The sequence below is a fragment of the Sinocyclocheilus anshuiensis genome, unplaced genomic scaffold (genome assembly GCF_001515605.1).
Source record: "Sinocyclocheilus anshuiensis isolate Anshui unplaced genomic scaffold, SAMN03320099.WGS_v1.1 scaffold1127, whole genome shotgun sequence".
Lineage (NCBI taxonomy): Eukaryota > Metazoa > Chordata > Actinopteri > Cypriniformes > Cyprinidae > Sinocyclocheilus > Sinocyclocheilus anshuiensis.
The window spans coordinates 491,730-563,818 of NW_015546115.1; the positions used below are offsets into that span (position 1 = coordinate 491,730).

Here is a 72,089-nt window from a genome sequence, read left to right on the forward strand (position 1 = left end):
GACTGTGTTTACTAGAATACTTGCCAAAACGGGTATTCTTTTTTAATACATGTAACAAACAGAGTTTTTTTTTTATCTAAAGATAGACAGACAGACAGACAGATAGATAGACAGATAGATAGATAGACAGATAGACAGATAGATAGACAGATAGATAGATAGATAAGCCTTAGGACTTAAAAGCCATAATGGAGTTGTTTTGTGCATTCCTGTGATAAAAAAATTAACGGAAGCAGGTGTAACTGCTCAGTAACTTTAAATATCCATGTTTAACATTCAACATGGAATGTTTTTCTTAAAAATATGTGAAGTAACTTTTCATAATCACAAATTCATTGTGTTTACAGCTAGATTATAGTGTTATAGTTATTAAATTAATCACTGCTTTATAATTTGATTTTGCAGTCATGTGAAATATTGTTAAAATTGTTATTTTTATTCTATAACCCCCACCGCCAATTCCCATTTTCTATTATAAAGAACAATTTGCAGCTTTGCAAAATGTGTTGGGAGGCAGTCAATAAAGAAATGTACTTTTGCTTGGAGAGTGCAGTTATGTCTTTTTAATTTTATTAAAAGGAATGAATGATCATTTATTCAAGCATCTAAAAAAATCACACTTTAAATACACTTGGCTTCAATCTGATTTGAGATAATAATAAAAAAAAAAAACAATAAATTGCTCTAACAAATCCGCAAGTATTGCGGTCATTGTAACATCTGGAATACACCCCATTCTAGGCTTATAAATCATTTGACACACGTGGTTTATTGGTCACGATCAACAAATAACAGATTAATTTAACTAATTGGATTTTGTGTTACTGGCAAATAATCAACTTACACTGTCTTTCATTCTTCTGCTCTTGTCTAGGTGACGACTGGCAGGTTTTTGTCTTCACATCTGGTGCTTTTGTGGTCCGGTTGCTTTCATGCTGCTCCATCTTATCGATCAAGTTTATTTCGCAGAATAGGCTACCCGTTAGTCGGTTTTAATTCGTTCTATTCTCTAAAAGACATTCTACAATCGAAACTGATTTGGTTTAAAATATAAGCAGTATTAATGCAGCGATGGGCGCTTTCAAAACACTGGTTCATGAAGATCCGAAACGTCAACGATTCTTTTGTTTTGAATCAGTGGTTCAGAGCACGCGTCAAACTAGCCAGGTCACGTGATTTCAGCAATCGCGGCTTCGGTACGTCATAAATTGGACATTTCGATGTATTTCCAATAGGGGGCAGTGAATTCAGTGTTGTTTAATTTAATGTTAGGTTAGGCTTTGTAATTTACAAAGACAATAAATCAATCAATAAATATTTCTATATATTTTCCATAGATTATATATCAATTAATAATATTATATAATATTTAAATTGGACTAACTGAATTTCTGTAAAATGAATTTGATCAGTTAACATTAACTATTAATTATTTATTAACATTAGCTCAATCAGAAATATGTAAGTTAGAGCCAATGGAAAAAAATGAGTGTAGTTGGAGTAATTAAATATATCAACTTGTAGTAGCAATTGTTTATTTTCAATTGTCCCAAAAGAAAAAAAAAATAATGTACTAAAAACAGAAATACATTAAACAAAATACAGAACACAGAAAACAAAGTTGACATTTTCTCACCTATCTTTATTAACAAATCACATAATATTTGGCGGCGGTACCTTATTCGAATTAAGAAAAACACATTCAAGAGGTTTTCTACATCAATTCTGAATAATTTATTAAATAAAATGTTCAAAAGCGGTTCACGGCAAAACTAACATTAATGACAAAGTTTCCCCGCATTAAATAGGCAAGTCACAGAACAGAAGTTACTTAATTATATGTCAATCGGTATAGATTTTGATTTATTATTTCATGACACGTATAGCCTAAATATATCCAGCTTTAAACTGCTTAAAGTGTTACTGACAAAATCTTTAGAAAATGATTTCAGTGATTTACAGTGCTCAATACTCACCATAACATCTTGAATCTTGATGAATAAGCCTATAATGAGGAATATGTCTTCTCTTGGGACTGATGTGTTTCGTATTTGGCTGAAATCGGCTCCGCTTGATCTCCCGCGCATCCGCATTTGAATTCACAAGCCCAACGGTTTTCCTCAGACGCATGTTGCGCAGGTAGGCTACAGTTATTTGAATGTAGGACTTTTTCTACTTAGATAAAGTATATTGAGCTCAATTGTTCGGTGAAACAGCCTATACCACAATCCATCTTTCTGTTTTGGGATAATTATTTGTAAGTGTTTTATTGAACCAATATGACATTATCAAAATTACGTTTTTTTAGTAACTTAATGGGACGAAAAAAGAAACATTAATGGAGCTGTTTTCAGCATATTAGGCATTATGTGCATATTTTGAATAAATTTAACGAATGTGGTTACAGGAATTTTGTTGAAGACACTGTGAAACAATGCAAAGGCACAGTCTGACTCAATTATTTAATTATTTGAATGAAAATGATGAACAATTACACTGACTTTCTGTTTTGCAGAAGCTCAGTGAGAAAAATTACAGGATTTTCTCACACCAGACATTTTAGGAGTTGTCGTTGCCTCCCGCCAGCTTCTCTCCTTCAAGATTATTGTCTGATATTCAAAGGTATTCAAACATATGTGACCCTGCCTGTGAAAACCCAGCTTAAGTCATTTTTTTGTGATTTGCTGTTAAGATGTAAAACTTTTTGTGAAAATATAACCTTTATATCTTTAATATTGACTGGGTAAGGCCATGTCAAAGATTGAAATCAGTTAAATTAATGGTTGAAATCAAACTTTGGTGCTTGTTATATCATAATTAGATTATGAGACTTTAGCCTGAATTTCACAGACAGGGTCACATATTGTCAAGTTAATTCTTCTGTAGCAACGAGGCTGACACGGGGAAAGACAACAGTTATTCTTTCCATCAGTTACGGTTCTGCCTTGCACAGATTAATGAACCTAAAATGTTATTCTTTGTACAACACAGCATTATATAGCATTAGAAAAACATGCCAAGAATCAGTATAAATGAAACGTACAGGAATACATGAAATGGATATTGAATACATAAATAAATATAAATATGCAATGCTAATCACCTGACTTGACTATTCTCATGAGAATATTATGCTTATGTTTCACTGTGAAACTCTTTTCCCACTCAAAGCAGGTAGAAGTCTTCTCTTAAGTGTGAATTTTCATGTGAATGTCAAGGTTTCGTTTCAGTGTGAATTTCTTTCCACATGAGAGCAGGTGAAAGGCTTTTCTCCAGTGTGACTTCTTATGTGACATTTAAGTTGTCCCTGTTGTGTGAAACTCTTTCCACACTTAAGGCAGCTGAAAGGTTTCTCTCCAGTGTGAATTCTCATGTGACCCTCAAGGTTTCGTTTCACTGTGAAACTCTTTTCACACTGAGGACAGTTAAACGGCTTCTCTCAGTGTGACTTCTCATGTGACATTTAAGTTGTCCTTGTTTTGCAAATCTCTTTCCACACTTAAGGCACCTGAAAAGTTTCTCTCCAGTGTGAATTCTCATGTGACTCTCAAGGTTCCAGTTCACTGTGAAACTCTTTTCACACTGAGGGCAGTTGAAAGGTTTCTCTCCAGTGTGAGTTCGAATGTGATTCTTAAGGTGTTGTTTTACAGTCAAACTCTTTTCACATTGAGGGCAGTTGAACGGCTTCTCTCCAGTGTGACTTCTTATGTGACATTTAAGTTGGCTTTGTTGCGTGAAACTCTTTTCACATTGAGGGCAGGTGAACGGCTTTTCTCCAGTGTGAATTCTCATATGCTTTTGAAGACTTGATTGTTGAACAAAACACATGCTACACTGATGGCAAATGAAAGAACCTTCTTTTAGTTCCCCCAGATCTAAAACAATAATAAAAAAAATATATAAAAAAATCAATTCAAGGACAGTAAATGTAAGAAAGTTATAGATTTGCAACCCTGAATGCAACAGAGGTCATTGTTTTCAATTTTAAATCCGTTATTCTCATGTTATTTAACAACGTTTATACAAATCTAGTATTGTGTAGCCTAAATTCACTTTGCTTTATATGCTTTTCTATATATATATACAGTGGGTACGGAAAGTATTCAGACCCCCTTAAATTTTTCACTCTTTGTTATATTGCAGCCATTTGCTAAAATCATTTAAGTTAATTTTTTTTCTTCATTAATGTACACACAGCACCCCATATTGACAGAAAAACACAGAATTGTGATGTGAGAAATGCACCAAAGCGACTGAGAAAAACTGTAATACACAGGTGTAAAAAAGATCCAACACTTTCTGTGATTCGCTGACTGAAATCACTTTAATCAAACTAATTTTAAAATATATTTGGTCTGACAAATTCCCAATTATTGCGGACATTTAGTAACCACTTACATGTATCAGATTTTAGACAAATTTTCATTAGTCACGACCAACAATTACCATATTCTTTTAACTTATTTGATTCTTTGTAAGTGACAACTAACCATCTTACACTGTCTTTTATAATCCTGCTCTTCACCAGGTGAGGACTGGCAGGTTTTCGTCTGCACATCTGGAGTCTCTGTGGTTTGATTGTTTTCATGCTGCTCCATCTTTATCACTAGGAAATGTTGGACCCCGTTTCTTTCACAGAACGCTCAATAAGTAATTTTTGTCCACTCTATCCACTAACAAATATTATGCAACCAAAATTCATATTATAAATTTAAAATAAGCAATTAAATATTTAAAATAAGCAATGACAAAATACTGAGAAAGGTGATCCAAATCTTTATTTTGAATCAGTGGTTCGGAGTGCGAATCAAACTGTCCAAGACAAGTCACGTGATTTCAGCAAACGAGGCTTCACTATGTCATGCATTGGTTCGAAACTTTTAGACGTTTCAATGATTCACCTCTTGGGGGAGTTGATCTGTTTAATACATGATCCAGCATCTAATATGGTTTTAATCATTTTTGTTTCCGTTGTGCACAATTCAGTTTCTCGATTCAGTTTCAATAACAATGTATTTACGGGAAAAAAATATAATTTGGCACTGGAAGAGTTTTTTCTGTATGTGTAGCACTCTACATTTGTCTCTTGAACTTAGTCTTATTCAGATGGAGTTTTCTCTCATTGCAGGACACAAAATGACGGTTGATGCTTGTCCCTTTGTGTTTAAAGTTTTTATATTATGCATATAGTTTGGGTCTAAGAGCTCTAAATGTTTTTCTTTGCACAACGTAAGATTACACATCATTAGAAAAACATGGCAAAATAAATTAAAGGGTTAGTTCACCCAAAAATGAAAATTGGCTTGTGTTTTACTCACCCTCGAAGCATCCTAGGTGTATATGACTTTCTTCTTTCAGACGAATCCAGTTGGAGTTATATTAATAATTGTCCTGGCTATTCCAAGCTCTATCATTGCAGTCAGCGGGTGTTGCAGTTGACCCAGCCCACAAGTCGTCAAATAAAGCACGCGCATTCATAATAAAACGTGCCTCACACGGCTCCGGGGGGTGAATAAAGGCCTTCTGTAGTGAATCCATGCGTTTTTGTAAGAAAAATATCCATATTTCAAACGTAATAAACACTTTTCTCTCACTTCCGTTATCTGTCATACGCGGAAGCATAGACGGAAGGCGTATGTGCAGCGCGCGCGCCTCTGATATATGCTAGTCTCACGAGTTTGTTTATAGGAGCAAAGGAAGCAAAGTTTCCTTACTTTAGCAAAGGAAAACCAGTCTCCTCTTGGCTTATATCAAAATCCTCCGACATTTTTCTTTGCAAATCGAACATCTGGGTTTCAAACAAAAAGAAGTTTGTACTTCTAATTCGTGACCGGCATTTTGTTTTGTTGTCTCTCCGCGTTCGTCACTAATCATGCAACACCGACGTGCTAGGTCATCCGCCATAATGGCTTCCGCGTATGACAGTTGGCGGAAGTGATATAAAAGTGTTTATTACATTTGAAATATGGATATTTTTCTTACAAAAACGCATGGATTCACTACAGAAGGCCTTTATTCACCCCCCGGAGCCGTGTGAGGCACGTTTTATTATGAATGCGCGCGCTTTATTTGAGGACTTGTGAACTGGGTCAACTGCAACCCCCGCTGACTGCAATGATAGAGCTTGGAATAGCCAGGACAATTATTAATATAACTCCGACTGGATTCGTCTGAAAGAAGAAAGTCATATACACTTAGGATGCTTCGAGGGTGAGTAAAACACAAGCCAATTTTCATTTTTGGGTGAACTAACCCTTTAAGGAAGGCTATATATACTGTATATAGGGATATATAAAATGTATATATGATAAATGAGTAAAGAAATATACAAACAATGGGAAAAAAACTGAAAAACATTGCTATTTAACTAACTACAGTAGTCAACATTTGAAGTGGATCAAAACCTTTCATCAAAGTTGTCCTAAAACCAAAACAATACCCATTCTTGTCTTAGTTCAACTTTGATGAACTTTTCTGATCCACTTCAAATGTTGACTACTGTATGTATTTCTGTTAGGGCTATACAAGTTTTAAACGAATCATCAAGATTATGACTGCAGTTGCTGCAAGTAAACTAATTGTAAAAACTCTCAGTCACGGTATTCCATTTAGTCTTATTGTGTCAAATGGCCTAATAATTTAAACAGATTGACTATATCACATATTCAATAGCTGGTGGGTTTTCTGGTCTGTCGAAAGGCCTCTGTCCAGTGTGAATTCTCATGTGTCTCGTAAGGCGCTGTTTCATTGTGAAACTCTTTTCACACTCGGAGCAGGTGTAAGGCCTCTCTCCAGTGTGAATTCTCATGTGTCTCTCAAGGTTTTGTCTCATTCTGCAACTCTTTCCACACAGAGGGCAAATGAAAGGCTTTTCTCCAGTGTGAATTCTCATGTGATTCTGAAGGTTTTGTCTCAATCTGCAACCCTTTCCACATTGAGGGCAGACGTAAGGCCTTTCACCAGTGTGAATTCTCATGTGAACATTAAGATTTTGTCTGTCTCTGAAACTGTTTCCACACTCAGGGCATATGTAAGGTTTCTCTCCAGTGTGAATTCTCATGTGTTTCTCAAGGGGTTGTTTAAAAGCAAAACTCCTTCCACACTCAGAGCAGGTGAAAAGCTTCTCTCCAGTGTGAACTTTCATGTGTTGTTTAAGACTCTTGTTCACAATGAAACTCTTTCCACACTCAGGACAGGTAAAGGGTTTCTCTCCCGTGTGATTTCTCATGTGATATTTAAGGTTTTGTTTCACTGTGAAACCTTTTCCACACTCGGAGCAGGCGAAAGGTTTCTCTCCAGTGTGAATTTTCATGTGTTGTTTAAGGATCTTCTTGATTTTGAAACTCTTTCCACACTCGGAGCAGGTGAAAGGTTTCCCTCCAGTGTGAATTTTCATGTGTTGTTTAAGGATCCTCTTCATTTTGAAACTCTTTCCACACTCGGAGCAGGTGAAAGGTTTCTCTTCAGAGTGAATGGTCATGTGGTCATTAAGGATCCTCTTCATTTTGAAACTCTTTCCACACTCGGAGCAGGTGAAAGGTTTCTCTTCAGAGTGAATGGTCATGTGGTCATTAAGGATCCTCTTCATTTTGAAACTCTTTCCACACTCGGAGCAGGTGAAAGCTTTCTCTTCAGAGTGAATGGTCATGTGGTCTTTAAGGATCCTCTTCTTTTTGAAACTCTTTCCACATTCAGAACAGGTGAAAGCTTTCTCTTCTGAGTGACTTCTCGTGTGCTGCTTATGGTTTGCTTTTTGAATGAAAGGCATCCCACGTTGATGGCGAGTGACAGAATCTTCTTTCAGTTCCTTCTGATCTAAAATAAACATCTCAGTAATTAATTTAAGGGCAATAAATAATATTACTGTAATATTGTTGCAGTGTTCTTCTTGATGCTAGTTTGATTTTTTTTTTTTGGTAAGCAGTTCGTTGGCCATGAGCGAGAGTCTTGATGATTTAGCCATTTTTAGATTTTTTTCTGTTCTTACACACAGCAGACAAACTAACAGACTCAGAAATAGACCCTGAGTCTGGAGGCACTATTATTATTATTATCACACGTCAATATATTGGTATATTCAACTGTATGTATAAATATATGTTCCAACTATAATTATGTTTTGCTCCCCAGTTTCTCTAACCTGTTACGTGAATTCATTGGTTTACGCATGGAGGAGGCATTTGGCATTAAATACAATTGGGATCAATTTCTCCAATGACAACTTCTTTGAGAAATTGGGCATTTTATCACAGCCCTGTCTCGACGGCCTTTGGCATCTCTGGAGTCAGTTTTAGTCAACGAATTTTAAAGTAGCCTAGTTGGTCTGACAAAACATCTGGAGCAAGCTAAACACTTGTCTATCATTTGACACACGTAATTTTTCAATAGTCGCGATCAAACAATAACCGAATTAACAGATTATTTTTATGTGGCAAATAACCAACTTACATTGTCTTTTATTCTCCCACCTTTGCCTAGGTGAGGACTGGCCGGTTTTTGTCTTCATATCTGGCATTGTATGGCTGTTTTCATGCTGTTCCATCTTTATAACCAGGCAATTTTCCATCCCGATTATTTCGAAGATCGCTCCATCAGTCAGGTTTGATTCACTGTTTTCCTCATTAGAGATTCCACACCTAAATCTGTTTTGATTTAAAACAGGAAAGCATAATGTGGTAATGGGCAAATTCACAACACGAAGCTTCGAAACTATGAATCTTTTGTTTTGAATCAGGGTTTCGAAACCGACCAATCACGTGGTTTCAGCAAACGATGCTTCGTTACGTCACATACTGGTTTGATTCTTTTTGGAATTGAAATGTTTCGCCGCTAGAGGGCCATAAATAAATAAACCAGCGTCTAATATAGTTTTAAACTGATTCAGTTTTATAATGTAGGTTCGTACAAATTAATAAAATCAAAAACAAAAATAAACATACACGTAATGTGTTTTGTATATTGCATTTAATCGATTACACTGGCCTTTGGAAATGATTTGTAAATGGGTCATTAAATACACGTTCGGTCTGTGTTCTCGTTGCACATGGTTTTGGTCAGCAGGTGTCGCAAGTGTAAGGCGTTTCGAGCGTTTCAAAAGAGAATCGTTTTTACAAATCAGTTTGATCTATTGATTTTATGTCTAAAAGCTCCATTTAGCTCCGCATTATTTTAATAAATAATAATATAAAACTAGGTACCCAGCATGCATCCGCATTATTTTAATAAATAATAGCGGTCTCTATCCAAACTTCGTGTGAGCAGTTATAATCTACAAAGTAACGCGAGGGGATATTATAGTTTGTAGACAACATAGAAAATGTGTGCATCACAGTGCCATTAAATCGAGCTTATGTTTGATCCGGTGCATAATAATGTGGTTACCTAAATGTTTATACAACAAAGCATTACCTTTTAAAGTTTTTCCCCACACCTCATTGTACTATGTGAAAGGATGAGTGTCTCTTATAAACAATGCAACAACAGATGAAAATCTACTATTATACCGGTATAATTATTTATGAGCGTTAGCTGTAGTACAAATCAGGAATAATCAATATCCAGATTAAATCTCTCTTAACACACTTTTAGCTGCATATACCATGAAACATTTTAAATATAGCCTATTTTACTTTATTTAAACAGTATATTTCACAAACATGCCAAGCTTTATTCCAATTCTAAATACACTGGTCCACAATACGCTTTTGACCTGTATAACCTGTTATAATATTCCTATATTTATTAGTACAACTGTTTAAGAATATCAACGTCTCCTAGGAACATGCTGTCTTTCACAGTTAACACTTTGATCTCACAGTGATGTCACCATGAGCTCCCAGGATACTCGTGTTGAGGTCACAGTGAGCTAAAAGTGTAACCTCAATGTGTGCTCATACTAATGTGAGGTCAAAGTGCACTCACTGCACAGAGACTAGGTACCCAGCATGCATTGCACCATGCAGCTTTTGATTGTCACCATTGTTGAGATTCATACACTGAAGAGCCCAACTAAAGCAAACACTAATCACCTTGACAGTAACATCAAATTAAACAAAACAATCATAAATATCTACCAATTCTCAATAAGCGCTTTTGTAGATGTCTGACAGAAATAAAGTCAGTCTGGTTAATGAGTGAAGCTGGTGATGCCATTTGTGGAGTTGTTTAATCATTCTCTGCTGAGAAACCGCTGCCCTGGCCCTGGCCGCTGCCCTGGCCATAACCGCTGCCCTGGCCGCTGCCCTCGCCCTGGCCGCTGCCCTCGCCCTGGCCGCTGCCCTGGCCGCTTCCCTGGCCATAACCGCTGCCCTGGCCCTGGCCGCTGCCCTGGCCGCTGCCCTCGCCCTGGCCGCTTCCCTGGCAACTTGCCCGGCCGCTTCCCTGACCACGTGGTTCACTGCATACAAGGCCACCGGTGGTTGGGCAACATTTCTGTGTGGCAGGACACTGGCCATCATGGAAACAGCTTTCAGCACACAGTGGAATCATCTCCGGTATGGGACATTGACCCGGCTTCACTGTGTGGACACAGATAATCAGCTTTAGTTTGTGCATATAGACAGTATGCCACTTCAATATACAGCACGAAACACTCACAGCATGAATAGCAAGTGTTACCTACAGAGTGAATTATATACTAAGTATTATTCCTCTTTATTTTGTAAAGCCATATGGTGCTTAAACTACCCAAAGGGATGAATTCAAACCTACTTTAGATGAGAACAACAAAAGGCAAAGTCTCTGCTTAAAACTTGCATTGAACTCAATGCATTACTCGTGTGTGTGTGTGTGTGTTTGTTTTGGACCTTTAGTGTCCATTATTAACTGAAACTCACTGAAAACGGGCGGCACGCAAACAGGCCCACAGTCAAATCGACAGCATTTGAGTCCTCCAGGGCAGTCCTTATCAGAAGAACATCCTCGATGGGATGGCACGACTGTCAGCCTTGCCGGACAGAAACCGTCCACTAGAGGATTCAAGAGGATCATTAGGGGAGGCCAGGGAGTGCGGTTTCAGCATTTGTAAATCAGGGGTTTCGTAATGGGTCTCAAACCCAAATACAAATTTTACGTATTTGTCTGCTTCAAATCAAAAGGGTTTTAAAACCCTTCTACTCATTCCTAAACTGCATTAATTACTTTCAAAGACTGAGTCACTTATTTCTGCATTGTGCAGTGTAATGAAGTCAACAGATCTTCTCACCTGTGGTTCGTTTTTGAATAGCCTGAGTTATGCTCAAGTATCCAAACAGACACGATAACACAGCAATCAACGAGAAACACACTCGAGCTGTCATCCTCCCCAAACGGCAATCTCACAACGATCTCTGCTGGTTAATGCGCTTAATTGGTGCGTCAGGAAGAGCGACGTGCACAAAACTAAAACGAATACTTGTTGCTGCAATATCAGCTTCTGTAAAATGGGGTTTTAAAGATCCAAGGTGATAAGGCCAATTCCAGCCCTGATCAAACTCACCTGCCTGTAGCTTTCTAGTAATCTGGAATGCCTTGATTAGCTTGTTCAGGTGTGCTTGATTGGGGTTGGATGAGCTGAATGCTGCGTTCATGCCATGCCATAATAATTAAGGTAGCCTAATTACAAGAGGATTGTGCGTTTCTATGGTGACACTATCAACTGCAAAATGAATCTGCAGTGGTCAGGTGGTACAGCGATTATGTTGTGGTACCAATAGGTGTGTTCGACTTCATGCTGCGAAGACCGAAGCATGCCGGTTCTTCTTCTTCTTCTACTTCTTCTTCTCCTCCTCCTCCTCCTCCTCCTCCTTCTTCTTTTTAAATTAACCAGAACAAAATATACAACAGTAGCCTAATGTACAAAGAGTGTGCAAACCATTTATTCAGTAACCAACAACTGTATATAGTAATATAGTCTTCTGAAGAAAACGGAGGAAATTTGGCTTGGACCCTGACCTTCTTCTAATGTATGTGAAATTTTCCCAAAATAATGAAAACGATGTACAAGAAAAGTAAAGTTATTATTATTACGTTCATTGGAATAATACATAGGCTACATATTAAAAATATCTAACTTGAATGTATTTGTTTTCCTTCTAATTACATTTTTCATATCCACCCAAAAAAAAAATAACCTTGTGTAGACACAATTACAAAATAGATGGATAATATAGACTCATTTCCCATTGAGCAAACAATTAACAGGAGTGCATATGGAAATGAAAACGCACATCTATATAGCTTATTGTTCTCTTTTCTTTTTTTAACTCCTCTTGAAATGAGATCTGAAGAAGCTGAAAGCATTAAGTAAAGGCTGAAAACTCATCTTATCTTGAAGAACACTAGTCTAGTGGGAAAGAGTGGAGCCGAAGCACAAAGACTATATTGTTTTGGAGTATGTGGGCCGAGCTTATATCCACTGTTTCTTTGTTTTACATGCAAACAATATTTGTGTATCAATCCAAGTTAGGGCATCCAATTCACATCTACTGTGAATATATATAAGATAACAATAGACTAACTCTAACACTAACTCTTGGCAGTGTTAGATATGAATTGCAGTATTATTTTGTTGTATTTATGGGCCTTAAATCATGTTGGGGCTGTGCCCAGAATGTGGTTTAATCTTTATGCTTTTTTGAAATTTTTTGAAATTTCATTCCCATTAGGATAATAAAACGTACACACACAAACACAGAGTTAATTGTCAGTGTAAAGCATTAGCGAAATGTTGCTCAGCTCATGCTCATTTACTCACTGTGTGATTCAACACTGTTGTCAAAAATGACAATTACTTGCTGTGCAAAAGATAACAGCAAGGGCTCTAATGTACCAACCAACACACAGGGCTGTTAAATATATTAAATTCTTGTCACAAACACGTACTTGATCATTAACTTCAGTAAATGAGGCATCTTAAGTAAACTAGATTTCTACAGTTTCTGTGAGTGATAACAGCACAACTTTTCTCATCAGGCTGTACAATTTCAGGTAGCTATCCTTCATGTCCATACCGAGAGAAGACATTTAATTGGTGTTACTTTAGATGTTTGTGTAGATTCCTAATACCAAGTATGTGCAATCCCAGCTAACAAAAATATATTCTAAGAACATTTTACTAACGTTCCCATCAGTTATGAAAACATTATTTCTGAATGTTCTGTGAATGTTCAAAACATACAGTTTTACAAGTTTTATTCTTGGTTATGCAAATGTTACAGGAACATTCTATTTCATCATTTAGCAAACATAATGGGAATGTTACTTTTGAATGTTCTCTGAACTTTCAGAAACTAGTAACATTAAAAAAAAAAGTTTAACATTTAAAAAAAAAAACTAAAACATTTTAAAAACCATGAATCGTGTATAAAGGTTTTTTTTGTGCGAATGTTTTAAATTTATGACATAAAAAGTTATTTTATAACTAAATTATGAGATACTAAGTCATATTTATAAGATAAAAAGACAACATTGACATAAAAAGACAAACTTATGCATACTAATTTGTAAGAGATTGTAGCTGCAACTGACATAAAAAGTCAATTATGACATAGAAAACCTTTCATGTTATAATGACTTCTTAGTATGTCATAATTTTGATATTTTACCTAATAATTATGACTATGTCATAATGTTGACTTTTTAACAAAGCAGAAAGGGGGAAGAAAAAAAACCGGAAAGAGTTCCTGTTTCCACAGAGACCCACACTGTTTACATTGAACTGAATCAGCTTAAAGGTCTAAGTATGGTCTCCTTGGTAATTAGCGTCAATGCAATCGCTGATTATCTCATTAACAAGATTGTAAAGCAGCAGCAGATTATATAATTACAGCTTAAATGCTTTCAAAACCATATACGTAGAATCAGCAGAGTACATGTTAACATCTGTGTACGATGAGACATGCATGAAACAGCACATTCTGTCTATGCTTATGCGGAGTCTTTCAAAATCATGGAACTGCATGATCCTGATTGGTCAGTTCAACATGTGTGCATGAATAATTCATTTTTAATTAGCGTGGTTATAAGTGCAGAATAGACTGTGCAGTGAGAAATGGAGGAGTGCGAGAGATAAAAAATGAGGCATGGTGAGTGGGTGGATGAATGAATGGAGCTCTGAAGGTTGTGCTGTGCTTAGTACGGATCCCTCTCTTCTCTGTTTGGTGGAGACGTATAAAAGTTCTCCATCCATCCATCCATCCATCCTGCATTTTGAAAACATGGTTATTTAAATAAAATCAAATAGATGCAAATAGTTAATAATGAACTATGCCATGACCTTCTGAGTGTAGAAGTCTCACCTTTTTCTAACCCATTTGATTTATGGTTGACTGACAAATATGTACAAACCCGATTCCAAAAAAGTTGGGACACTGTACAAATTGTGAATAAAAACAGAATGCAATGATGTGGAAGTTTCAAATTTCAATATTTTATTCAGAATACAACATAGATGACATATCAAATATTTGTACAGTGTCCCAACTTTTTTGGAATCGGGTTTGTATTATCTGAAGTTTATTCGTTTAGTTAAACAGTATAATCCAAATGTATGGAAATCTTATATGCAATTCAAATATGTAAATCTTAGAGTTGACTCTGAAATCCTGTTCATTAACAATGCGTTTAGCTTATTATGAAGTATAGGGACACACATGTTTGGACACAGACTTTCCCCTCTTTAAACACAGGGTTTGGACTTTTCAATGTTCCTTCCCCTTAGAGCCTCCAAGTGGATGTTTATTCTGATCGACAGGATGGTCTGAACTTCATACAGACTTTCTCATCAAAGTCAATACTGTGACTGCTGGTCTCAGTGACACACCTGTGTGTGTGTGTGTGTGTGTGTGTGTGTGTGTTTTCTAGGCCGCTCGCTTCACTTCAAAACCTCTCATTCTAGCCTCTTTTTCCCCTCTCGACTTCAAAGCCATCATTCATGTTTCTGTTCTATTTCTATTTATTCCTGTTACCAGGTTCAGAAACACATACTACCTTACTGGTTTTAAAGCATATAGAATGTATGCTGTGCATCATATGCAAAATGAATGTATGCATGGAATAGAAAACCTGCTGCTTTTGAAAAATTGTGCATTAACTCATGCACGCTTGATCTGTAATTTTTATAATATCAGCAATGATTTTTAATGTAATTTGATTGGCCTGCCAAGAGTTAAGATATTCTTAGGCAGAAAATGCCAAACAACTGGCAGTTTTTTAATGCAAGTTATTTTCCTTATCCTAAGCATCATTCACAGCCTCATCATAAACCCCTGAGATAAGAAATCAAATTTCACAGGGATGTAGACGGAAAAGATTCAACACAACACTACCGTCTTACACACACACTTATTTTTATATCATGATGGGCACTTGCAATTGGCTTATATTAATATAACTCTCAAACAAACCTACTTTTTATTAAGATGTTTTTTATGCTTGTTATATTTTTCCCCACAGTAGGTATGGAGAAACCCAACTCTTACACACACATTATATGAAACCCAACTCTTACACACACATCTTGCATTTTACATCTTTTGGTCTTTTTTAATTTTTTAATTTAGTCTTCCAGCTCAGCTCTGAGGTGCAGTTGGGGGACGTTGAGACCACCTGCTGTAAAACAGGTTTGGATCAAATGGTGTCTGAGAAAAATCACTAAACACAAGGACGCATATTGTGCAACACATAGACACATACACAGACGACAGACATATTGACTGAGGGCCACAAAAAGCTCTGGAGGATGATGCAGATTCACACAAACACGTAAAAAGACGTGTCACAACCCTTATATGCACTTTACTAGGCAAGAAACATCATGAAATCACACTGATGATAATTATTTGACAGTAACTCAATACAATAAACACAATTTAAATGTGTTTATTTTAATTAAAATATCCTTAGAAGCTCAATAAATCTTTTTGCAGTGTCCTAAAAGGGAAACTGGAGATAAAATAAGAAAAAGAGAATATATTTTGAGGAACATTTGGATTCAAACAACATGGACCCCACTTCTTTTGTGTCTCACATAATAAGGAAATTGTACAGGTTTGGAGCAACATGAGGGTGCTGGCAGAAGGGTTTCATTGAATTATCTCTTTTAATAAACAAATAGAAAAATATACAAAACAGATAAGGTTTCTTTAACACAAGATTTAGGATCTAAAAACAGACATCTGTGGTACATATGTATAATTACAATCATATGTCATAATACAGCTCAAAACACCAATGTGTATCAGTCCTAACAGCAGTGTTCGAATTGAGGGGGGCTGGGGGGTCCCGGACCTCCCATAAGCATTAAGGGACCCCCATAACACCCAAAAAATATGATTGAAACATTTCCATATGGTTTCACCCCAAATGTAATAACACTCGACACAATCTCACTGCCCAGAGACCTCCAGAACAAATTCAGCACAGTTCAGCGAGCATGTCATAAACATGCGATCGTGAGAACCATTAGCTGTGTGACACATGTGCTTTTTGCATGTCATGAATCTGTCCTCGGTTCTGATAATGCTCTGGACTAATAGAGGCATTGAATGACGCTCATTTGTATTGTAGACACGTAGACAAACAGTGTGTCCTGCTGCTGTAAACAGCAAATGAATGTTTTCAATGGGCCTCTGAGAGTCGCTCTGTTTGCCTTTAAATGTGTGAATGCATTCTAATTGATTCACTATTTTGTTTTTCTTCAGTGGTAAACATAATCGTGACATGTTACTGTCTCATGACCTCGCTGTGGGTTTCCATGCTCTCGGAGGTGTAATGGATTCACTGGATTCCCCAATGATGGTCTTCATGGTGTGTAACGGAGCCACAGCTACAGAAACATGGGAATGACACACACAAAGATAGTATGACTGTAAAGGGGCGTGCATGAAGAGATTGTGGGAAGGCATGAGAGGTTACAGAATAATAGAAATCAGTACAATTCCCACCAGTCCGAGTCTGTCTGGAGAAAACAAACATTACAATTTAATGGAAATTAATGCTATCAGATCATTTTTTTCTAGGTATTACAAATCTCAAGAACCAGTGATGGAATAGAGGGTCTAAATGTCACAGATTGACCTCTTGGCTTAAAGGAACACAAATTTAAGATGTAAGAAAATGTATTAGATTGTATTTTGTATTTTTTTTTTAAGTTATTATTTGTTATTTATCTGTTTTAAAAAACAGCACTCTAGAGAATGACATCATATCCTGTTCATTGCACCAAACACTGTTAACGTGCTGGAACTGAAGTCGGAAGAAAATGAAAGTCATATCATTCCACGACAGGGTAAACACATCCTCCCCTTTGTTGCCATCTCCACGACCATTGAAATCATCTTTTCGCTCTGCTGAAAATTGAATCACTATTTCTCATTGCATGTCACTCCAGAAGCTTCTGTCAGAACTGAACCGTATCCTCCATCTCTGCCAAGAAAGAGGGAGGCAGAGGGAGATCATGCCCTTCTGTCCATCATATCTGAGGTACCTGCTGGCTGACACGCACGGACATCCTCCTCTTTTTCATTATTTTCCTTTCCAATTCTACACCCCTTTCACGGTATTTGGGATGCCCCAGGCCTATCTATCTATCTATCTATCTATCTATCTATCCTTATGCCGTTCTATCTATCTATCTATCTATCTATCTATCACGGACATCCTCCTCTTTTTCATTATTTTCCTTTCCAATTCTACATCTATCTATCTATCTATCTATCCTTATGCCGTTCTATCTATCTATCTATCTATCTATCTATCTATCTATCTATCTATCTATCTATCTATCTATGTCATTAATACATAAATGAATTTCTGCACTGTGTGGGCATAAATATTTATTCTAAATTCAGCATAAATCTGTGAAAGCAATAACATTTATTCAGTTAAAAATATCAGATAATATCAGAGTCAGATAAAATATCAACATGGTTAATATATGGCTGTATGAGATCATTTAACTGAGTCTTTTACTACAATTACATCTTACCTGTTTCATGTATGTATGACTGACACTGACAGTGCATCACATTAAGTTTTTTATTATATTAGTTAGGTTAAAGACAGAAAGGTGACTTTTTGCTATTGAGAAAATCATGATTGTCGAGAAAACAAACAAACAAAGAACACTGCATGGCCCTTGAAGTGTCTGTATTCTATATATAAACTGTACCGAATTAGTGCTTTTTCATCAATAAACGTAGAGTGTTTTAGATTTTCACTGAAGGTCAATGCCAGTGAATCAGTGTGGATGACAATGCAGCATGTCTATAGACATACAGTGATGCATTGTGGATGTGCACAGACCAGAAACAAACAATTCAGGCCTGTATATTGACATCTATTCAGCTATTCCCAGGCAGAGTTGCATAAAACATGAAGAATGGCCAGTATTTGAGAAATAACATTTATTTTTCTAGTCTGTTTCACTTCATTTAGTACAAGCTTCCACGCCACAGTGTTTATAAGGGACTCTCATGGACCGAATGCATTTAGCCCTGTCGCCGTTTTACAACTAGTAGAGACATATTTTAACTCTCAGAAGAGATCTTGATGAATTATGTCTGACTGGAATGTACATGAGTGTCAGTCTCCTATAATCAGTCCTTACCTTTTTTTGGGTCTACAGACAGACTCATGCAGCGCAAGCGGACCACAAGTGACACACGGCTGAAGGAGGGTAAGACCAGCCTGTGTTTCAGCTTTCCTGTGCTCCAGAGAAATGGTAATATTTAGTTTTGAATCTAAAAAACAGTGCCCTCTCTCACATACGTGTCTGTTTAGTATCCTTATTGGGATTTCCTATTCATATCTAAATGGATTTTGGTCATCATAGATTACCCAAATCCTTAAATATACCTCAAATTAATTATTTACTATTATTTATTATTAAATCAATCTTGAGTCTTTGTTTCTTGTGTGTGATGCCACCACAAAAATTTTCAGTCAGGGTTTGCTGTTCGCCTGGGAACATTTCAAATCTTGAATCCCCACAGTCTCAGGATTGGTTCTGTGGCATGGAAGGCCATTAATAAAAACTTTAAAAAATGTTTATTGCATGACCTGAAGTAAAAAATAAAATCAAAGCAGTTGATTTAAGCCACAGCTTAATATTACATGACATAATTCTGAATTTTTTATATGTACATGTTGGATCTCATGGATTTATTTCTGCTCAGACCTCATTTTTGATATTAGTGGGAATGTCTAAATTGCATGCATTTAAAAAGGAAACATGCACTTGGTTAAAAAACAAGAAGAAAGCTGAAGAACTGCTTGAAGATAAGTAATCCATGCAACTTTTTAGCAACCATATTCATTCAGTCCAAGCACGACTCTAGCTGCTACATCAAAGTGATTGTAGGAACGCTTACTATTTGGACAGGAACTTCAGTGACGCACAGCCCTGTAAGAACAAACCCCAGCAGATTTCAACATCATTAAAAAAGACATGGGAATAAGCAGTAATTATAAATCATCTATGATTTAAAAATGAACTGCATGCCATTCAAAAGTTTGAGGATGTAAGTTTGAAGAACGAAGCCTCTTCTGCTCACCAAGACTATTTATTTATTTAAAAAAATACAGTAAAAACAGTAGAATTATAAAATATTATTACAATATAAAGTAACTGTTTTCTATGTGAATTTATTTTAAAATGTAATTTATTCCTGTGATGCAAAGCTGAATTTTCAGCATCATTACTCCAGTCTTCAGTGTCACATAATACTTCAGAAATCATTCTAATATGCTGATTTGCTGCTCAAGAAACATGTATTATTATTATTATCAATTTTGAAAACAGTTGTGTCTCTTCATATTTTTGTGGAAACCGTGATTTTTTTTTTCAGGAATGTTTGATGGATATAAAGTAAAAAAAAAAAAAACTTTATTTGAAATAGATTTTTTGGCAACATTATAGTGTCTTTACTGTCAATTTTGATCAATTTAATAGATCTTTGTTTAATAAAAGTTAAGGATAAAATTTGAATTTCTTAAAAAATGGTACTGACCCCTTCACTATAATTTTGTTGCCATGGCACCTATTCTGATGCAGAACCAGTATTATAGATGATTATTGATAAGTGCATGTGATGTCCTCTGTGAATCCGTGTATCATTCGATCATTCGTTTTTTGATTTAATATTGAAAGTAGAAAAATGAGAAAACGGCTCCTTTTCCGTCTTTTTGTTTTTTTCCAAAAAACGAAAAATGAAAATTCAGCTTAAATTTTCGTTTTTCGTTCATGGGTGGAAAAATTAATAAACAGCTTGAATATTTGATTTCTACATGTGGGCGGGAATTAAACGTCCCTTTCTGCTGATTGGTCAGCCGAAGATCAAACCGTGCCATCATCAGTTCTTCCGCAGTATCACGCAGCAGAATAATAGTCCTCCACTGCTGACCACCACAGACTAATGAATAGCTCGACACAACTCGTACCGGGGCAGAGTCTGAAAACTACATTATATAACTCTAACAGTAGGCTATTTACTATCGTTTGTTCTCCGGTTGTCAGTCAGAATGACAGTTCTTGCGTGAACATAGACCTATATATACCCAAGCCAATTTATCGATCGAATGATACACGGATTTCTGTGTGGCATGAGTTGTTTTCAGTGCTGAATGTCCAGCTCATCCTCTCTTCACTATGATTCCTCTCATCCTCTTCTCTCCTCTTCAACTCACTTTCCTTCATCTTCAAAACCTCGTTTTCTCCTTTGTCTTTCACTCCCTCCCACCACCATTTCTGTTTATTTGCTCTTTCTCTCTTCCTACAAAGCGGTCATTCAGTTTGGTTTTTATTCCCCTTGTCTCTATATTCTCTCAGCCTCATTAATATGGAAATGAGTTTGATTGTAGTATGCGAAATACCAACTGACTTGTAACCTTATTGATTTACATTTCAATAAGAGAGAAAGAGAGTCAACACAGGTAAGAAATCAGAGATATTCCTTTTTTTAACAATTGTTCTCGCTGTACCGCTGTTCTTGATCATTATGTGCTTGTCATGAAATCTTCTTTTTCTTCTTTGTTATTTTTGCACCTTGACATGCAAATCAAAGTAGGATTAGTTCCACTTCCTCTGTCATAAAACAACCACAGTTAAGCAGCTTTTGGTTCTTTTGAATGTGAATTTACGGTAGGCGACTCACATTAATAGAAACATCATAAATCGACACATCGGGGATTTGCATACAAATTTGAAAATAATTACAAATTGAAAACGGAATAATTAAAAACTGACTAATTCATCTGTGGTGCTTGTGCCAGTGGTATGAATTTGAATGCGTTTTTTTTGAGGCCCGTTCACAATAAGGACGATAACATTAAAGATTTAAAAATGGCTCTAAATTTAAAAGACCACAACTATCCACCTTATTCCTAATCGCGATGGGCGAGACTTCCGGTTCATTATAGCCGCTATAGGGAAATAACGAGAAGAATGTGCAGTATAAAACTGTTTGCACTACAAACCATTGTGTTCATAATTAAGATAATACACTAAAATAATATGGTAAGACAAACCAATTTGCAATATCAAGCAGAAAGCCGTTTTGTACAGCTAAAAATAGCTGGAAGCAAATTAGACCAGAAGCAAGACCCATAAAATTTACAAAAATGTACATTTTTACGGAAAGAATAAGGTGGATAACTTCATAATGACACAGAGCAACGTTACAGTTGGAATGATTTTTTTCAGTTTTACCATTTACTGCATTTTGTTATTCTTCTCATTATTTCCCTACAGCGGCTAATGATCCGGACGTCTCGCACACTCACAGAATACGGCTTACTTCCGCATTGAAAAATAAGGTGGACGGACAATAATCATAAGTATTTAAATGGAAGTGCATTGAACTACAGCTCAAATAATGCTGTTTTTGAGGAGAGGGGTGCTGTTACTTTATCAAGCTTATGATTTTCACCCGCTGAAACGTAAAACAGGTGAAAATAATACCAGATTTACATTGAAGGAGGGACCCGAGCCATATCTAGAGACCAGAAGATCACAGGGAGCGTAAATAACCACCTAGAAACCAACGTGAACACCCTAGAAAAACACTTAGGACTGAATTGCCAGCTTTTGCGTGAACAAACACCATGTTCTTCAGAATCGCTTCATGTTTCAAAAGAAGAACAAAGTTTTCAAAAAATTCAGGGCGGAAAACGTTAAAACATTAAAATGCAATTCATACACCTCATTTATGCTGATCATGTTTTTCAGATCTGTTTTAAAATTCATTTTGATGAATAACGTCAAACATGTCATTAAAAGATGAATGTTCGTGTTTGAATCTGAGCCAAACTCTTTCATCACACCAGCAGCACATACTGTAGATTGTGTTATTCATGATTGTGTAACCAAGTGTTTCTCCTACACTTAAATGACTAAGAGTTGCAACAATCTCAGACAAGTGGACATTTTGTTCATTTTGGATTTTTTTTTTTACAGGACAAAATGGCACACAGAATCAAACTGAATGCTATTTTTTGGGTGAACTATCCCTTTAACTGCGATGAAGATCAGAGACAGAGAGCGAGGGTCGATTACTCAGTGTTCCTGCCGCGGAGGGACACAGGAGTTCAAGGTGTTTGAAACAGGTGCGTCAGCTCCTCGGGGAGTATCGCTGTCATGGCCTTCTCAGCCCACGCCATCAAAATAATCACACATTACATAAGAGCATCTTCATTATTAAAGATTTCAGTCACAGGACATTAAAATCTCAACGCTGTAGCTAACCTTCAGACCGCAGGGTCCCCAAGACAAAGCTTCCAGAGAATGTCACTTACAAAGTAAAAGAGCGAGCTGCACCAAAATAAACAAGTGCTGTCAAAGCAAAGTATAAATATCTGAATGTCTTTGCATTATATAACAATATATTAACGCATTTATTTTAAAGTAAAATATAGAGGCTGAGTGTGCGTATAAATAGAGCCTGTATGTGTGTTTTGTGGTGGAACAGACAAAATCAGAAATAACTTATTAACTACAAGTTCAACTGAAGAAGAGGGATATATTTAGAGTTCTTCACTTGAGTTTTGGACGTGCAGACTAGAAATCAATGCAAACAGCTCATAAAGCACACTGATACAAAATAAACAGTAGCTGTTCTTGAGATTGTTGCCAGTGATAAACACACAACAGAGGATGATTTGCAGCGTGTGTTTGCTTTCCTGCAGCCAAGATGATGAGGAAGAAATATGGAGAGAAACAACGCATGAAACATTAGTGAAACGTTATTAAAATAAAGGTTATATAAGTTATATATGTATAGTGTGGTACATTAATAAACACAGATAGATAGATAGATAGATAGATAGATAGATAGATAGATAGAACGGCATAAGGACAGCTAGATAGATAGATAGATAGATAGATAGATATAGTCACCTCAGTATTGGCAAAATCTGATCCATACAAGGATCTCAAAGAGCCAGTGGAAAGAGTTTGAAAGTGTTTCTTGATAAGTTGTAGTGTGGCACATAGAGGCCTGTGGATTGTTCCTACGGTAAGGCTGTTTATTAATTGTACAAGGGAAGAACAGAGAGAAATGATGGGAAGAAAGAGGAAAAGAGTCTAAGAGATGTAATTGAATAGGTGAGTAATCCTCCTGGTTGAAAATGTCAAGTGTTCTTTTGTGCTTCTCGGTGTGTGGGATTAACATTGCTCTCTGTCAACCTGACTGAACCGCAATTACAAGAACCTTTACACACACACACACACACAGGCTTCACCAAAGAGCCATAAATTACACAAAAAATCAAACCCTGAACATGCAGAGCTTTAAAAAGCTCACTAAAGAGAGTAAAGCTTAATATGGATTTCTTTGAATTACTCAAATGCTGTCATTTTTTAAATGACTTGGATGACTATTTATCTTTTACAAGTACTAACTATCGATGGTATTATACATGTAATTAAATCAAATCAATATCACAAAAACAACTTATGGCAATAACATTAAAATCAAACAGAAAAATTACATTAAATACAATTAATTCAACTATAAAGCACTTATTTTTTATAAGTAAACTGAAAACATAGTGACAAACAGCAGCATTGACATACTGTGCTGTAAGAAGAATACATAAAATACCATACAGTCACTTCTTTGCTCTGAAATTATTAATTTAAAGGAACTGTCAAATGAACAAATTCACTTAAACGAACTGGACTCCTCAATGTTTCTTTCGAGAGGGAAAAAAAGAGAGAAATTGCTTTGATCAAGAGTATTTGGCCGTAAAGTCGTGTGTGCAATGCAAAGTGAAGCTAGTGTTTAGTCACACTACACTGCAACTCATTAAAAATTAGCTTGTCATTGGAAAAGTTACACCTTTTTGAAAATAGCTGAGCTGCTGATGAAAAAATGTAGTAAAGTGAGTAGCGCTGCAGTTTTAGGTCCTCTCACCTCAATGTTTTATTTACTCAGAATCAAATCCTAAAACCTAAACTGACCCGAAACTTTACATTTCTTGCTTGCAAGTCTTGCAAGCACTGATTTTTCTTTCTGATCTAATCTAGTTCACTTTGTCCACTGCAGGAATCAAGCTTTCTGTTCTTCACAAGGCCACTCTGAACACAAGATGTGATGAATGACCTAATGCTAAAATCGTTTTTTAATGAAAGATATGTGGAGACAGCAGCAGCCTTCACTCTGAAAACAGATTCAGAAAACAGCTGTTTAATCCATCATCTTAATGGCCCGTCCTGCTCATCTTATGTAAACATTTCAAATGCAAGTGTTGACACCTGCCTCATATGACGCTGAATAGATCAGAGTTTCAAAATCTCTCTGGTCAGCTAAAAACCCCAGCTGAGGTCTGGTTCACTCAAGCATGCAGGTGACAAATGACGGTTGTGAAATTTGACATTTTATTACAAAGTTTGCATGCATCAAACCTGCGTCTGCTGAGCGCCTAACCATAGTTCAGCTTGATAGAGATAAAGTCAAGATGTGTTGCACCACACTCTTAAAAATAATGCTTCTAAAAAGAGGTTTTCACTGATGCCATATAGAGTTTCCTAAAGAACATTTCCATGAACAGTTCTTAAAAGAATCATTTATTTTCTTAGTGTTAAAAACATGTTAACAGTCTACACTCTTAAAAATAAAGGTTCTTTAGATTATTAAAATCTTCACACTAAGAAAAACATGGTTCTTCTAAGAACTGCTGAAAGGTTCTGTGGGGAATCAAAAATGGTTCTTCTTTGGCATCACCGGGAAAACCCCTGTTTGGAACTTTTATTAATAAGAGTGTAAAGAACCACTATAAACCACTTTTACCACTATAAACTTTTGTGGAAAGGTTCCATAGATGTTACAAGTTCTTCATGGAACCATGGATGCCAATAAAGAACCTTTACTTTTAAGAGTTTTGCCAGCAGAAATTGACGTCAGACTTGGTGAAACAAGAACAGTTTGGTTATTCAGCAATGTTTATTCCAGTTCTATCCATCATAAGCACTTATAAAACCTAAAGGGCCTTTTTAGTTCTCTAAAATAAAGAAAAAAAGAAAAAAATGTGATTGCATGTGATCCACCAACATGAAACAAATGAATTCTATGGGACACACCTGATCATTAATTCAGCAGTGCGTATGGTTCAAAAACATTCCAGAGCAACGGATGCAGATAACATCTTCACAAAAGCCTCTTTAATGCTCTACTGTTGTCATAAGGAGGGATTCTGTGAATGTTCGAGGCAATAAAACCAAAAGTATAACAATTCAGTTCTGTGGTTGGCATCAAGTGTTGTACCACTAAAACACTAAAGGAAAATATCCAACCATCACTTATAAACTTAGTTATGCATTTTGAATCAGAAGTGTATATGTGTATCGTGTGATACTGTACTGGTGTGATTATTGACACTTTGCATTAGTGGTTCTAGTCTTTGTATTTGAATAACCCACATAGGCCTACCTACTAAAAGGGGCTCTTATCAGGTGACAGCTAAAATGTGGAGTATTCAAACACCCTTTAAGTACACTGTACACTGAAGGAAAGGTAAACAACAGCGAAAGAATGAAGCTTTTGTCACAGAAGTTGACCTGCCTGTCCTAAATATTAGTCTTGGTGTGACCAGCGTACAGTGCTGATATGATTATAGGTCACAGTATGTATATAAGAACGACCAGCAAAACAGTGTCAAATCGCCAGCAAGCAGCTTCCCAACAGAACCTCTGGTAAGGATAAAGCAGTTGTGCTTTTCATATTTGAAGATTTGATATTTAATAAAAACGTTATTTATTTACTCTGACAGGTACTGGGTGTCCTCAAGTAGCACTTAATGACATTTTCGTTTGTTTTGAGTAGTGGTGGTTTATGTAACATGTACTTTATGTAGCTTTTTCTAAACCCTCTCTGAATCTTTAAAAAGATTTGGAGCACTAATGTGTCAGTTGGAGCTCGTTTTAAAGTGTTTTTCTCCACAAAGTGACTTAATTTGAGGCTGAAACAGAGGAAAGCGTCACCCCGTGTGTGTCTCTGACAAGAACTGATAGTGAAGCAGTTGTCAAGCTTCTTTCTTTCTCTTCTAAATGTGTTTCACGTCTGCTGGGCTGTTATCAGCACATAAACATCTGCCCACTTATACTACTTAAGCTCAGCGGGGCTCTCCTTTTATCTTTTCTTTCAAATACACACCCAGGACAACCTGGCCATTTCTGGACCTGATTTGGCTGAGAACAAAAATGAGAGTAGGAATGAACAGAACATCTTGACGCATTCGCTTGTCTTTGTTCATTTTTCAAGTTTTGGGACTTTTTTCGTTTATTTATTTTGATTTTTTATCCATTTGTTTTCGTGCGATTTGATCATTTACCATAGGACAGTTTTGCCGAATCTGACATTGTGAGGAAAAAAATCTCTTTATCTATCAGGAATAGTGAGTGTTACGGCCCACCTGTCACATGAAAATGTATCAATAGCACATGTATTTTGCATTCTATTTATACACAGAAACTGACTTTTCTGTGCATGCGATATGCACGTGTTTTGCGTGCATATGATACGCACTTTGTTGGCATGCATAGGATACGCATTTTGGCCTATATATAATTCGCATCTTCCCCACACCCCTAATCCTACCCATTATGCGTTTGATATGCACGAGTCGACAAAGTCAACGCACTTTCATGAGATCGGGTTAAACGGATGATAACGTTCCATTAAGCACCCGCTGCAGCTATCGTCAGCCGCTTTAAATGCTCGAGCACACAATTACATTATTACAACAATTATAAAAACTGTATCTTTATAGTCCTTGCTGGGAATTGGTCTTTATGCTATAAAATGAAGCTAGTTTGTTACAATATTTTGTTGTTGTTAAATTGGCAATTAGTTAGCATTATACAATAGCCTGTGCGGGCTGTCGGTGGAAATGAACATCGTTTGAAAGGGACTTGTTAAAGAGGATATTGATTTAACAACGTACACTTTCTGTGGATTTCTTTATTTTCTGTAGGCTGGTAATTGTGTCGTATTTCATCCACAGCATTCTCTCCGTGAAGATGTTGGCGGCGTTGGTTCTGGTTTTGCTGGTGTTCAGTGTGACTGAGGGACGGATCATGAGTAAATGTGAGCTGAAGGAGCAGCTGGAAGCATCTCAGATTCAGGTGATTAGATCCATTGGAGACAAAATGACCAAGGACAAACTCATCGCTAGACGTGAGTAACTTTTTCTGCTCTAAAAATGACCAAAATCACGACACAATCTCATGTTCGAATTGGGGTCGAAATCATATGAATTTCAACAATCTAATTTGTAGCTACATTTTCGTAACCCCCACTGATAGTTAGGTTTAGGGATGGACCTTCATGTTTTCCTTTAAAAAATAAATAAAATTATGTTTCTTACAATTCAAGTTTCACACGTTTTCCTGTGAAATCGGGATGAAAATTACTAAAGTAGTCGTAACATCTTTGTGTGAGGAAAACACCCAAATTTATGCCATTATTCACTAAAAATTCTACCCTCTGCTGTAGCTCTAAAATCCCATTCATATTTTACATCACCAAACATCTGCAAATTATTCATTTTATTTCTTTTAGTTGTTTGTAATGTAGAAAACACTTCCGGCTTCAACACCAGCCTCGTCACCAACATCCAAGATGAGATTAGACCTGCATTCCAAATTCCCCCCAAACCAAAGGAGGAAAAACCACCAGCAAAGGAAGAAGATGATGAGAAACTGGAAGAGGAACACATAATCCCTGTTAAACCACAAAGTCCTCCCAAGGGAAGACGTGGAAGATCTGTCCCTGAGGGCAAGACCGCTGAGATACTCGGAGCAAAGGAGCGTCTCTGGACATGGCGCCGTGGTCTCTTCCCAGAAAAGATCCCTGCAGACTCGTCTGGAAGCGGTCCAGAGGCGATGTCCGAGGAGGACAGCTCCGGAGACAGCTCGGAGGAAGAGGGGCGTGATGATGTCATCGCCTGGGACCTATTGGGAATCTTCCATCTGAGCGACCGCGAGGCCTGTGATCCCGGATCGAGCGCATCGCTGAACCTTTGTGGTCTCGAGTGCAGCGGTGAGTGGAGGACAAATACGCCATGATATATTCAAGCTATTTTTTATGTCATCATGTCTTTATTTTATCTTGAAAGCTCTCGTTGATGATGACATCTCTGATGACATTGCTTGCTTGAAGATTTTGGCGGGAAGCAGCAACAAGTTGTAAGTTCACTCATGCAGTCGCAAGGGTTCAAATGCACATATGATCACTTATCTCAAATATCTTGTTTCCAGCAGTGGCTTGAGTCCCAAGAAGAGGTTCCTCGCTAAGATGTGAGTATGAGCACAGTGATTGTTCCTGTGATTGATCTCCAGCTCTGAGCTCCATAGTAAATGTGCATTTATGTGCTTCAGGCTGGCAATGCTGCCGGTGAAGGAGTGTCGCTCTGTCCTTCCTTCCAAGTACTTCGCTGAGTGCTAGAACATCCAGGCAGATGAAGCTTCTCCATCTGAAGGCTGAAACATCTTCACCACTCAACGGTGGAGCCCTTTTTCAATCACAGGAGACTCAACACTTAGGTTCTCGCACACTTAAAAACCCCATGATCTCAAAATTGGACCTTTTGTTAATGTATATCAGCTTTGACATCATTTATATGCTAATGTACTCCTAAACACTGAGAAAATGAACTTTTATGCATTTGAAATTTTCCTGAAGTAAGAATGTTTTTGTCCAATAAAATGCTTTTTAGAATAAAAATATACCTTTTAAAGCATACATAAAAGGCTTTCTTATGGCAAGAAATAGCTTTTAGCAAATCATGATTCATGCCTGTGACAAACTCAAAGCAAAGAAACTAGAAGTTCTTTGGTTCTTTAAGTTTTTATCTTCTCAAGGTTAGATGAGTTTAATCTTGAGGCACGATTGCATTCTCAGTGCAATCTTGCCACTATATGATTTAATCTAGATACTTAAAAAAAAAAAAATCATATCTAGCTCTTTGAGCTAAATCAAATCAGTTTTTGTTAACCTTGCAGATCTCTCTTTGTACCCACCTGCACTAATATTCAGAAGTTTGTGGGTTGTTAAGATTTTCTTTTTTAATTTGAAAAAACAAACAAACAAAAAAACTCTTTTTTTTTTTTTTTTAGCAAAAATGCATTAAAGGATCATGTGACACTGAAGACAGGAGTAATGATGCTGATAATTAAGCTTTGTATCAGGATTTTTTCATTTATTTTTTGCAATATATTACAATAGAAAGCAGTTATTTTAAATTATAATAATATTTCACAATATTCATGTTTTGATCAAATAAATGCTGGCTTGGTGAACAGAAGAGACTTCTTTAAAAAAAAAAAAATTAAACATCTTAACAAGCCCACACTTCTGAATGGAACATTATTGTAATACTTCTAATACCATGATTTTACCAATCTGACCTGCCATAATATTGACACCAAGCACCATGATTATTGTCACTTTAAAACTGCAACAGTGTGATGTTTGCCATGACAACTGTGTTAAAATCATCAAATGGTAATGAGGTCATTATGATAATGTTGGGACTCCAGATGAAGGACGTGTTCTGCAGTTTTGTTTGGATGTTCTTAAAAGCCACAGTGGAGGCTGTAAACCATCACCATAGCTTATATTTAACAGTATGCAACTGTCTTTGATTTACTGTCACTAAAAATAATGTCAAAACAAACCTCAAGGCTCAAGTTGTTCTTTTTTAAAGTTTCCCACATTCCCACAAACCAGATTTTTTTTGTGTGCTTGTGTGTGTGAAGAACTGAACGTTTGTCGTCCGTGCGTGACACAGATCAATAACTCTCAGAAACAGATCTGCGATGACAGAATCTTCTGGTTTGACATCGTCTATTGCGATAGACTTCAATAATTTGCCACACAATACCCTCAATCCATTCCATTCCCCAGAAGCCTCGAGGGCTCTTCTCGGGGCCGTAATGACCCCCCAATTTTCTCTGTGGTGTTCAAGTGGCCCGTGGACATCCTGAAGCTTACCGCTCATTCCCGGGTCACTCCACAAAGGTACTGGGCCGTAATGAGAAGGAAGGCTAGACCTGAAAAAACCTTTAAACCATGAGGAATAAATTGAAAAGCAGTCGACTGAGAAATACAAAATGGAAGGTTAATAATTTAGGATTGTTTCTTTGGAGCCTATTTTGTGTCTATGCGCCTATCGCAAGGGTTGCTTCAGATGAGAGCAGAAACCAATTTATAAATCAGTGGTGTATTTCATATTTTCATATCACCTTTTTTGCCTTTTTTAATAAAGTATTTCATGCTTAGTTAATATTTCACACAAGTAGTTTGGGAAATAACCAATGCCTCCAGAATGAAATGCAATATCCTGAATTTAATTTAGTGTTTGTGTTCATGTGTTTGCACCCACTTTCGGCCTCGGTTGGTTATATTCATTTATTTTCATGCTAAAATGACATTGAGTTTGCTTTAAACTGACAGATGCAGCTCCTAAACCAAATTCCCTCAGAAAAAAAATTTGAGAAACTTTATTTGGTTGGAAGAGTGTCAGGTATTAACAAAGACACAAGCTTAAAAGGTTTGACATTTGAGAAACGGTGGGGGTGAGCTGTCATCATCACACCCCTGCCGGCTAAACAAACCGCACCACAATAAATACTCACATACTAAAAACAGACTTCACAGCAGTAGCTGAAAATGAACAACACGTTGTGAGAAGAAACACAAATGCTTTTATTCTTACCCTGAAGCATGAACACTACAAAAACAAAACAAAGGTTGGGTAAAATCACATAAATGCTAATGCTAATGCTGTGCGGATTTGAGTTGTAATCACTTCTCGCGAAAAGGTTATGACTAAATATGCAAGAAATAATACTTCTCTACCTCAGACCCAAAGTGACAGGACAGACACTGGGGGATTTTTTCCCACTAAAAATATGTAACTATTGGATTTTTGTCCTATAACAAGGTTGAACTATTGAGATTACATTTATATTTAGTCATTTAGAAGCACTTATATTCAAAGCAACTTAGCGTAATAATATCAAGTACTTATACTCAAGTAAGTTTCAAGAATAAGAAAAAGAGAGAAGTATATAGAAAGTGTCTTTGTGCATAAATGCAAATGCATGCAATGTATCAGAAACTGCATAAAGAAAACTGAGGTTAAAAAAAACTAAAGTAATATTGACATTTTAATTACCTGTTAAAGTGAATTGTGATTAATGGTAATAGTGATGGCATGCAAAATGCAAAATATTCAGATGAAAAACAAATGTAAATGTAAAAATGAAATGGTTTTGTTTTTTTATTTCATCATGAAAACATCTTTAGTTTTTTTATTTATTTAGTTTTTAAGTTATTACTTAAGTCTGTTAGTTATTCCTGTGAGGATCCTTATCAGAATGACACTTGCATACACTAAAACACTTTAAATTTAAGATTTATGCATTTAAATTGGATATAAAATATTAATTTGGATTATATTGTTTTAACATAAATGAATAAAGCTAATAATGTGATAAACGTAATGCAATTTTGTCAATCATACTTCGATGAAACGGATAGGTATTTATGTAACATAATGAAAGCTGAATATGTTTCAAACCCACAATAACCAGATTTATAAATTTACCATCAACAACTGTTTGAGATTTATTTAATTGAATATTGTTTGTTCCAATATTTTAACCATGTTCTTACTGAATAAATGAGATTTTCACAGATTTATGTTGATCCAAAGCTATTTGAATAGATGCATTCTAAAAACATGATTATTGAAATAAAATCAGAGAGATACAAATAGTTGCAAGTTACAAGTGCTTTGAGTGCAGAATCTTTTTTGACTGTGCAATGAATAGAATTTGCATATGCAGTTCAGATAATCATATAAATCAATTTAAAATAATTATAATAAATCTTTTTTGCACATCTGACCCACCTGATTGTAATTACACTGCCCATGTGTACATGCATGAATAATCACATTCATTCTGATTTTTCTGTTATTCTGCAGTTAGCTGAATTTACCAATTAGACCAGATTGCTGTCCCTTCAGGCCTCTCTCATCTACATTCAAGTATACTGAACATTATTATCTTAATCGGTAACACTTCATCTGCTAAAGGAGAGGGTTTCAATCACACATCTCTCACCCAGAGCGTGTCACACACAATAAAATCATCATTCAATGTGCGATGAGACCCATTATCATCCACCGTATGATTGAAATGAAAAGAGATTGACTTAACTGCAGTTGCTCAAAGACATTAACGCCTGATGGCTTCCTTTAGCTAATTGAGTCTTAACACTTTATAATTTAAGGTGAGAAACAATGAAAGTCCCTCTGTGAACCTTCACATGTAATTACAGTGTGATGTTTGAATAGAGTTGTGTTTCTTCTCATTAAACTAGGCATGTTGCGTTATATGGTTAAAGGTTGGTGTTTTTACATTCGAATCCTTAGTGATATATACAGTTTGAAATCTGTCAAATTTCAGTCGCATAAATGTATCCGACGATGCCTGAAACACTACCATTGCATTTCACGGGAAACTGGCTGCCAAAGTTCTTTTTTTCAAAAATGTACAAAAAAAAAAAAAAAAAAGTTCAGTGTGTGATTGTTCTCTCATACAATATCTAATTTTGTGTCTTCATTAAGTCTAATAAAGGAACAAAATAGCTACAGGGCTTTCACTCTGCCATCCAATTAGTCTACAGGGAAATTATCTAAGAAGACGGGGAATAAATATGATAATCGCTGGACTTTCAGATGTTTCAATGTATTACAGAATAAAATAGAAGCCAAATTAGGAGACAAAATCACTGGCAAACACACACAGCATACAGAAAGTCATTAGAGGAACACAAACTGTGGTCACATTAGAGCAGAAAATGAGACTCATGGGACATGATTGTAGAATGCATGAAAAAAGTGCAGAAAGAAAAAGGCAAACTTCTAAGACGGGGTAAATTGGGAGAGGGACTATTTTTGAATGCCAATCTAATTAACCACAAGCACTGACGAAAACTACAGAGGAATGGCTCAACAAAAGGATGTAATTCAATCAGAGCTCATTCAGACTTGAATCCACTTGAACATCTGTGGAATGAGCAGAAAATTGCTGGCCACCAGTTGCAGCAAATTCACATTCTGAAGAATAATTTCACGGTATACATGTACATGGTTCATTCATACATATCAAAGCAGACTCAAGGTTTTAAGGGGGTCATATGATGCGATTTCAATTTTTCCTTTCTCTTTGAAGTGTTACAAGCTCTTGGTGCATAAAGAAGATCTGTAAAGTTGCAAAGACTAAAGTCTCAAATCCAAAGAGATATTCTTTATAAAAGTTAAGAGTCAGCCACACCTAGTGTGGTTCGTTGTGAAAGCGAAACTACTTTGTTTGGCACCTCCTTCTTCGAATCCGCCGGCTGCACCGTTCTTAAGCCCGCCGCCTCTGCTCACTCTAGCCCGCCGTGTGTGACGCTGTGTTTCTCTTGGACCGATGAGCTTTGTAAAAATCAACACGTTTCAGAAGGCGGGGAATAGAGGAGAAACAATAATGTACAGTATGTGGAAAATAATGTGTTTATTGAACCTTAAACCGCATAAACACATTTCATTACACCAAATGCACAAAATAATGTTCTTTTTAGCAGCATCATATGACCCCTTTAAACACTGCCAGAGGACTATGAGTGGGTGAGGGTTTTTGTAAATGAGAAATGTTTCACTGTGGTAAAATGTTCTTGAATAATCAGAATAGTTTAAAATATAATGAAAAATAGTCATATGTAGGGTAAATATAATTGACAATTTAATTCTGATTTTGACAGATTTAACCTTAGGTTGTTTTGTGAACCTGTCTAAATGTAATGCAAAGCTCGAAACTGTTAGTGAAGACTGAATCAGTGCCGACTGCATTAAACCTGACAGCAAACCACAAACAACTGACATCCATTTTGCATGCGAAAAGGTTAACCAATCTTACCTGAGCTCATTTACATACAGAACCTTGAGTATAGGAGTAAAACCTTCAAGAGATTTCAGATTTTCCAATGACAAGGTAATTTTCTATACAAAAATATCCACTAAAGTACAAATGAATGCTACAAAAGAAATTACAACTGTTTTTGGTTTCAAAACAAACCTTGACTAACATTATATGTACATTTTGAGAAAACTCCATAAAAGTTTAGAATAGAGACACTTTGGGCCTGAAACACACGCAAACGCTTTGGACGATGCATTTTTCCTGTTGTACTGCATCAGTGCTCAAGGGGGCAATAAAATATCGGTAACACTTTATTTTGATAGTCCACTTTAGACATTCTACTAACAGTAAGTAACTTTGCAACTACATGTCAACTAGCAGTCAGTATTAGTAGACTGTCTGCTTAATATCTTCTAACACTTTATTTTGATGGGTCCTGACTATGAGAAGCTTTGCAAGTAGGCCTATATGTCAACTTGCTCTACTAACCCTAAACCTAACCTAACAGTCTACTCTGAGAGTTAGTAGACATGTAGTTGCAAATTAATGAGAATTAGTTGACATGTAGTTGCAAAGTTACTTTTAGTTAGTAGAATCTAAAGTGGACTATCAAAATAAAGTGTAACCAAAATATCTGTGCCAGATGTGTTATTATTGATGTAGCGTCTGTAAACATGCTGAAAAAAACATTGCAAAGACTTTTTTCAAACTGTTACTCTGCCATGAAAAGTTATCCACACAATACAAGACAGTCAAAACTTTACGCTAACGCAGAGAATGGTAATGCTGAGAAATAACTAAATACGATTCGAGTCCCTTCAGAACACAATGCAGTCAAGTTTATTTTGATGAGGTACATGTTGGCACTTAAAATTAATCACCGAAACAGAATAAAACCAAAAAAAGGGGGGATACTTTTGCAACAAAATGCACTGAAGGTGCTCACTGCGTAAACATTCACCCAGCACACAATATTTACCAGAAAATGTCAATGTGATTAAAGCGGGACTGCAGTCACGGCCGCAGTTATTGTGACTGGAGGGATCCAGTGACTCGGGCCGCTTTGGCTTTATCAGATACAGTGGGTACGGAAAGTATTCAGACCCCCTTAAATTTTTCACTCTTTGTTATATTGCAGCCATTTGCTAAAATCATTTAAGTTAATTTTTTTTCCTCATTAATGTACACACAGCACCCCATATTGACAGAAAAACACAGAATCGTTGACATTTTTGCAGATTTATTAAAAAAGAAAAACTGAAATATCACATGGTCCTAAGTATTCAGACCCTTTGCTCAGTATTTAGTAGAAGCACCCTTTTGAAAAATTGAAGGGGGTCTGAATACTTTCCGTACCCACTGTATGCACAGTTAATTTGGAGTATCCCTTCATCATAATGGAGAGATTTTAAAAAGTGAAGAGTGTTTGAATAAACCTCTTGTCTGTGGTCTTAATGCGGGAAGGGCTGAGGAAATAACATCTTAATTAGAGCGAAACCTGAGGATGAGCTCATAATGAAGAGGATGAGAGACAAAACCGTGGCACAGACACACACTCACCAGTGTTAAACAGCACTAATCAAGGTTAAGACTGCAGGTGCAGACAGAGATAGAGACATAAGGAATACCTAGAGCGTGTTTCTATAGAGTGCAATCTGTCCTTTATGACCGTATCTCTGAAATATCATCAAACTTCTTCCAAAGCAACACACTCACTTATCCTTAAAAATCCTGGAAAACTGTATCTTGCTCTTTTCAAATAAGTTTAATATACTATATCACAACATGACTGTCCACATAGAAACAGTAGCGTTTGCAGAGGTGCCGTTCCTTAATAGATTGCAACAGTCGGGTTCCGGAATTAAAAATGGCATTCATTTTCTCCACAGGGAAATTGATTTGTAACAACAACTCATAAGGCTTTAAAGACAGACCTACTGTGGGCTCAGAGGTTGTTAATCGATGGTATGTGCTTTTGATGAAGCCATCAGTTTGCATTATTTCAACTTATGTTGTAAATAATTGTGTTTAACAGCAGAATCCCTGGTGAAAAACTACATTACCCGTGATGCTATACAGAAAATTCCACCAATCAGAGAGTAGGTCTGCCCATGCGCTCAAAACTCTTAAATATTAAAGTATATACATGCATATTTAGAAATAAACTTAAAATGTATTGTTTCTATATATGCAATCAACAGCTTTAAAATAATAGTTTTATATTTGTTGATCATTTTTAATTTGATTATGTCTTTTGCAGTGGTTCATGGGATTGTAGTTCTTTCCCTCATTAAAGGTATTAAAATACTTTTCAATACTTTTCATTTTCAAATTTTATTTTTTTTTTCCAAATAAAAGTTTGAATGTGTGATTCACCTTGTAGCTGTTTCACTTGGTTCATGGCTTATAACGCTTCAATGAAGATTTTTTTTAATCCCTATGGAAAAATGAATGGAAAAAATGCTTCTGGAAACCAGCACCGCTTATAAAGTGATATAGGCACTAATGCACTCTATTGAGCACAAGCACAAATACAAGATTAAACCTTTCCAAACACCTTCATTATCATTCATTCCTGGCTTCAAAGGAACAGTGCAATTTTTTAATTGAATACAAGCAACTATAGACATCATTGGCTATCATATGACTGAATAGTGCCCAAGCCTGAGGATGAGTGAATGATGAAAGAATTCTTATTTTTAGAAGAAACAACTCTTTAATTTTAAGGGTCAGAAAGAGTGTGGAAAATGTTAATGAAAAGCTATATTAACTGTTTGTAGTAATAAAAAAGCTTTACTAAAATGAATTTAAAAAAATGTAAGCTACAAAAGCATGTAGTATACAGTTGCTCTAAACCTCTGCTGCTATTACAGTGATTTTCATCATCGTCACCCTGTCATGATAAGTTTCTCTCTCATAGGCAAACGTCTGTCTTGATGTTCAGGGAATGGAAGCATGCCTTTTCTCCTTTTTCTCTGTCCTTTTTCTCTCTCAGGAGCTCCCTTATTTTACTCGGTCCCTGTTTATATTCTCCTTTCTCTGTCTGCCTTTATTCATGCATCACCAATTCAGCTGTTGTCAGTGTGTGTTCTACAAAGAACAGAATGTGAGATGTGTACAAATGTGGGGTTTGTAATGGTTCCTTCAGAAATGTAAGTACACCTCACTCAGCTTTCCCCTTAAGTGTGATCGAGCACTTGTGTTTCCCTTATGAGGAGTGTGTTTGAATAATAATAGAGTTTTAATGAAGTAGCACACAGACGCACTCACCTTTTTCAAAGACAGAACAGTCGTGTTAAGGTACTGTAAGAACTATTTTTAGTATATATAATACCTACGTCATACTGGATTATTGATGCAACAGAAAATGAAAAATAACCCCAGGATCAACCCAAGTTCAAGAGGACCACGCAGTGCTAAACATGCATTAAAGGAATAGTTCATGCATTTAGACACATTTCTGAACCTGAAACTTTCTAAGAATATCCTGACAACTCTACTCAAAATAATAAAGGTGCATGTGGACTGGAGGTGTCAAGCTTCAAAATAACTAAACCAACCAGGAAATGCTATGCAAGAAACAACATACGGGCAAAGATAAAGTGTGCATCTGCAGTAGCTTCAGCTTGCGTGAGTGTATGTTTTGCATTCAAATGTTTGTTTAACCGATGGCATCACTAATTTCCATCCATTACCCAGAAATCCAAGCATTCAGGATGGGCTCTTGCTGTGTCTGCTTCTAATCTACCTCAGTAAATCCAATCCAAATGCTGTAATGTCTTTACCGATGAGAAGTGGAGAGACAAAAATGAGGGGAAACATGGTGAAAGCCTGAAGGATGAGGAAAGGTCTTAATTGCATTCCCTTTGTTCATGCAATACATTGTTCAATGGGCTATTTTGAAATGAATCAATGCATGCTTTCTAGAAAAACAAAACCTTAGACTTTTCAAAATAAATCAGTGTAAATAAACTATAACCTCTATATGAGGGCATGGGACAATGCAAGGGACTGTAATATGATTTATTAGTCAAGTCACCTTTATTTCTATATAGTCCTTTACACAATAGGCTACAGATTGTTTCAAAACAGCTTCACAATAATAAACAGGAAAATAGCAATAATGGAAACTCAATTATGGTGACAACTGAGATTTTGCAAAGCAGCTCTAAAATAACAATAGTGTCATTATTTAGCTCTAGTCAATTCAATGTTGAATTAATTCGGTTCAATAATAAATTCTGTATTGTCTGTGTATGGCCTCTGAACATCATCAGGTCATTTCAGACTTTAAAGGAATACATTTTTGTCACCATGCATGTTACTTTATATCTGTATGAATTTCTTCCACACATTTAGATCTTGGGCACTAATTCATACTGCCAGGCTCCAAAAAATACAACACAACTGACTTAGAAGTAATCTATTTGTATCGTGCAATGTCTATACCAATTCTTCTGAAGCCATGCAATTTGACATTCATCATCCATTCTTCCTAACAGCTCCTTTTGTGTTTTATTAAATAAAGAAAAATGAAAACTAATCCTTAAATATGACTGAAGAGCTGCGAACACTTCCCCTGATTTCGTTTTTTTTTTTTTTTGTCTGGTGAACGCGTTAAACTCTAATTATCATTCTGTTCAAGAACACCAAACAGCAAAAGATGAAATGCTCAGAATTGTTCGTTCTGTTTCCTACTTTGGCTCAATGTGATACCAGAGTCGTACTGACCCTGCATGAGAAAGAATCGCAGGTCATGTGGAGGGGATGAGGGGTGTGCGCACTGAAGAGATACGTCAAAATGACAAGGAAAGAAGAACAAAACGTACTTACAACACGAGGTCATTCGCATAGGTACAGTATTTGTGCAGTTTTCATAGTTTAGAAAGCTGGTCATGTTAATACTGTACATATCAGCATGGGTAGACATAATGATTTGGGGGCCCTAAGCAAATTCCAGGTATGGGGCCCCAACACAGAACGATGTGCTCTTTTACACCTAACCCTAATTTTGCTCGCTTGCTCTCATAGTTTATTTATCCCTTAACAACCAGTAAATAATTAGTCAACCTGATGCTGTTCTAAAGCCGTATTAGGCTGCCTTCTTTTTTTTTCGGATCACAAAAGAAGATTTTTTTTTTCACTTTTTTTTTTGCACTTATCCATTTAATAAATTTGAACCTTTTTACAAACAAAAAGTTTCTCTATGCAACTCGTTCCATATTCCAAGTGTTCTGAAGGCATATTGTAGGGTTTGTCTAGAAATAAATTGAAAATGTAATCTATTATTAAGCGAAAATCTCCAGTCATAAAATCTGTGCATTTATACGAGTGCAGGGCGGTTCGCACTGGAAAAGCACACAGATGTTGGAAAAGCACACAAACGAGTCATTTTGAAATAGTAAGAGAAATAAAATTATGACCTGAACCTAGGGTGGCCATATGTGCCATTCATACTGGACATGTCCTGGCCAGGATTTTTATATTGCCTAAAACATCCAAAGTAGTTTGACCAATAACATGCAGGTATTGTATATAATTGACCAATCGTGGCATGTGAGAAGGTAAGATCTACAAAGAACGACCAAAGCAATGCAAATAAGCACACGTGTTTGTTTGTTCGTTCGACTTGTACGCACTGATCATTGAATGACACCAAAGTACCTCGAGAGCGATTCGAAAGCATAAGGAGCTGTCTGCTCTGCTCTCTATAGCTCTCGTGAATGTCATACAACAATCTATCAACCTGGATATTTTAGACAATATAGAAATCCTGGCAAGGACACGTCTCGTTAAAATGGCCCATATGGTCACCCTAACTGAACCACAATACCTTCTTTACTGAGGTGAAAATATCTGTTCTGAGACAGAATGCATGCAAAGAGCGCCCCCTCATATAATCACTAAAAGCTATCACACACTTCAGATCATTGGATCTCACCACATTCCGTTAATAAGCTCCCTACACTGCACAATGAATCTGTTATTTACATCATATCTACACTTTGTTGTAATGAGAGGATTCGCAAGCTTTTTAGTCAGCGTTTTGAGCGGTGACTGGATTCTAACATAAACACTTCTGCTCACAGATATGCCTGTGATTGGCTGCATTGCTCAACGCTGCAAATATGTTTCGCTAGTATCAGATGGGGCCCCCTGATTCCCCGGGGCCCTATAGCGGCCACTTCACCCGCTAAAATGTTAAGTCCGCCCCTGCATATTAGTGTCTATTTAAACGTACTCAAAGTACTGTAGGCTTGGTCTCACGAACAGGACAGTGCTGTTGTACAGCGCATGCCTCCAGCCGTGCTTAATGGTCAAAGAAAAATACTTTTAAAGACTTGTGCACTCAACTATATGCAAAACGGAGCAGGATGCAAACCACAAAGTTGGTATGTATAACGTCATCATTGAGCAACAATTACATTTTCTCTCTCTACATCCCACTCATTCTTTCCGCCTAATATAATTACAATCAATTTAGCATCTGTGGGCGGGCGACTCGGGAGGGACGTGAATCTTGCTTTAGCTTGCACCTTTTAAAATATCAGAGAAATATTAAAGATCACAGTGTGAGACAGGTGCAGACACCCACACAGATAAACATATACGCTGCTTTCTTTCTGGATGTTTACGTGTCTGGTCTGAGGAGCTTATAATGAATCTCCCGCGGCTCTAGTTGGCCACTTCCGCCGAGCGTCCCAGAATTCAATCTGACAGGGTGCCCTGAAGCGCTGTCCTAAACGAGACTATACCATCCTGTTTTGTTTCAGATCAGGTGTAGGTTTTTTCTAATGGTGGTTTAGATCAGGACTCGGATTTGGATGCTGGTCCAGGATCAGAGGAAAAGGGAGCCGGCCTCCCGCGGTGCCCTGAAAAGGTCACAGAGTTAGGGGTCTTTGTTTTCATCACCATCAGGGTGATTTATTTATATATTTATTATTGATTTCTGCATAAATTCTAAATATTATGTTTATCTGTTTATGTAAATTGTTATAGCTAATTTCTCTGGCACAAAATGTTAATTTGTGTCTAGATTTGTCAATGTATATTACTTACTAAGTTTTGACATTATGCCACATTATTTGTGTATCTTTTGGATTGGGGTGTATATTGACACATATTGAATGATAGGCAATGAAAACCCATTTTGTGAGAAAACAGAAGCACCCTAAAACAGCCACATTTTCTCTGTAGCTCTCAGTGATTTGCATATAATTTAACACTTTGCAATTACTTAGTGTTTTGAAATATGGCTCACAGTTAGTACTGTTTTTTCCAGCTCTACACTCATCCATGGACAAAAACCCCATCCAAAATCAAATGCAGCCACCCGTGTCTCCATGTTTTCCAAGTTTCTGTTGGCAATGACGCATAATTGTTGCTGAATGTTAGTTTTATAAAAACACAGACTCTTCTGGGGCCCAGTGTTAAGTGTGAATGTATGTGTCTGTTTGGATTAGCTTTGATTAAGCAAACAGTGTCTTGCGAAAGTTTGAGTCCCAGTTGTTTAAAATAATATTTCTCGGGTTCCTTGTACTACCAGAGTACATTTAGTTTTTGCTACTGAGAGGGACAAACTGTACAGTGTTTATGTAAATAAAAAAACAAAACAAAACAAAAAAGAATTTCAAAAGTGAGAGTTTGCACAATTAAGGATTTGCAGCTATTGAGTATAAATTTGAAAGTGTTTCCATTCAACAAATCTTCACCTCAGTGATCACTGAAACCTCAACCCAGTCAGCAGTAACGATCCTCCAGCATCAGACGATGCATTGGCAGAAAGAGTCTGTCGGCAGTGTGCAGAATGAGTAGCAATCAAATCAGCTTCAGGCTCTAGCAGACAGGAAACTCTGCATTAGAATGGAGGAGCGGTAGCTTTTTAATGAGGTTTCCAAGGTTGCTCATGTTGGGTTTCCAGTTTGGCAGCTTCATAAATTCTCAACTTCCCCCATGTCGGTTCCAGTGAGTCTGGATTCTGGTGCCTTGACCTTCAGAACGGCCCCAAAATGAAAGGTGTAAAAAAAAGATCTCGCAGAAGCACTTCAGGTGTATCAAGGGTGATTTGTTTAGCTGGCAGTAGTTCCAGTTTCCCATGCAGGAGGATATTCATCAAAAGCAGTCGGAACAGAAGCGAACAAGGCATTATCGGTCGTTGGTAGAATGAAGAATCTATCAGAGCAGGGACTTATTAGAGCAGGAGCAATGGTGTGAACGGCCTTCATTTATTCTAAAGAATGCTGGATATCAGTAAGCTTACTAAAACATTGGGAATCTTTACTCTTTGTAGCCTCCCCTGAAATTTGTGCGCAAAGCGGTTGTGTAAGTTCACTGAGATTTTCATTTAAGCCAAAAATTCTAGCAGAAAGATCTCATGGTTATAAATCATGTCAACACAGGGATTTCTGAACTACGTCCACTGGTACAACGAACATCCCACCAACATTAATGCATCACCTCTAGTTTCTCTGGGGTGTTGCAGTCCTCCTCTTTGTGCCAGAAGTTGAAGTTCCTCACCCGGCACCAATGAATATTCCTCCTCAGAGCAGCAATGATATGTCCAGATATTGCTCAAGACCTAAGTGTTTGGAGAATGTCTCGAAGTTACTGCCAGACATCTGTGGAAATCATTTGAAGTCTTTATATCAGTCGTAGCTATCTATCTTGATTCAGCTTAATTTTGTACCTTTACATTTTATACAAATCTGCATATAAATGAGGTTTTTCTACTTTACAATAGCCTTGTACAAAAACCTTGTAACATTTGTGTAAAATGGCATGAAAAAGGCATAAAATTAAGGAAATTATACTTTATGATACTGGTGTTCCCAGCATGTATTTTTTGCTGCCTGTTTTGTTTATACCGTTTTCATTGCCGATGCTGTTGTGAAGTTTAGCTGTTGCCAGGTTTTGGCATTTGTTTTCTATTCAGAGTGTTAGTGCTTAAAAAAATAGCCAACAAATTAATTGGCGTTTTTAGTACCAAGTGTTGAGGTGTGTGTGAGTGCATGAGTACATATTGTTCACTTAAATAGGTTATTTTAAATGTCACTGCATCACATCTATACGGCTTTAACAGAGTTACTCAGTATTAGGGCTGCACGATTATGACAAAAATCATCATTGTCGATTATTCCCTTGAAATTGTAATTGCGATTATTAATTACGATTATCACAATTTACATTGAATGATGTTTATACCATTGTTTGATGCAACTGCATGCCGTATTTTTATATGAAAATAAACAAGCTGAAAACACTCTGACTGAAAAACCTTTAGTGCTTTTCTATAGTATTAAGCCTCAAATGTCAACTATACATCGGATTGGTTTCTTCTTTAAATTATAAAAATATGAATGGTATTATATAATGTTATACTAAAACTAAAACAATGGAAAAACCCTTAAGATAACATGTAGAAAGAAAAAAAACTTATCTTAAGCGTGCAGAATAACATAAGTGGACTTTGAACAATTAATTGCCGCTTTGAATGATTACGTAATTGTGGAATCCATAATTGTAATCGCGATTAGAAATTGGATTAATTGTGCAGCCCTACTCAGTGTTCAGTATTGTTCTTAACCACCATAGACAATAAGTATGTGCTTACATTCTTTGCATCTTGTATTAGTTATTAGTCATTTTGAGATTATAAAAGTGTTTGATGTCTCATTATAGATACTTCAGATCAGTGTGTCTGTGTTCTTTAACACAGAATAGCCCAGATGGTTTTCTGAAGAACTACAGAATAAAATGTTCTTAATGGAAAACTCTCCCATGATACCAGGCTATAAAACACTTATTTTGAACAGGAAGCCACAAGTGTCCCTTTTAAAATATATTTTTTATGACACTATGTGTATATTATTTGCTGTTTCTGAGATACACTGGGCTCTTAATCCTGTTTGCCATGATGCTATAGCATTTGTCTTTTTCTAATTCCATGCCCTAAATTGTATCTGGTTTATTAGTTTGTGGGGGCTTTCTTTCCCATGTTATTGCCTGTCGGATCTAAACCTAAGATTTGTTGCCGTCAAGCTGGAAAATGGTACGCCTGTCTGATGAGAAGGATGCTTTATTACTTTGCATCTTTGTTTACTTCTGCTATATTCATGATTTGAAGTCGATGACAATCCTGGAGCATTTGCAGCCTCTGCTGTTTGACACAAAATGACTTCTCAGATAAGTGTAGCCTATACTGTTGCAGAGAGAGTTCAGCCTGAGATGACAATGTGAAAGTGGATTGAAAACGAAGACACAAAGAGTCTTTTTATCCTCCCCAGGCGGCTGAATGCGGAACGAGGGAATGTAAAGCGGGGATTGATTTAGGAACAGAAAAAACTAAAACAGGAGGGAGGCAGTGTAATGGAATCACAGGTTGAAAACCTGATTGAGGTGGCAAGTGGAGGTAGAGTGAGAAAAGATGGGAAACTGAAGAATGAGGATGACACATGATATCTGAACCGAAAGCAGTTCATACACAAGGACTCAACCAATAACAGAAACAAGACCAGGAGACCGTTTTTATTTAAAACATTGAACTGTTTTAATTGGTCCTTTATGATGTGATGTTGCCCCTGGTAATAGGACTAAATTTGGCTTGACGCAGCAAAATGCAACAGCGATCACAAACGTAAGAGCTGCATTACATTACAAAAACTGCCATTTTAGTTTATGCTTAGTTTCTACTCCTCCCTTTTCTCCTTATATGGTTCTGAGCGCTGCACGTCCAAATAAATGACAAGATCGGCAGGTGAAAAAGAGGAAGATTTTCTGTGAGTAATCGCATAAATTTGACAGTTTCTTTATTTTGTGCTATTTTACACCTTCAGAAAGCTTGCAATGCATCGCTGGAAACATATGGATGTCTTTTAAGGAACTTGTATCCTTTTTTCGGCTTGACAGCAGTGGTGTAACTAACTCGTGGATTTTTCTCAGTATCCGTACACACTTAAACAACAACATTAAAAGACTAAAATAAATGATGAAAATGTCTGATTTTACTGTTTTATACTCTCATCCTACCCTTAAGCTCTCACTCCGGAGGGTAAACCCTTTGAAGGGATTAGCATACTATCATACACTATAAGTGTGAACAGTATGCTTATTGTCTGCTATGTATAAAGCATGTACACTATAAATAGCATCCACCTTTTCGAGCGTGAATAGCCGCTACCCATTTACAGTAAATGACATTTTCAGAGCTTCAGTCATAAAATCAGGTTAACGGTATCATTACACACTAAAATTAGTTTTATTAAGCAAAATATAACCCTTTAGGACAAAGAAAATCAAGGTGCAAGACTAATGTTTTGTTAAATTTCTCTAGAGATGGTGTTAATTAAGAAGAGCCGACAAAAACATTTTTTATTGTTAATGAAAAGATACCTGGAGACCACTAAGTTGGTCGAGATTGTAAACACACAATTACACTGTTACATTTTCATGTAAGTTCATTAATGTGAACTATAAGGATATTTAGGCCCTGAATTAATGGTTTTTGCATTGGGGCCTGTGCAACACCATTGGCCTTTGGATTCTAGTCATTTATATTTTCATGTCTTAGCAGCTAATAATTAAAATGGGTGAGAACCATGTTCTTCATCAAGTGTGAAGGACCCAATAATAACCACACTGTAAAAAATGACAATTTAACGGTAAAAGACTGTAAAAATGCTACAGTAAAAACCTGTTAAATGGTTAACGGTAAATTCCCCTACTATATACGGTGAAAAACTGTATTGGACATTACATGTAATTTTACGGTAGTATACTGTTTTTGGAAGTGAAAAAGACTGTATAATTTACAGTGAATAACCGTAAATTGACATTCCCAGAATTCCCTGCGTTACATTTCAAATTTGATGTTTTTTTTTTATTGAAATAACTGTTTCTTCTTAGTTTTTTCTTATCAGTTTTGTATATTAGGGTTGTATGTTACACCTAATGTTGTTAAATGAACGTTTATTGCATTATTTCAGTTTCATGTGTGTTACCATGATGGTGTTTAGTGTTTGTGTGAATGACACTGTGAACCTTCTATATGTTATTATTTAAAAGATGCTTGTAATGGGCTTTGGCTCATCATGTGATTTTCTCATCATCACCTACATTTGGTGGTTCCCAGTGTATTACAAAGGTACAAAACAGATTTCAGTACTTCAATAGGTTGGTATATTAACATTATTTCTGTTAATGAAATTACGGTATTTAACTGTAAATTTAAGTTAAAACCTAAAATGTTGCTACCATATTGTTTACAGTAAAATTTCGGCAACCACAGCTGCCAGTTTTATACCGTAAATTTTACAGAACCTTTTTACAGTGCAAATTCAAAGACTGATCATATGATTGACATTTTGTTTTCTCTTGCAGCAGATGTGTATGTACTTTCACTCATGAAGGTTTAGGATTGTCTATAAAGATTGATTAGTTGCATGACACTTTGAGGCTCAAAAGGTTATGCCGTCTTAGGCAATATGGCAGATTTTAAATTGCGTGCTTCGAGGTGGTCCTGCGCAAGCCAAGCAACTGTCTTTGAGATGAATGGAAAATGCTAACAGACTAACTCTCCAGATAATACAGACCTCCTTAAAGGTAGTGCCACATGGTTATTGCTAATTAAAGATGTATTTTGTTAAAATACTTGAGTAGCAGAAACAATACCTGACAAAACTCAAAAGTCTGCAATGGTACAGTGAATGCAACTCGGATTTCAGAGGGCTAAAAAACACTGACACTGACTGAAAAACACTATAGAGAATGAAAGACCAAAAACCAAGAGCAAATGGCTAATGAATACACTGTTTTATTTAGACAAAAACATAGTATATCTACAACTTGAATATTTGATTCTCACTTAATGAGGTCTGGTGATTGATTTCATAAGTAATAATGGCATCAGCTATTCAAGCGCACTCCTAAAGTCAGCAATTCAGCAATATGCCATCAATATAGATTTCTGATATTAAGTATTAACGTTTAAGAGTGCAATATATGATCTGAAGGGTCTCTTTCAGGAAGCTGTATATTTCATATATCTCCACTCTAAAAAAGGCTGGGTTGTTTCAACCCAACTTTGGGTCAAATATGGACTAACCCAACCATTGGGTTAAATTTTTACATTCAATTTTTAACCCAAAAGTTGGGTTAGTCCAAATTTGACCCAAAGTTGGGTTGAAATAACCCAGCATTTTTTAGTGTGTCCAATTAAAACTTTTTTTCTAAACATTTTCTTACACAGATGTCACAGGGGCCTGATAAGGATCGCGAAAAAAAAAAAAAAAAAGAATAATAAAAAGTGAGTAATCATTAAAAAGTAATATTAATACCAGCAACACTGCAGAACATGACATTTGCTCAGCATCTCTTCAGCACAGAGTGATTTGTTAATGCATCATTCACAGTTTCACAGTTGTGCCTAACAAGTCCAGAATCAAACAAGTCCTTGGGTTTAATAGAAGAATCTTAAGTATTGATCGTAAAGCTTGCTGACTGACAAGAACAGGCCTAACATATGCCTGCTGAATTACGAGTGTCATCAAAGTTTATATCAGAGGCACATTTAGCATTAACAAAGCAATGCACATTCTTTATAGCTTTTATGAACAGCTAAATACACATGCCGACACGCAGAACACTTTAACGCTGTCGCACAAGGAAGATCTTTGTAGCTAAGGCATTGAAGCCATTTCTAGAAACGTCCACCAATGGTAAGGAAGGGTGGCAGCGAACACTAGATGGGTTCATCCATCCCAAACCATTTTTTTCTTTTTTCTTTTCTGCAGATGAGACCATTTGTACATCAAACATCAATAGAAATGACTTAAGAAAGACAATGATAATGTTTGTTGGTGTGGTTTCCATTAACTTTACGATATCATTACATAGCGACATTATGTCAAAAAGTGTTCTTAAATATAAACCATATGAATACATACATTGCACTTAACAATGAAACACATGAACGGAAATAACCCTCAACAATAAACGACGAGGGGAAGAAGCTAAACAACAAAGAAAGCAAAAAACAGGTTGTGTCTCTAAGGCCTCCACCGACGCCTCGCATTTTCAAATGTCTGATAGTTTGATCTGGGACAAGAAAAGGCACTTTGCTACATTTGGCAGAGAGCAGAGGACCGTTTAAACACGTCGATACAGATCAGGAAACGCTATCTTGACCCTCATACTCGACAACCATTGAACACCACACCCACCCTAAAGTACTTTAAAATCCCAGTTTCCACAGATTCCCATCCCCTCTGACATGTGAAAAAGTTCAGTTGGCCAGGATCCTGACGTCCAGAAGCAATATTTCACTTCTCGCTCTACCTGTCAATGCAAGTCCCCAGATGAAGAAAAGGAAGTTTCTGCCCAGAGAAGAGGCGCTCCCAGTGTGTCGAGGGTCAACGGCTGCGCTCTGTGCATTCACTTGATACGTCCAACCATAACGGTGTTGAGTTGCTGACCTCCGGAAGAAGATATCTAAAAAAACAACTGGTTTGCCTGGCAGATGTTCAGTTGTCAATTAAAAACTTTGACCTACATACTGCAACCAAATTTTGCAAAAAAAAAAAAGATGCTCTGCAGTTCTAGCATTCATTTGGCAGAGATTAACAGAGAGAATCATTTACCGTGTTTTACACGCATCTCTCTCTGAAAACCTTTAGTATCACCGATACACTATTATAGTTTTTCGTAACATTTTGAATTAGATTCATTTTTTATATTTTCTGTTTTCATTTTAAGTTTAGTTCAAGTTTGAGTATTTTGATGTGTTTTTGGTCATTTTTATTTAAAAACATTTCTATATAGTTAAGTTATTATGTTATTAGCTTTAAGTTTTGCTTCTGTTTAGTTATATATTAGTACTTCAACTCAAACTAAATGAAAATTTTGCCATTGCAATAACATTAGTTATTTCAAGAAAATACGATTTTTACGGCCTTAATTTTAGTTAGCACTAATAACCCTGCTGATTTGGTAAACTGGTTTTATCTTGTAGTTGGAATAATTTTGATCTGTTTAAAAGGGAATTTTAATGATAACTGGGTGCCGATCGTATTAGAATGAGTTTCCAAGTATCACATCAAACTTCTTGGAGTTCTACTGCACTTTTCCACATTTAGACTGCTGAACTCCTGAAGGAACACAGCGTATTAGTCTGTGGTTGTGAAGGACACTGGGATACGCAGAGTTTTTTTGCAATCAGCTGTAGCAGGTACATATAATACATTTTCTGTGTGTGGGTGTTTCTTTTTTGTTCACTTCACATCAATCATTTGATTGTAGAGGAGAAAGAGAAAAGGTTACTTTGTGTTTCATGCAGGAAAATTGATTGAATGTTTCTGTTTTAAAGATTGTGTGTGTGTGTGTGTGAGTGAAAAGCAATATACCAATTGCATCTGAAGTCCTGTCTCTCTTCTAAATCCCTCTCCGGTTTCTTTTTCATCCTTTCTTAAAACTCTTTAAAAGTTGGGCCCAAAAGTCTGAGACCTCGTTGAAAATCTGGGATTCAAAATGTAATTTAAACCAGAAAGTGTTTGGATTGAAAAAAATTTAAAACAGATTTCAGACTCTGCATTACTCCTTTTTAGGTCATGCTGGAGAAAGTCAGGCTTTGCACTTAATCATTAAAGAAAAACTTAAAAATTGTTTTGCTAATATTATATTTATGTTGAAGGGATTGCATTAAATTCTAAAAATACAAAACAGATTTTCACTGGTGGCCTCAGACTCCAGGTTTTTAATAGTGTTTTACAAATTCACAAATAGTAATTCTTAACTGATTAAAATATTTTAAAGCATTTAAATTCAACAGAATTTTCCAGGCCGTTTTAAAATTCCTGATATTTCCAGGTTTCCATGTGCATGAAGACCCTGGTGTTTCCAGCACACACTGCACCCTCCACCCAAAACAAAGTATCCTGGCATTGTTCGGATGGGCCCTCACGACCCGCCGGGGTCACAGGTCACGGCTGAAGCTGGGCGTGGCGACAGCGGGCACCGGGTGGAGGCTGAGCTCTGCTGCGCGGGAGGGCGGAGTCACTGGCACACTCAGGGGCGTGGTTTGAGGCTCAGGCCACACCTTCCACAAAAAGCCAGAAGAAGAGACAGGCGGACAGACAGACAAATTGAAGGGATGAACGGAGAGACGATAAGACAAGAGAGCACAGGAAAGGAGACGAAATAAAGATGGAAACGACAGAAAGAGAGAAACAGTGTTTAGAGTGTGGACTGGCCAGTGATCTGGGGTCTTGCAGGCTGAGGCTTCTCAGACGCGCTCATGCAAGACTGTAACTGCAGATCCTGCAGAAACACAGAACAGGACAGACAGTGGCACCTCTGCACTGCTGTGTGTGTGTCGGTGATGCTGTTTTGAAGTTTACAAAAATAATGATGCAATAATGAAAATTCTGCCATTAGTTATTATATACCCAGTTTTTTCAGCATTTCTCTATTTGTGTTCCACTGAGAAAATAACAGCATACAGGTTTTAGAACAACATTGTGGTGAGTAAATAATGACAGAATTACATTTTTAGGTGAACTGTCCCTTTAAATTGCACTTGTAAAAATAGAAGCCTAACAAGCACAACATTCTGCCTTTCTATTTCCCAACATTTCCAGCCATTTTCATGTCTTTTTTTCTTTCTTCCTGTTTCTCATTCTGTAGAATAATATGTTCTTTCTGGTGCACAATGTGGCTTTAATTTAGCCTCTGAGATTCCCTGCTGGTACTCCTCAAAACTGAGAGAGAGACAGATGGAGAAAAATAACCCTTTTCCTCTGGAATGATACAGGAGATGGTGCTCGGAAGCGGGATCTGTAAACCTCAATTAAAACTGGCCTGCATTTCCACAGACTTCAGAGAGAAAATATTACATATATAACAAATAAAATTCATTGCACTATTTTCAACATAAGATACAGTATATATATATATATGAACTTAATTATAAATTATACAATATTATTATATTTAATGTAATGTTTTATGTATGTTTAATACATATATATATATATATATATATTATTTTAATATATATATTTTTTTTGTAAAACATATTTCTTTAGGATTTTTACTATGCATGCTATTTACTGTTTGACTATTTTATTTTTATTGTTTATTGTTCAAAGCCTGTTTCTTTATAATTAGCACTCATACTATTTTTTTTTTTGGTTTATTTTTTTCAGTAGGTAGTTTTCTAATAAAAATACCTAAAAAAACCACTAATACATATATATATATATATATATATATATATATATTATTTTAATATATATTTTTTTTTATAAATTAATTTAATTATACATTTATGTTCTTTAGATAATTTTTATTTTTTTAAATTTACAAATTACATTTATAGGTACATTTAAATTAATGAATGAATTAATTAAATTATTAATTTTAATATTATTTATAATATATATAATTTAATTTAATATATTTATTAGATATATTCAATTTATGATGTATTTGAATAAAACCATTTTATTTCACGAAAACAGGGAAAATAAAGTGGGCAAAGTAGCTGTGTAGTGTAACAAAAATTGTCACAAATTGTCCATTAGCTGAATCTAATAATGCTTCCAGTGTGTACTTTTTTTAAATAATGAGAGTGATCTACTTTTTGTTTTGTGCCAGAGAGATTTGTTGTTCTGAAAACTTCAAGTGGTAATGCTTGGTTCTCGGTTCAAGACCAGCAGGTTTAAAGAGCCATTTCTAGGCCAGTTTTTTTTTTTTTTTTTTTTTTCTGTCGGTGAAAAAGGGCTAAAAGAGAGACAGCGAATGTGTGTTTTGTGTCTCCAGCAATCAGATTGAGTATCAGTCAAAGCAGGGAAAGCCAGTCTGCCACAGAGAGACATTAGAGCTGATATCAATTCTGCGGATGGAGTAATGGCTTAAAGAGACTGGCTTTTTCCCTTGATCCTACATCAGATGCTGTAATATCCATCAAAAGCAAGGAATTCTTCAGTCATACAGATCTGATTCAGTCTCTAGAGCCGTACGGCTCTGATTTCCCCACGGAATGAACTATGGGGTCGTCTGATCTCACTCCCGGAAGGACACTCTTATAATACACTCACATTTGTGCACACACACATACCTACACTCCCTTATGGTCCACTTGGTCAAGCTGAACCACAACACAGTGAAATAAATTTCATCATCTCTTCTACTATAGGGCTAAACAATATAATAAAATAGAACTGGTAAAAATGGGTATGTATATTGATGATTTCAACAACTTCAAGTGTGCCAATTACAACTTAAAGTCATAAAAATCATTTTTAATAAAGTTACACTATTCTGAGTTTTTTTTTTTTTTTCATAATATATTGTTACGCTGTCTGAAGAATTATCTCTTGGCTCCAAATTAAAAAACATAATAATTCGAATGATTTTCAAAATCCCAAAATATAGGTGATGTCAAATAGCTATGTGGTAATATTTAACATGGTTGTTTAATAAATCAATTATTTATTTGATAAATTTTTGCCAAAAATATCTATATTTCTGGTCAAAATTTGACTATTTTGACAATTGTTTGACTTTTTTCTGCATAGAAGAATAGGTGTAAACATTAAAAAAATACATATGAATGTATTAATGACAAAAACTCTTTTGTGTCATTGTGATTTAAAATTAATCATTGATGTAAGATTTTGGTCATACTGTCGCTCAGCCCTTTTTTTCCCTTTCTTTTTTTTTTCTGCTTCTTTCACTCACAAACACACACAGATGCTAATATACATGGACATTGGGAATGTTTATTGGGAACATATGAGTAGAGTTGTCCCTAAGGGCACTAAGGGGGTTAGGACTGATGGACAGGAAGACACAAACACACACGCAAACACACACACACACAATCTCTCTCTCTCTCTCTCACACTCCATTTGCTGCTCAGTAAATCAATTTCACTGAGATTGTCTCTTTGGGGAGGGAGGAAGGAGCAACATGTTGGCAGCTGTATTGAATGTAAAATTCTCAGCATGTTTGTAATCTACTGAGAGTTCATGAACACACCAGCAAAGGGCTAAAAACCAACTGGCCCTAACTGTACCGTTTGTTTTTCTTCTTCTAGAAAACAGTTTAGAGGAATAGTTTACCAAAAAGTAACATGTAATAACATCTAATATAACAATAATAACATCTGTCAACCTTTACTCACCCTCATGTTGCTCCAAACCCTTCAGTGGAACACAAAACATAATGTCATAATATTCAAAATGTTAAAGGGGTCATATGATGCGATTTCAAATTTTCCTTTCTCTTTGGAGTGTTACAAGCTCTTGGTGCAGTGTTTTTTTAACCTTAAACCGCATAAACACATTTCATTACATCAAATACACAAAATAATGTTCTTTTTAGCAGCATCATATGACCCCTTTAAGATAGACTTTTGAATGCTATCAAGTCGATCATATGACTTAAATCCTTTAAGTCTTCTGAATTGTTCTGGTTGTCCTTTTTGTTCATATGCATTGATTGTTAGAAGAGAGCATAATGTGAAAACTCTGCTAAACATCTATTTTTTTTCCACAAAAGAAAGTCAGTCAGGTGAGCAAATGCTTACAGGATTTTCATTTTTTAGGGTGAACTGTGCCTTAAATAAATTTAGAGAACATTCAGCAACACTTTATAATAAGGTCCCATTAGTTAGCATGAGTTAATGCATTAACTAACAATGAGCAAATCTTTAACATTAGCTGTTTAAAATTCTCCTTTATTTCATGTTAGCGCAGGTCAGTTAAATAGTATTAATGTATACAACTTTTGATTTTAATAATGAATTAATAAATGTTGAAATTAACATTAATATAAATAAATGCTTCAGAAGTAATTTTCATTGTTAGTCAATGTAGCAAATGGAACCTTATTTTAAATGTTACTAAGCTTTTATGATATAAAACATTCAACGTATCAGACGTATGCAAAGAACAGAATGTCTAAAGGTATGTTTACACAGCCACAAAATGGAAAAGTTTTTACTTATCATTTTTTAAAAGTTTCGCATATAGACGACAACGTTGTTAAAATGGTCAACTTTCTCAAAGATCAACAAAAATGACTATAAATGCTGCATTATGCATGCCAGGCCAGTAGTTCTCTTGTCACTTTGTAAATAAACACTATGCGACTATGCACGCATTCTTCTACAGAGTGGTGAATACAAATGCTGTTTTGGTTGTCAAGTACCGAACACGAAATACGCATGCGCATGACGTCACCATTTTCACAAATTAGCATTTTTGTAGTTTACGCAATAATACAATTGTTTTCAAAAACTTGCACTTTGAAACCCATTTTCAAAAGTTTACAGACATACAAAACGCTGTTGTCGTGTAAATGAACTACAAAAACGCATAAAAAGTTTTCTGTATTTAGTTGAAAACGGTGAATGTCCCCAAGACTAAAAATATTAACACTTTAGCAATATAAACTAGGACTGGCAACATTAATGCGCTAACGAATGTGATTAATTAAAAATGCATTATGCGTTAAAATAATCTATAATAATGAAAACACCCGTAACCCTGGTAGGCAGAAATTTCTATTTTAAAAGAAAATCAGATGGCACTGTAAATAAACGTAAAGTTGTGTGCATACATCGCGTTTTGAAGTACCATTTAAAGCTTATCGAGTTTGAAGTATAGTTTGAGCAAGCCGACGATGAATAAATGGTGTGTTTAATTTCACGTTAAGTTTGCGATTAATCGCACAGAATTGGGTGCGATTAATCGCAATTAATTGTTAAAATCTTTTTATCTATTGACAGCCCCAAAATAAACATTCAACAGCTTCATTAAACACATGTAAAATATATGAAATGTGCTTTCAGAGTGACTGTACCTGGCTGCCCTGTACGTGTCCATTAAAGTCATTGTTCTGAGGCGTCAGGAAGGTATCGTGGGTCGTCGTTTTCTCCGTCCGCGGCACACTGGGATCTCCATCCTCCACGCCATTTGCCTTGCGCACACACAGCACCTTCCGGAAACTCTGCTTGAAGTTGTCGGACAAGAACCCGTAGAGCAGCGGATTGGCGCAGCTGTTGGCATACGATAGGATGACGGCGAAAAAATACACCCCTGCCATCACGCTGTTCTCCGGGAGTATGAACACTAGGTTTACGATGTTGATGATGTAGAACGGCAGCCAGCAGAGGACAAACACTACCACGATCACCACTACCATGCGGGTCACCTTCCGCTCGGAGCGTCTGCGCTTCGTAAATCCCGCCCGTGCACCGGACGACTTCACCTTGACTACGATGAGCAGGTAACACATGCAGATGACCAGCAGGGGGCCGAAGAATCCGAGCGTTGCGGTGTAAAGAATGAATGCCATCGACCAAACGTCTCGTGGTTCCGGCCAACTCATGTTGCATGAGTTAAACATGTCCTGAACGTCAGAGAATATCACCACGGGGAGCACAACGATGAAGGAAAACGCCCACACCGCTGCGCTAACTGCTTTAGCTACTCGTGGTCGGCGCCAACTAGTGGAGCGGATAGGATGCACTACTGCTAAATAGCGATCAATACTCATCACTGTCAAACAGAAGATGCTTGTGAATTGATTTAACGAGTCTGCCGTCATGACGACGCGACACAGGAATGAGCCAAACGGCCAGTAGGAAAGTACGTTTTGCGTCGTAAGGAACGGAAGGCCCAAAATATACAGCTCATCGGCCACGGCCAAGTTTAAAATGTAAATGTTTGTAACTGTTTTCATTTTAGCATAGCGCAAAACTACGTAGATAGCCAGAGTGTTGCCAGTGAGTCCAACGATGAACACGGTGAATGATATGACCGCAGTAACCATCGTGCTGCTCCCTTGAAACGGCATGCTTTGATCGGACACATTGCCAGTGTAATTCCCAACTGGACTTCCTGAAAATCCCAGTCCAAAGGAGGAGGAGTTATAATCCCCTGGGATTGTCCCCACCCACCCGGATTGGTTTAATGACTCCATTCTGGATCTGGAATGGACAGAAAGATAAAAAAGTGTCAGAAATTAGTGTCGAGGTAAGGATGAGTGAGCGAGAGAGAGTATAAAGCAGCAATGAATCCATAAAAGCTCAGTGGAAAGGTACATAGTTTCTCTTTATGCGTGTATGTGTTTGTCAGAGGGAGAGAATATGGCTTGTGTACATTTAATGTGCTTGAGATGGCTTGTTTTACAGTGAGAGATCAGAGAGACTGATGATCACACCTCAGCTATAAAGATCAGAGCCAAAACAGAAACCCACACAAGGAGACTGAAGTGACACAACGCACACATGCATATCTCTCTGTCGCTTTCTGTCTCCTGTTTCATGTATCTCCTCAGTGTTGCATAGTGGCACAGTACGTTCATGCATTAAAAACTATATTAAAAAGCCTGGTTTAAAAAACACTATATTTGACATCTACTGAACCAAATACGTTTTTTTTTTCCAAGCTTTTGAACTAAAGAGGCAAAACACAGTTAACTATGGCAACAAATGCAATGAAAAAAAATGCCTTACATTTTTTTTATTGGATTTTGATATCCAATAAAAACCTTAATATTGATATCTATATTAAGTCTAGCGATCAATTTTCACAGTCAGCTTTCTCTAAATTTGAGCACAATTCACCCAAAACCGACTGTCAGCACAGCTCATAATCTAAGAGAGCTCATTTGATTTCAGTTAACCTAAAACTAAATTGTATGTGTGCCTGTTTTCCCTTTCATTGTATAGAGTACTGTCACATCTCAGTAGCTGCAGGGTTTTGAATCAACATCTAGTTCAAAACTATTACATAGTTTCTGTAAATTCTCACCTCCAAACCATATAATAGTTTTTAACACAATAAAATTACAATGATATGCAACTAAATAATGAAAGTATATGCTAACCATAAGTTTGAACTGTGTTCGAGGCAAAGTTGGGGCAACTTGTCACATATGTATACATTTATACAGTTTTTTTGTTGTTGTTTTTTTTACAATATTTTTTGGCCATAACAATGGTTTGAGATTTCTGTACGCACTTCACTGCTGGTCCATGCAACTCACAGCATTTACCCGCAGAATAAACGCACTGGCGCTGAAGATGCGTTGAGGGTCTCGACTGATTTACTAAAAAGCACTATCTGCTCTCACCTGGGATGACATTAAAACGTAGTACGCTTAAACAAAGCACCAGGGCATTACAAGTGCATTATTGGGCAATTCTAAAAAAAATATATATATATAAGATTTTCTTATTTTGCGCAACGTCCCATACGATCAGTCCTGAAGCAAGTTAAAATATATATCCTTTTATATACAAGATGGCTACTACAAGATTCCTTAACTTAGATGGAATGTTGACTAAAGTAATATAAATCAATAAACAGTAAACTGTGCTTACCTGAGTATGTATCAGTGAGACGCAGGAAGGTGTGAAACACCCCTCGAAGTAGATGAGACGAGTAGATAAATGTAAAAAACACCGGAAAACATAGTGCAGGTTAAATCTGTCAGCAGCGGTATCTGAATTATAGCTTGAGGACAGCCTTTTGCGTGCGCGCTCTCACACCAGTGTGCAGCCTCGCGACAGGTGATGGCATCTGCTGCCCGTTAAACCTGGAGAGAGAGAGAGAGAGAGAGAGAGAGAGAGAGAGAGAGAGAGGCCTCATCCCACAGGGTAATAATTCTAGAGAGAGAGAGAGAGAGAGCCGTGCTCCAGTCACAACCGATCATCCCACAGGGTAATAATTCTAAAAATTAGAAAAATATCTGATTCTGCCAATTATATGGAGTTTGAAGGAAGGCGAGTTCTAATTGTAGTTTGTGCATATTCAAATTCCACATGCAACAGAGCCAATAAAGTTTATGCGCAGTTTCAACTCCTCCCTTTTTACCTTATATGGCTCAGCGCAGAATGTACACAAAGTTCGCGGGTGAAACTTGTTTGAACTGGCAGAGCATAACGGAAGATTTTATGTGAAATTTTTGTCTGTTCCTAATATAAGCTTATTGGAAGACTTGTAATGGTGAGTATGAAGTGTATGGACTATTTTTATGGTAGGCTACTGTTGAAATCCTTTTTGACAGCAGTACATTAGCCGTGCTGTAGCGTTTTTAAATATAAAAATTATTTTTACATTTTCTGAAGGAAATATAAGTACTTATTTTCAAAACGTGATCCCTTGGTGCTAGGTGGTTGTTGCCAAGTCATAGTAAAATTGGGTTTATGGTATTTATCCAAAAATTTAGCTTTATCCACTTTATTCTTCAACGCAGACATAAGCCTATATGGGGTAGACTTCTGGTTGATTATTGGCTATAGGGAAATAACGAGAAGAATTACAACATGCAGTAAATGGTAAAACTGTTTGCACTACAAACCAGTGTGTTAACAATTAAGATGATACATTAAAATAATATGATAAGACACACCAACAAGCTGTTTTGTACAGCTAAAAATAGCCCATAAAATGTACAAATGGCCAGACCCATTTTTAGGGGGGAAAAAGCACAAGGTTTATGATGCAACATTTCATAATAAACAAACAGATTGAACACTATTATTCTGTGAAATTCCTTTAGGGATAGGATAATTTAAGAAGAAACAACAAAGACATTTATAATTTGTTGAGACCACCAACTTGGGACTGTAAACACAAAATTCCACTTTCATTCAAATATGGATAATCTGGTCTTATTTTTGTGACCATTTGGTTTTTGGTATTGTGGCATTATGTTTATGGCAGTTAATCGCATTTTCTTTCCAAATGTTCATTACTGTAATGTGTTCAGACTGTTACTTTAGCAACTTTAGCGGCAAACTTTTCCATTACTTTCAATGATTCGCATGATTCACATTATGAAGAATAATGTCAAAATGCAGGAAATCTTAAAAATAGCTAAATGGAAGTTCTTATTTCTCATTTTTGACCTTTTCTTGACAGGTTTTGTGAAATTCACCCCTTTATCCATCTTTCAAGAGTGCCAGCAACATAGCACCTCCGATATGGACCATAGCAGCTTTATCCATTAAAATGAGTGGCGCGACCCACACGGAGACCTGAGAAAGTTTTGATTCCTGACATGACCTGGAGGTAGATGTGCCTTTAACAAGCTTAAAGTCACTTTTAAGAAGAAGATGCGAGACAAAGATGAGGCGTACGGCTCACAGGTGTCTCCCTTCACACATGACATCTATACTGAGGCGGTTTGACGGTGGCACCTCATTACATAATTCACAGAGTTCCTGTACTCATATCTCACCTACAGCTGGTTGATTTTGCCATAATTATGCAGCAGACAGATAAAACAAGAGCTTTGAGGTGCGTGCAGAATTGAGGTACACAGAATACACCGTTCTAGGTGTTAATCGCACAGAAACAGATGGCGGCTTTCATCAGGCATCACTGGGGAAAATAATTTTTTTTTATGTACCTAGTACAAAATAGTCATACTACCTGACAGATATCACTGAAATAAGACATTTTGTAAGAAATATCTCTCCAGCCCAATCCAAAACTCTTTATGCCTGTCAATCATTTTGTACGACTGCGATTGTTTTTGGAGATTGTTTTTGGAGGTCAACGTTTCGCAAAGAATATGCATACTTCCTTTCAACATAGTATGCAAAAAGAAAGTCAGATGAGTAGTATGTGGTATGTAAGATTTTTAAGTTTTAATGAAACAACAATGCTGACATTTGGGGAGTGTGCAACCACGGCGGAATAAAATATTTTGTCTTTTGTTGTTTGTACATCAAAGGACAAATGACAATGATATCTATACTACAAACATACATAACTGAAGAAATGTGCAGCAGAGATGTAAGTTCATCTTTACAGTATGTACATACATGATTATGGCCATAGTGTGTGCGTAAAACTTGCCTACAGTATCTTTAACAGGTGCTTAAATGCATGAGCACACATTTATATTCAAACTAAATATCAATATAAATGTATAATATCTTATTTTAATGTATCTCATAAACATTAACATGCTTACAAATGGTACTCCTGGTGGATAGCATAAATAAAAAAATTCAATTTCTCTCTCAACAAATACTCAGTGTTAAGACAGTAGGGGTGTTTGCTGCTGAGAAAATCCCGAAGATCCAGAAAACACACACACACACGAACCAGAGATCAACTGAAGTCGAGTTCATTCATGCGTGAGGCAGCTTTGAACTTGACAAGTACACAGCAGGATAATTACAGATATTGATTAACTAGAATCCACGTGTTCCTGCAAATCTTCAGCTTCTCTCTGATTCATCAGTGTTTCCTAGACGGCTCTGACAGGCCGCATTCTGTTTCAGTGATCACCATATCATGGGGTATTTTTAGGCTACAAATCTCTAAACCAATGTCACGCTGAATAATATAAAATGCATAATAATGCAATATGGAAATTTAGATGAATTCATCCTCTCAGTATTCAGATTAGTGGCTGAATAAAATGATTTTTTTTTCAGTGACCCATTTTTTACATTTACATAGTTTTTGTATATTTACGAAAACTGCAACTTACTAAGGCAGTGATAGTCAGAATTTGAAAAGGTCTCAAATGATGTGCCCCATGCTCCATTCATTGAGCCTTCTGTATGATCTATCCTGAACACAGATTTGCGGTAATACTAGACTCCACTTTAATCTACTAGAAATAATTTCAGAGTAAGTCAGAATAAATCAAATGTAACAATTTATTATCAGTCAGGTAAATATGTATTATGCCAATTACATAGCCAATTCAAAGATATCAAATCAATACAAGACATCAAATTCTCTTAGACGAATCTAAGAGTAAGAGGCATACCTGACTTTTAGGAAAATACATAGTATGAAGTGTGTGAACACACTTCATACTACGGGCTTTCTGGCTACAGAATCGCGCCGACCCTTTTGCTGCAATCCTTTAAATACAAAACCAAGATAAAACATCCCCCAAATGGAGGCATGTACAAACAATTGGAATTTGCATTAACCCAGTTCCCAGACCTGGGTGGTTTACACCTCAGTGGGAACAGAAGGTAATTTACATGGAAGACCCTGGGAGAGGGCACTCCCATTACAATAAGCAAAATATCTCTTAACTCTTAGGATCTGTATGATCTTTTAGTCTACTTTTGTAAGATTAAGACCATTGTACCACTCACCCTGAGACTATTCAAATGAAACCAAACATGACTGTAAATATTATTTGCATTGATGTAGAACATTATACTATTGACCATTCTGAGTGAACCAAGTGGAGGGAAGCTGGGTAAGGGGAAAGAAGGGTATGAAAAGGAACTGATGCATATGTGAGAGAGGCGTTTCCTGCACCACCACTCTGTGGGGTGTCTTGAAGATGCCCGTGTATGTTTGTATTGTCTGTTTCTCAGGAGATCAAAGTATCTGAGTTTCTTTAATCCTTACAATATTATTTATTCATTTATTCAATTTTTGGCAAATATTTACTGTCTTTAGCGACATTTTCTTCTGGGTTTGTGCACAGTGTTTAGATTTTTGTCATGTTGAACAAAGTCGCTTAAACAAATATCGATAAGCATTCAAAAACGACTAGTAGAAACATCACGAATACCCTTCAACCCCCTTTTGACTGCTTATAGCCTCCCCTACTGGCCAAAACCCATACTGAATCTTTTATTATTTGTGTCAGATTCTCTTCTTCTTGTTTCCATGGCAGTTATATTCAGTATAATAAATTCTTAAGCATCCTACAGCATAAATGTGTAATTGATTAAGTTATTTTCTGAAATACTGGATAAAGAGAGAAGGTTGAGGCTGAAGACGGCAGGTAAAGGGTTAATGAGGAGCTCTGTGGGGATCAAGGTGTTTCTGCTGCTGTAAATCATGCTTAACAGTGACCTTTATGAAGAACATAATACTATCTACAGACATATATTGAGTTTGGGTGTGTATTGAGAGTATATTGAGACAGGTGGTGGTATCTTCCACAAAATTAGTGTTGATCTCTCTCTGCTTCTCCACCAGTCTAATTCACTTACATTGTAGTTAGCATGGAAAATTTCCCCAGGTGCAGACATAAGAACAGGCCGAAGTGAGGTTATATCACTGTCACAATTGAGTTCAATGCAAAAACATTGTCAAAAGACCAAGTGCAATATTCAAGCTTTGGGAGTCATAACTATAAGATGTCTGTGTGTCATTGGATTTTGTCACTATGGTGATTTATTTACATGATGCACTTATAGAGGGTTAATATAGTTTACCTGCATTTGGACAGAGAGGAAGGAGATTCAATACAGTTTATTATGACTCCCAGGCTGCCATTTGTTCTTCTACTGGCAATAAAAGACCAGCAGATCTTGCACAACAGATAGAATATAATCAAACAGCATTTGCACCGTCTTCCTACCAATATTGTATGATTTCACCTCAGTCTAAGCAGTGAAATTACATGCTTTTATATCGCCGCTTTGAGGTTTGATCTCAAGACATTTATCCTTAGAAAGCCGCTGCTGTATTGTTCTCGAGTGCAAATATATGCAATTAGAGGACACGGTGGTATGATCAGAAAAGAACATAAATGAAAAAATAAATTGATATGGACAGCTTGGGCTGCTCCAGGCATGATATTTACAAATGAAATATTATGGAGTCAGAAAAATCCAATCTAATCTGTGCTGAAATATATTCAATATAACTTTGATGCAGCTGCAGACTGAATTCTCCTGAATCATTCATTTGTAGATGCCACTTAAATTCTTGGTTCGCTTTGATGTTTTGTTTTTAAGTGTGACTTAAGCGTCCAAATAGTTATATGCGCAACTTAACTTTTCGCATAGAAATAGGCAAATTAATCTGACCAGCAATAATATGAATTATATATTTAAATACTTTTAATAAAATAAAATAAATTATTAAATACATTTATTTAAGGCCTCTAACTTGCTCTATTCTTTTTCTATTCTGTCTGTTTTCTTTTTATTTATTATATAATTTAAAAAAGACCTTGCTACGTGTACTGCGTTAAGCTAACTGAGACTCGTTATAGCACTTGCGTATCATTGCTCTTTTGTTAGTTTTGATTGCTTCCATTGTTCTCATTTGTAAGTTGTTGCAAGGCAACATTTCTCATTTTCAGTAGTAACAGAAAATACTTTAAAAATCTAATTCAAAATATTAACAAAAGCTATAATAGTACATCAATCATACCAAAATAACATTGTAGTAGGTATTGGAAACTTTGATTACATTTTTAAGTTATGTAAACGCTGTTTCATGACACTCAAATATCTCTAATGCAATTTACACCAGATAAAAAAACAGATTTAATCAGTATATTATGTTACAGTTTCTGATAATGTTCCAGTCTAATAGCGAGTAACTGCCTTATTCACTCGCCAGTGCAAATTTAATCACATTTGGAGCAGTAATTTAGGTGCCTGATTGCAGAAATAAAGAAGCATGACTTTCTATTTCGAAGTGTTCTGTCAGATCGAATATAAGTGACGTGACATGTGGCCAAGTATGGTGACCCATACTAGGAATTAGTGCTCTGCATTTGGCCCATCCTAAGTGCACACACACAGCAGTGAACACACACACACACACTGTGAACACACACCCGGAGCAGTGGGCAGCCATTTATGCTGCGGCGCCCGGGGAGCAGTTGGGGGTTCGGTGCCTTGCTCAAGGGCACTTCAGTCATGGTATTGAAGGTGGAGAGAGTGCTGTACATACACTCCCCCCCCCTACAATCCCTGCCGGTACGAGACTCGAACCCGCAACCTTTGGGTTACGAGTCCGACTCTCTAACCATTAGGCCACGACTTCCCGCTTTCTGGAGCTTTCTGCTCCAAACTCAAAGTTTTGTATTTTCAAATGAATGCCAGTGCTTTCAATACAGACCAATGCTTTCAAAGAGAGCAGCAAGCAGTGTCAATTTGATGTGAAATTTCTCCTGGTGAAAATATGAGACCACTGCAGCTCTCACATACATCGCAGGTCATTTTCCCTCCTGCTTGTCTGATCATAACCCACTCCTCAGCAACTTTTATGCCACTTTACTGAGTTCAGTGACGGCTTTGTGCCGATGATCCCAAATCAGTGAATTGTAAAGATGAGAACTGATGCAGACAATCTTCTCAGACAAATGCTTGGCAGAAATGAATAGGCTGATGTTTATGGTTTAAAGGGGGTCTGATCCCTGTTGAAAAAAACAGCATATGCTGGTTAGGCATGTTTTGAAGCACGGCAGCTGTTTTTTCAACAGGGATGCTCTCCCTCACAACAGACACATAATGAGAGATTCCACGGCCTCACCATTGGTGGAAATGTAGCATGCATGTGCTTGGACTCGTTCATGATTGCACCGTATGACTATAGCATGTAAATGCCATGGTATATGAATCATACGGCAATCAGAGACTGCAATTTCTTCAATCATAGTCAAGTTAGAGCTAACAGTGATTCAGCATGTGCTCAGTAGAGTCTGCCTGAGATGTGTGAAAATGTTATACACTCCATCATTCTTTCTTTCTTTTCTTTAGCTGTATGTTTTGATGGCTTTGAATTTACACTCTTTATTTTTATATGTAGGTTGCTGGTTAAAAATTGATGAATTATGTTGATAGATGCATCTGATCATGAAGTGGGGTGCTATTTGTATGAAATACAACTCTTATGACTGAACTGAAAGATCGAATCTTAAAATGCGTAATGAACATTATTTCATCAAAATATTTCATCAGGTGGTTAAAATACCACTCTCAGATTAAAAGGTACAAACGTTTTGAACGGTACCCTTAGTTACCACTAAAGTGTGCATTTAGTACCGAGATGGTACATATTAGTACTTTTTTAAACCCCTGTGACAGCTTTTGTACCTTTTTTTCGGAGAGTGTAAAAATCGTTTAACTAATTTCACATAATTAATGTGTGCACATCCTACGGTTTTTTCCTTATTCATCTAAAAGATGTAGTACTATATGACAGAGAAATCATACACATATACAGTTATGATTATGCAAATTTTTCTGCACATATTTATTTCTCCATAACAGAGACATTATAGTTCAAATGTTTGGTTGGTAAGATTTTTTGAGTCTCTTCTGCTCACAGAGGCTGCATTTATTTAAACAATGTTATCAAACAATATTATTACAATTTAAAATAACTGGTTTCTATGTGAATATATAATTGAATATAAGTGAATATGTAATTTATTCCTGTGATCAAATCTGTATTTTCAGCATCATTACTCCAGTCTTCAGTGTCACATGATCCTTCAGAAATCAGTATAATATGCTGATTTGCTGCTCAAGAAACATTTCTGATTATTATCCATGTTCAGAACAGTTGTACTGCTTTATATATAGGTGAAAACAATGATTTGTTTATTTTGTGAGCATTCTTTGATGAATAGGATGTTCAAAAGAACTGTTTATTTGAAATGTAAATCTTTGTGTGGCCTCCTGCAAACACGGCACAGCTGGAATTAAGTAAAATCTTTCAGGCCATTCAGCTCCTCAAAGACACATGTAAGTACAAATGAGTACACAACACAAATATCCATATAAACACAAATAAGCTACCTCAACATTCACCTGCCGTGGAGACTGGCAGAGCACACGGCTCAAAATAAACACAACAATGTAATAAAGAAAGGTTAACTTAATAAACAAAGCAGGTGGGAGAAGAGAAGGACGGACGGATGAAAATGTTCTGCGTCCAATCAGTGAACTCCTCAGGTTGGGCTTGAAATCTCTTTATTTTTGCCTTTATCCCAGGATGATGAGACAAACTGATCTGCAGAGCAGCTCAGATCAGGGTGAATGAGACACCTGTGAAAAACACCTCAGACACTCACTCGTGTGACATTCCCACGGAGAAAGTCGTGTCATGTTGAGGAGATCTGTGTGTGTGTGTGTGTGTGTGTGTGTGTGTGTTGTGTTTATAAGCAGTCAAGAGTTACGGTTTGAATGGTAAAAAAAAAAACACTAAAGGAGGGACACTGATTTACATTTACTCTTGTTCATGTAGACCCTAGAATGGAGACTTTTAACTTGGCAATTATTTAGAAAACCTTAGCAGCACCCTAGTAACCACATAGCAATACCCTAGCAACCGAACACCCTAGTGACCTCATAGCAACACCCTAACAACTACCAGAACACCTTAGTGATGCTCTAGCAACTACCCAGAACACCCTTGCAACCACATAGAAACGTGTTACAAATCATTCAGAGCACTTTAGCCCAACACCCTAGCAACTACCCAGAATTTTCCTTTAACCACATAGTAATGTCCTATAGCAACTTCCAAGGACACCCTAACCACAACACCCTAGTAACCACATTGCAATGTCCTAGCAACTACCCACAACACCTTAGCAACTCCCAAGCCTAGCAACTACCCTGAAAACCGTAGCAGTGTCCTAGCAACTACCCGGAACATCCCAGCAACCACATAGCAAAGTGCTGCAAACCACTCAGTACCTTAGCAACCATGTAAACCTCACATTGTGGCCACATGTGATTCAGAAACTAGTCGTTTTCTACATGAACAATTTGTAAGCAAACACAGTGAACTCTGAAAATAACAGCACAGGTGAGTCTGGATCAACTAAACCTGTGTAACTCTTCTGTGTGTTTGCCTGAAATGAACCAAACTCCAGTTACAGTGAGCTGCCGTCTCTCGCTGTGTTCTTCTCCACAGCTCTCTTTTCTCCCGTTTTCTCTTCCTCCTTTCATCACACCTCTCTGTTCTGAGCAACAGAGGCACGATAGCTCTGTCTCTCGGTTTATTTTGCTCTTTTATCTTGGGGGTGGATCACAGACGTCTGTGGTGTTTTAATGACATCCACTGGGATGACTGACTCGCAGCTGGACCTGGTGCAAACGGGCACTTTAACTCCTGAAACGCAGTGCATGCTGGGGGACAAAAACTCTGAGAGGACAGATAAGTTGGGTGGTAAGATTTTTCTTAGTTGAGATTTACTCCCTCTCATCTCCTCAGATGACTTTCTTTTTTCCAGTTTGATGTAGAAAAGCACAGATTTGACTCCAGTCGGGGCTGTAAATTCAGTTGTCAGTTCACCTTTTAGTGCTCAATCCTGTTCTGTACAAACACAGTTCAGTAATTTAAGGGAGTGACAACTGCAAGCAAATTCCCTCCGAAGCAAAAGCGGCAACAGTGTTAAAGTAGCCCAATTCCATGGGAAAACCGCTAACTTGGCAACACTGGTAACTGATTACATGTAATCTGGATTATGTAATCAGATTAAAAATATTTGGTACATGTAACTAGACTACATTAGGTTTTAAAATACCAATAATCAGATTAAAGCTATACTCTTTATGGATTACATGATTACAGCTATTCAAAAAATGGCAGTAAATTATTCCTAATTTTTATTTTTTTTTTACTTTCTAAAGAATTCTGCTGTGTGTCATAGTGAGTATGGAGATGTGAATGATTGTTCATGTGATGCAGGGATTCACAAACTTTTTTTTTTCAGTCAAACCCATTTGACATAAAATATTTACTTGAAGTCCCCCTGATATTTAAAGTTAATATTTCAATCATTTAACAACACATTTGCATGTTCTCTGATGCTGGTCAATGGTCATAAGTAATCTAAAAGTAATCCAAACGTAGTCAGAATACATTAGCTAAAATGAGTTATCTAGATAACATTAATGACTACACTTTTCATTATATAGGGCCTAATTTGTAATCAGTTATGGACTATAATTTGTAAGTAATCTACCCAGCACTGGTAGTTAATGACGTATTTAAACGCATGTCAGAGTTGTGGTGCAAGAAATCACCTCTTGACTCAGTGTTGCCAGATTTTGACATAAAAAACGGCAAATGAGAATAAGCCTATAAAGCTACCTCCATAAAATGGATTGCTTTATGAGCCGAGCCCAAACAACATGTCCAAAGATGCTTAATAAGTGTCGCTTATAATACATGGACATATACGCGCTCTGCAAAGCAGACTTCCAACCATAAAACAGGACGGTGGTTTAGTTAACATCGCTGAACATAACGATTCTTTGGTCGCGGTAATATTACTTCGGTCAAAAATAGCAGCAAGTACATTGCTATGGTTGTAATGTTGTTCAGAGTTGGGTAACCGTTCAGTGACCGACTTTTATTGATAATTCAAATAAAAATGAATGTGTTTATCAGTAGCTGATGCAATGTTGAAACCTGAAAGGATTTTTGTAAATCCAGTGGTCAAATGCTTTGCCACAGACTAATGACTGATCTCTGTGTAAATGTTTACAAAACTGGAAGACCTTCTGAATGTACACTGTAAAAAAAATTCCATCAAATTTACAGTAAAAAAATGGCAGCTGTGGTTGCCGGAATTTTACCGTCAAAAATACGGTAGCAATGTTTTAGGTTTTACGGTTTTAACTTAAATTTACAGTTAAATACCGTATTTTCATTAACTGATATAATGTTAATATACCAACCTATTGAAGTACTGAAATCTGTTTTGCACCTTTGTAATACACTGATAACCACCAAATACAGGTGGTGATGAGAAAGTCACATGATGAACCAAAGCCCATCACAAGCAGCTTTTAAATAATAACATATATAGAAGGTGGACAGTGTCATTCACACAAACACCAAACACCATCATGGTAACACACATGAAACTGGTATAATGCAATAAACATTAATTTAACAACATTAGGTGTAACATAAAACCCTAATATACAAAACTGATAAGAAAAAACTAAGAAGAAACATAGTTATTTCAACAAAAAAAACATCAAATTTGAAATGTAACGCAGGGAATTCTGGGAATGTCAATTCACTGTAAATTATACGGTCTTTTTCATTTCCAAAAACGGTATACTACCGTAAAATGTATGTCCAATACAGTTTTTCACCGTATATAGTAGGGGAATTTACCGTTAACCATTTAACAGGTTTTTACTGTAGCATTTTTACAGTCTTTTACCGTTAAATTCACGGTCATTTTTGTAGGCTATTTTAGAAAGGAAAAAAAAAAAGTTAGAATCAATAAATCATGAATACATTATTGCTATTGTGCAAATAATATGTAATCATGTAATCAATAACTGTAGTCTGATTACAAGTATTTTAAAATGTAATTTAATCTAATTACAAATACTTAATTTTTGGAATCTGATTACGTAGCTAATCCAGACTACATGTAATCAGTTACTACCCAACTCTGACAGTGTCAATCATTATTGCCGTTTCGAGAGTGAGTTCTGTGCCGTACACACACGAAACGATAATTCACTTCTGCAGCTTATTTAAATAAGGTTGTCACTCCTAAAAATTTAGTGTGTAAGCAGCCATGTGTGTTTTTCAATGACTTGTATATTTAGTTGCATCCTTGGGTTTTGTTTCAGCCCAGCACTAATTCAGATGATGTGAAGATCTGAGACTTCTTCTGCGGTTCCCCCTAGAGTTTGAACACACAACATACCCCATCAAGACCTGAATAATTCATCCACATTCTGCCAGAGATCGAATTTGCTCTGGTTAGTGCAAAACAATGTGCATGAATGATGAATTAGCCATATTTGGAAAATTTCCCTAAGGAAAAGATAAGAAATAAAGGCTATAGTTTATTTATGTCTGCAGAGAGTTATTTCAGGATCATTACCTTCTGAACCTTCTTTAAAAAAATGAATATGCTTGTGTTGTAATTTTAAAGTGTATTCCTATAAAAGGGAATATCAGACTCTCAGAAATGCTCTGGTCAAACTCAGATTCTTAAGCTGTAGCTATTAATTATGACTTGATTATTTATACAGCAGCAAGAAAATGAACAGAATAGAAATATGGAGATAAAGCATTGTTCTAAGAGGACATCATATTCGTTCTGACAATCATTTGAAATGTTGATATTATCATACTGATTCCTGTAATTTAATCAGACAGAAGGTTTTAGGGTTTTCAAACTTTTTGATGCTAGATGTTGTATATCTTTATGTATTTAAATCCATTTATACTGTGTGACGAAAATATTAAATGTGTCAAAAAGTCTTAAAATATTAACTTAAGAGAACTAAATCAAAAATTCCCAAAAATGAATAATTGGCTTTTACATTGTCATACATACTAAAACAAACTTATTTGGAAAATATTTACTTTTAATTAAGTTGACAGATAAAAAAGAAAAATCACCAATGTATAATTAAAAAAAAAAAAGAAAAAAAGAACTGGAATTAATATCTTGATTTCTAACCAGTCTTTAGTAGCAGAACAAAATGGTAGATTTATTGAATGTGCAGTATAAAAAAAAAAAATAAAAAAAAAATGTTAAACATATTTGGTGTACACTAGCTTTGGCAGCTCTAAAATTAGCTACATTTTGTAAAAAAATAAAATGATTATAAAATTATGTTTTAGGATGTTGTTTTGTCACCAAATATTATGCCCCTTCCTGGACGATGATGTCATTAAGAAACTGTCATTATTGCAAAGAATAAAATATTACATAAGATTAATGGACAATGCTATTGAAGACATCACCAATTCAAAATAATATTGCTTGAAAACGGAAACAACTGCAATATTTTTTTTAAATAAATTACCAGGTTTTCATGTCACAATTGTAAAGTTCTGCACCTGGTGAACAATATTTGGATGATGTTTCTTTATCACGCCACTTGCCTTTACATCATCCAATGCATTTATGTGTGCGCGTGGTCTCTATGCATATGGACAATAAAATGGGCCGCATAGTAGAAAAGTTGTGCCATAACTAAATCAAGTCAAAGATCAAGTCTAAAACATCTAGCTGTGGTAATGGATTGGGTATAGCATGCCTAATAATCAGTAGCTTGTGTTGTGCATCCAGTGGAGAGCAGCGGCACTGCAGGATGGGAGCACGAGAGGAAGTTCTTCAGGAACTTCTGGCAGAGCAGAATCCAGAGTTTTTCCCCTCCTCTGGAGAAGAAGTGAATCCAGTTCCGTTAACGGAGGAATAGAGGGGGGACGTCAGCGAACTCGGGGGGGAAACGCGATTTGCGACGCTTTCTACGCCGTTTCTCTTATGGAAAAACTGGGAAAAGAGTGAACTTTCCTCAACGCGCCCCGAGGAAAACTTCACCGACAGAAGGGGCGATGGGATGCGAGTGAGCTATGCCTTGTAGAAATGGACAGATTGTGTTTAAGCGAAAACATGGCGTCTGCCTCCCAAAGTTTGGATTATTTTCCAGTCTGCTCTTTGCGCTCTGCTGCCTGGAGGCGCGCTCGGGCGTCGCGGCAGACGGGAGAGCCTGCAGCCCGTGTCCGGGTAACTGCTCTTGCTCGGCGGTGGGACCGCAAAACTCGTGCGTGGTTAATTGTTCCAGCATCGGGCTGGATCAGGCCCCAGCGGCGTCAGACCTACCGACCGACACGCACACTCTGTAAGTGACCCACCGACCGCCGCCGCTCGGGTTTGTGGGCGATGATGCGGGTGTTTGTTGTGATCTGGTTGAGGTGACGGGTGAAGAATGTTGGCTGGTGTAATACTTCAGACTGCCACTGTTTATGTGTCAATCAGTCATAACTGAGGATGTCTGGGATGGGGAAAAAAATAGAAGGGTAGAGTGGGGGAAAACGCCCCCCTTATAAGGACTGTGTATCTAATTTTTTTCTGTGAAACAAAAGTTAAAAGTGTTCAGAAAAGTTATAATAGT

General features: G+C 36.6%; 5 protein-coding genes across 6 annotated transcripts in view; 2 read left to right on the plus strand and 3 right to left on the minus strand.

Annotated features, from left to right (window-relative positions):
- LOC107700791 (zinc finger protein 585A-like) overlaps positions 1-1,109 on the minus strand; it is a 19,226-nt gene extending 18,117 nt beyond the window's left edge. The window contains exon 1 of the mRNA XM_016502606.1: positions 845-1,109. Coding sequence (XP_016358092.1) covers positions 845-944 — 100 coding nt within the window. The 5' untranslated portion in view covers positions 945-1,109. The remainder of the gene's footprint in view (positions 1-844) is intronic.
- A 2,117-nt stretch (positions 1,110-3,226) lies between these two features.
- LOC107700792 (gastrula zinc finger protein XlCGF26.1-like) lies at positions 3,227-8,723 on the minus strand. Its single transcript, XM_016502608.1, has 4 exons — positions 8,449-8,723; positions 6,700-7,815; positions 3,484-3,851; positions 3,227-3,406 (listed from the first exon to the last, which is right to left on the minus strand). Exons 1-4 carry the CDS (start codon positions 8,564-8,566, stop codon positions 3,227-3,229), a joined length of 1,782 nt encoding a protein of 593 aa, XP_016358094.1. The 5' UTR covers positions 8,567-8,723.
- Positions 8,724-22,496: 13,773 nt separating this feature from the next.
- Positions 22,497-29,112, plus strand: LOC107700793 (uncharacterized). Its single transcript, XM_016502609.1, has 7 exons — positions 22,497-22,581; positions 26,092-26,167; positions 27,478-27,650; positions 28,035-28,514; positions 28,591-28,660; positions 28,733-28,771; positions 28,853-29,112. Exons 1-7 carry the CDS (start codon positions 22,497-22,499, stop codon positions 28,917-28,919), a joined length of 990 nt encoding a protein of 329 aa, XP_016358095.1. The 3' UTR covers positions 28,920-29,112.
- Positions 29,113-50,162: 21,050 nt separating this feature from the next.
- On the minus strand, positions 50,163-58,028 carry LOC107700865 (somatostatin receptor type 5-like). Of its 2 annotated transcripts, none has more exons than XM_016502692.1 (3): positions 57,834-58,028; positions 55,307-56,435; positions 50,163-50,534 (listed from the first exon to the last, which is right to left on the minus strand). In XM_016502692.1, exons 2-3 carry the CDS (start codon positions 56,426-56,428, stop codon positions 50,412-50,414), a joined length of 1,245 nt encoding a protein of 414 aa, XP_016358178.1. In that variant the 5' UTR covers positions 56,429-56,435; positions 57,834-58,028; the 3' UTR covers positions 50,163-50,411. The 2 variants fall into 2 exon arrangements, with proteins under 2 accessions (XP_016358178.1, XP_016358179.1); XM_016502693.1 differs by having other exon boundaries at positions 50,457-50,755.
- A 13,226-nt stretch (positions 58,029-71,254) lies between these two features.
- Positions 71,255-72,089, plus strand: part of LOC107700794 (polycystin-1-like) — a 103,720-nt gene continuing 102,885 nt past the window's right edge. Inside the window, exon 1 of the mRNA XM_016502610.1 lies at positions 71,255-71,816. Coding sequence (XP_016358096.1) covers positions 71,548-71,816 — 269 coding nt within the window. The 5' untranslated portion in view covers positions 71,255-71,547. The remainder of the gene's footprint in view (positions 71,817-72,089) is intronic.

Excerpts from the sequence above, each read along its gene's own strand:
- LOC107700792 (XM_016502608.1), bottom strand. The coding sequence starts at position 8,566 with ATGGAAAATTGCCTGGTTATAAAGATGGAACAGCATGAAAACAGCCAT. Across the intron at positions 7,816-8,448 it reads GTGGGAGAATAAAAGACAAT|ATCAGAAGGAACTGAAAGAA; the intron begins GTAAGTTGGTTA and ends TGTTTATTTTAG. Across the intron at positions 3,852-6,699 it reads AATTCACACTGGACAGAGGC|CTTTCATTTGCCATCAGTGT; the intron begins CTTTCGACAGAC and ends TAAAAGAAGGTT.
- LOC107700793 (XM_016502609.1), top strand. The coding sequence starts at position 22,497 with ATGAAGATCAGAGACAGAGAGCGAGGGTCGATTACTCAGTGTTCCTGC. Across the intron at positions 22,582-26,091 it reads GTTCAAGGTGTTTGAAACAG|GTCACAGTATGTATATAAGA; the intron begins GTGCGTCAGCTC and ends ATATGATTATAG. Across the intron at positions 27,651-28,034 it reads GGACAAACTCATCGCTAGAC|TTGTTTGTAATGTAGAAAAC; the intron begins GTGAGTAACTTT and ends TATTTCTTTTAG.
- LOC107700865 (XM_016502692.1), bottom strand. The coding sequence starts at position 56,428 with ATGGAGTCATTAAACCAATCCGGGTGGGTGGGGACAATCCCAGGGGAT. Across the intron at positions 50,535-55,306 it reads GACACGTACAGGGCAGCCAG|GTGTGGCCTGAGCCTCAAAC; the intron begins GTACAGTCACTC and ends TTTTTGTGGAAG.